The sequence below is a fragment of the Aythya fuligula genome, chromosome 1, assembly GCF_009819795.1.
Source record: "Aythya fuligula isolate bAytFul2 chromosome 1, bAytFul2.pri, whole genome shotgun sequence".
NCBI lineage: Eukaryota > Metazoa > Chordata > Aves > Anseriformes > Anatidae > Aythya > Aythya fuligula.
The window spans coordinates 114,401,253-114,470,401 of record NC_045559.1 but is presented as its reverse complement, the minus strand read 5'-3'; the positions used below and the strand labels follow the sequence as shown (position 1 = coordinate 114,470,401).

Genomic DNA, 69,149 nt, shown 5'->3' with positions numbered 1-69,149 from the left:
CATTTAGGGCCGGTACTTTTCAATATTTTTATAAACGATCTGGATGTAGGAATAGAAGGTATTTTGAGCAAGTTTGCTGATGACACCAAACTTGGAGGAGTTGTGGACTCGAATGAGGGTGGAAAGGCCTTGCAGAGGGATCTGGATAGGTTGGAGAGCTGGGCGATCACCAACCGCATGAAGTTCAATAAGAGCAAGTGCCGGGTCCTGCACCTGGGACGGGGAAACCCTGGCTGCACATACAGACTGGGCGATGAGACGCTGGAGAGCAGCCTAGAAGAGAGGGATCTGGGGGTCGTGATAGACAGCAAGTTGAATATGAGCCAGCAGTGTGCCCTGGCAGCCAGGAGGGCCAACCGTGTCCTGGGGTGCATCAAGCACAGCGTCGCTAGTAGGTCAAGGGAGGTGATTGTCCAGCTCTACTCTGCGCTGGTGCGGCCTCACCTCGAGTACTGTGTGCAGTTCTGGGCACCACAGTATAAAAAGGACATGAAACTGTTGGAGAGTGTCCAGAGGAGGGCTACGAAGATGGTGAAAGGCCTGGAGGGGAAGACGTACGAAGAACGGCTGAGGTCACTGGGCCTGTTCAGCCTGGAGAAGAGGAGGCTGAGGGGGAACCTCATTGCAGCGTACAACTTCCTCGCGAGGGGGTGTCGAGAGGCAGGAGACCTTTTCTCCATTAACACCAGTGACAGGACCCGCGGGAACGGGGTTAAGCTGAGGCAGGGGAAATTTAGGCTTGACATCAGGAGGGGGTTCTTCACAGAGAGGGTGGTTGCATACTGGAACAGGCTCCCCAGGGACATAGTCACTGCACTGAGCCTGTCTGAATTTAAGAAGAGATTGGACTGTGCACTTAGTCACATGGTCTGAACTTTTGGGTAGACCTGTGCGGTGTCAAGAGTTGGACTTGATGATCCTTAAGGGTCCCTTCCAACTCAGGATATTCTATGATTCTATGATTCTATGATTATTTTGCAACTCCTGCAGGTGTCCACAAGAAATTTTGCCCCTGCCCCCAAACTCCCCCAAAGAAAAGAAAAAAAAAAAAAAAAACACAAAAAAACACATTGTGGCATAGAGGTATAATTTCAGTTCACACCAGAAGACATTCTTCTCACTGAAGCGCAGTTAAGCCCCACAAAGTGCCAAAAAAACTGCCAAAAAGTAATGCATTTACACGTTAGTTTTACATGTTAGCACTATTTACTTGTCTGGTCTTGCCTGCAGGGCTTGATCTATCTGGGGGGGGGAACATGTAATGCCGTGCAAGGTTGTTTGGGTGTATGACTGACAACACGACTTTAAAATTTTGAACTGTTTGTATAGAAGCAAAATACAGAAGAGTACACTATCCCCGAGGGCAACGTAGAAAGTACCCGTTGCTTCTCAGGTTTAAAGGTAAAAGGTGTAAGTATCCGTTAAGGTGTAAGAAAAAGTGTAATCAGCTCTTTGAGTACAATTCTTATGTACACAGGAACATTTTCCTCTCCAGTTTCCAACTTGGAGTGCAACATTTTTCATCATGCTCTTAGATGAGCATTCTGATTCTAACAGCGGTTCCTAGTGCAAATTTCCAGAGAAGAGAGGAGCAAACCAGTCCTGACTGCTTTGGATGGGATGGAGAGAGCAAACAAGCGTAAATGAAGAAAATAAACCTGTAGGAATGTCTTCAAACAATTGTCATTGTCCAACAGCTTTAAATGGGTTGAATCCTTGAAAGCTAATTAACAGAATCTCAGGTAGCATCACTGAATTTGAAGTAGTAAGATAGACTTGCGTTGGTGCAGAGCCTCAGTCACAGTTTAAATTGGCACAGCCTCTAACTTCATGAGAATGGAAGAGAAAAGCCTATCTTTCTATCTTCTCAGCTACTGGTAGCCTAAGAAAAAAACATAAATATTTGTTAAAATTAAAATGTAATGTCTCTGTAGGACATTTCACCAACTAAATAATATTCAGAAGTAACCAGACTACAAATGAAAGGCAAGATGAAACAGAAGAAGGTACGTGCATGTCTACGTTTACTTGGCAATTGACACGCACCACAATCTGCAGTATGATTTCTAGTGCCTTACACCATTCCCCTTCCGGAGAGAAAAATGGGATTCCCATCTTATTTAAGGGGAGTGCAATCCCTCTCAAAACCTGAGAGTCTGGCTTCCGCTACTGAATACTGAAAAACGTAAGACTGGGCAGCACTGAACTAAACTGAGAAGGGAGGATGAATCTCTTTGGATCTTCATGTAACAGCAAGAAAACTCAGATTCCAGCCCTAAGCAACTATTTTTAGGGACAGGCCAGGAGCCTGTTCTTTTTAACCCCGGGTCCATTTCAGCATCTTCACAGCTAAAGAAATGATTGAGTGCTCTGTTGAATCATGTTCAAGGCGGAAAAAACTCATGTTCCTACTAACCTAAAGAGCTTAATATCTTGCTTCTGTCCTTAAGACAAGTTTTGGATTCAAATGTACTCCCTCCAAGATGAAGAACTACCTTTACTTTGTGGGACTCATATTTTGCATAGGAGATTTGTTACTTCAGACTTCATAATGTCTCTTCTGGATGAAGGGAGTTTGCAGATGTATAAAAGGGCAAGACAACTTCCAAAAATACTTTGCATTTCCACAAAACTACTTGAATGTATTCTTGCCAGTGCAAAAACTCCTTTGCAAACCACCACAGATTAGACATTAGTGCTAAAAATTTGTGGAATGCATTGTTTAACATTTTTCTGCATACTTCCAACTTTATGAGCCGGTCATGCTGAGATGATAGCTTGAGGTCCCAACCATGGCTTAGGATATGCTGTCCACCAGAGAAATTCCTCCACATAAGATGTCTTCCTTAGGAATTAGGTACTCTGTGGCAATCTGATTTTAAAGTTCCTTTAAAATATTCCTAGTGTTATGTGTTAAATCACACTGACTTAATCCAGAACTTTTTTCAGCCAGGGTTATTGACCAGAAATTCTTTTTAACCATAAGTAGTCAAATTTTATTCAATAGTCAACTCATCTTTCCTTTCTTTTCTAGTCTGGTTACTACTAAACATTACATATTCGGTGAAATGTCATAAAAAAAAAAAAAAATTACTTTTTTATTTTAACAACTTTTTTTTTTCTACATATTCCCCTCCGATATAGATCAAGCCCTGAATGCAAGACCAGACAAGTAAATAATGCCAACATGTAAAACTAACTTATAAATGTATTACTTTTTGGCATATTTTTTTTTTTGGCAATTTGTGGGGCTTAACTGCGCTTCAGTGAGAAGAATGTCTTCTGGTGTAAACCGAAATTATGCTCAATGTCTGGTTTTTTGTTTGTTTTGTTTTTTCCTTTTTTTTTTTTTTTTTGGGGGGGGGAGGGGGGGTGGTGGGAGACACATAATAATTCCTTGTGGACACCTGAATTGTTGTATTACATGTTAGAATTATATGTCCTGAAAAATTAGATTGAGTACTTGAATTGTAAACAATTCAGCACATACTTGTCTATATTGCACTGTGGTGATCAAAAAACCCTGTTCTTGCAATAAATTCTTACTGTCTTCCTGCAAACAAACTTAAAAGGTCTAGATGGGCCTAAAAAACAAGAGAAGTGTGAATGACTGATAGTTAGAAGTGTGAATGACTGATAGGTATTAATATGTGTCAGAGTAGACAGTTTTACAGTTTTGGATTCAAAAAGCCTGAAGCACAAAGGGTGCTGGTAATTTCAGACACACAGGAGAAGTTTAAGCATAAGAATGAACTGAAAACATCTAGTGATCCTGTGAACAGAGCTGTGCAATGGTAGGTGGGCTTCACTGAAGATTAGGACAGTAGGACAGTAATAAGCAAAACCAGACAGCTTTCCAGTCTGTGAAATAAAAACGCCACATTAAACAGTTTGTACTTGCCTGTCATGCTTGATCAGTCCCCTTGGTTTATCAACATGCCTACAACTTACTCCCATTAAAGAAAAAAACTCAGCATAAAAATAATAGGTTTCTAAAATAAGGGTTTTAAGGGGAGGGAAGAGGGTTAATTCTAAATGATCAGTATGTTAAGGACCTTTCTTAGGTCGGATATTTAGGGGGAAAAAAAAAAAAAAAAAGAGAGAAAAAAAAAAGGACGCTTAATTGAATTCAACCAAAGCAACAGAATTTGCTGCTCGACTCAGAACTTGCATTTGAAAAACAACACTCGTGCGCCACCTCCCGGGGTACAAAACGCAGCGCACTTAACTTGCTCTCTAAAGGTATGAAACCAACGTAGTCTGAGAGGCTGTCCCGTGACAGGGACATTCAGTTTGGGTGCCTTCATGTTCTGGAGCTTAGGCAATAGTCCAAAATACTTCAGTCAATTCCAGATGATCAGAAGCTTTATCTTCTCGAGTTAATTGTTGCCTACACGTGATTTTTTTTTGTCCAATATGGAAATGCACTGACAAATGATTGAAGAAAGAATGTCTCAAGTCATCTGAGTGTAAGCAGGAAAAATCACTTCGGAGCTAAACATGCCTGCCTCCTCATCTCCCTGCAGGGTTCAGCAGTTCTGCTTTCTTTTCAGAGCTAAAGCCAGAAGTTAGCATTGAAAGTCTCAAAGTACTAGGAAGAATTTGGATGGATATGATTTATCGGCTTTGAAGTTCATCTTAATAGGATTTAAAAAGACACGCTGAATGGTTTGAAAGAATTAATCATTTATTTTAAGCAGCAGAAAATTTGATTTTTACATAGTATTTATCTGAAAATGGCAAGACCTGAAAGTACAAAATACCAACTTTTGGAAAATTCAGTAATGACGTTTGGCAGTAATTGGGATAGACAACCTAACATCACCTGAACACTAAATTAAAAAAAAAAAAAAAAAAAAAAAAAGACAGTACCACTTTTTTATGATCCACTTTACTGATCCTATTTTCCTTTCACTCCATGTTACATGGCACCTATTACAAAAAAAAAAAAAAAAAAAAAAAAAAAAAAAGAAGAAATGCCTCTACTAGATGTACTAGATGGAATCATTCCTTAAAGGCGAAAACCTTTTCACACTTCCTGAAGAACCATCAAATAACAGTTGACATGTTGTTGGTCTTAAAAGGTTTCTGTATCTCCATATAAAATTTTCAATAAAAAATGTAAACTGCCTGTTTCAGATAAATCTTATTTAAACATTCCACCTTATGTAGTTTTATACACACACTGAGTATTGGCTAATGACGCATTTTTTTCAGGACATATTGCAGTAATCCATGCCTTGGTGCTGTCAGGAAATTGTTGTTTGTCTTTTCAGTACCACTTCAGCTTGACTTGCTTGAATCTGTATTTTATTTTATGTTTTTTCCCAGAATTTTCCAGAGGACAGCTATATTGCAAATACAGCCATTTAAACATTCGGTTACATGACTTGCCTCTAAGAAAACAGGAAAAAACATACCCTTTACAGGTTTGACGTATTTCTGTGAGGGAAGGTAGCCTTCAAAGAAGAATATAATGATTAAAACAATGTAGTTTATTCAAGTATTTTGCTTACCTACAGATCACTGTAAAATAGCAGTAAGGCTGAATTGTTCAACTTGAAAAAGCAGAAGTTTCTCATTCAGAAAGAAGAACCAAAATCATTATGGTTGGTGGGAGACAAAACCAGACAGGCCTTCAATGGGGGCCATCACCTGCTTAAAGAATGGCGCTGACTCACTGTTCCTTGTGGTCCTCCCTCCCTCCACCCATGTGTTTCAAAAGGGCGGAGAACTAGGAAAAAGCACAGGTACACATCAGTGGTTTCCAGGGCTTACTCCCTGGAGGTCTGCCCCGTGTTATGCAGCTACAGATCTTAGTTCTGTATGCTGGGAAATAAGTCCATGAAGGGAAGAGTGTGCCACACCAAGTGCTTTCCAGTACTGAGAAAAGAATAGCAATCTGGGGCCAAAAGTACGGGACCAGCAAGGAAGACCAGTAGCTAAATATGTCCAAGTGAGAAGTGAAAGAGGTCTAGGGGTTGGAGTCAACAGAACTCTACATCCTCAGCCTTGATCTGGAAGTCTAGGAGAAGACTCAATAATTTGGCATTTCACACAATCGGCCAGCCTCAGCTCACCCTGGTCCCTCTGTCAGTTAGTGCAAGTCTTAATGGTGGCTTTTGCAGTACAGATTGACCCCATCCAGTGGTTTGGCTGCAGCCAACAAATAGATTTCAGGAAATGTTCCTGAGGATCCATTACTGAGACTCCAGATTATTCACAAGCCTCGTCTAAAGTCTAATTAGGCTCCAAAAGACAGAAGATCTGACTGGCTCAGATGATTGCTCTTATCCCATTACCATCTGTCTTCTCTTTTCTGAACAGCAGAAAGGATTTCAGTAGCCAGAAATGAACAATTTTTTTAATTAGAGTCAAGTTTGACAGCAACTAATATCTTGCTAAATTGTACAGATGTTTCTTAAAAGGATCAATCAGTTATGCTCTTAATTTTTATGAAGTGAAGCTATGAGCAGCTTACTTATTCCTCTTTCTTTAATTTCCTTTACTTTCACATCAATAGGTCATTGTACTGTCAATAGGTCACTTTATATGACGAGGCACTACTACTACTCGTGTATATGAGGCTCATGTCAGAGGTCAGAATATGACAACCAACCAACCAACCTTGCTGTTCAGAACCTCTATAGAAATGAAAGAACATTCCAACAGCACAACAGTTCGGGATTATTGGACAACTTAAGAACAACTCTCCTTGAAAAAGCACCATGTTAAGAGGCTATCAAAAAGGTTAGTATACAAATGAGTTATCCTTCCATGAAACATAACGAATTCATAGAAACAAGAAGTTAGGGCCTAGTATAACCATCGTTTGATTTCAGCTGATGAAGAGTTAAGTGTTAAACAATTGATAGGTTAACAAGAGATACAAAAAACAATAGCTCTGTGGTTACAACTGACTAACATGCATAACATCAAAGCTGAGAACTGGAATGGCACCCTGCATTGATACATTGCTTTTAAGTTGGTCCAACATACAAATCCTAAGTGCAAGCTCTATGTTTTCTTCAGCTCTTAAACTAAGCCAAAAAGGCTATGATAAGATTTCTAAAACATGTGAAGGCAGTGGGATATAACTAACATGTTCCCATGCCTGAACTCAGGTTTAACTACTTTAACTCAAATCATGCATCTTCAAATCCGTAACGACTGAACTGATTGTATCAATTATCTAAAAGGCTACATTCAACGAAACATGGCTTTCTGACATTTTCATGGTACGATACTCCATTCACATTAGGAGAATGCTGGTTCTGCAACAAATATTTATATGTATACAAGGAATTATTTGGAGTGCTGTGATTTGGAGTACCCTGTCTTCCATAATAAATAGAGAATGTTTTACACCACTGTCCTTACCCATAGAGTTGCTTTTTGTTTTGTTTTGTTTTGTTTGTTTGTTTGTTTTTTTGTTTGTGTTTTTTTGTTGTTGTTGTTTTTTGCTGTTGTTGTTTTTGTTTGTTTGTTCGTTTTTTGTTTTGTTTTGTTTTGTTTGTTTTCCTCTAGGTATGGTTTAATTTGATCTCTGAAGTTAGTTAGCAAGAGTATAAAATGCCTCATGGAACTCTACTTTAAAAAAATGTATTGGGGAAAAAGAACACTGGTGAGACACACTTGGTAACACTGTAGTCTATCATTGCATTTATTCTTTCGTAGAAAAATGCTCAAGAGCATTATTTTTCTTAATGTGCCGTAGGCTAAAATGAACCCTCAAGGGCCTCTATTGCTCTTCTTGTTGCCAGAGCAACAAAGCAATACTCACCTGAATATCTGCCAGTGTAAGTATCAATTTACAAGCTGAGATGAATTTTGTGCTGCTAGCAGATGTCACTAACAGCATTTTTACTATAATCCAAATTTTAGGGGTGAGGTATGCCATGAAAACCCAAGAATATATTACTGTTTCATTTATGCTACTTGATTATTGCTCATATAATTCAAGTATTTCTATTAAAATGTCTTGACCAATGACATTTGAAACAAAAGGGTAAAACTGAAAGGCTTTTATGTGAAATCCTCTGCACTAAGAAGACTTTGTTAAACAACTCAGAAGATATCTAGCTTGTCATCAGAAAGCACACCAGCAACCTTTCCCAATAAATTCCTTTGTAAAACTCCTTGTTGTAATGGAGCAAGAGAGCTTAGGGAAAGGGAAGAACCTAATACATACAACTGTTACTACTTTATGAACTGAAAGGGCTCATTGTTTACCACTGTATCAATCCAAACATGCACGATGTGTTTCTGTTTGAAACAGGTGACAAAAGCATTACTTGTATTACTGTCCCGTAGAAGAAGGAATATAACTTTGAAATGGTTTGCTGTGTGTGGAACCCAACGCAGGAGGATGACGTGGAACCATATCAGAACTGGAAACTTCACTCTTTTCAGAGCAAAGTCTATTGCTTTAAGAAAAACCCAAAGGCATAGCTTCTTTTTATAAAATGCACTACAAATTCTAATTGTAGGACATTGTGAAAGAGACAAGTGGAAGATATGCTAGGGAGAAAACACCTAAGCTCTGTTGTTTCTTACATTCCTTTTAATTAATTGCTTTTCTCCCCTTACAAACTAAGAGGAAGAGGAGGAAGGAGGCAAACTCAAAATTTCCTCCTACTTGCAACTCCTAATTCCAAAAAAAATCAACTTTTCCATATGTTAGATCAAAACATGAATCATTACACTTTATGCAGCCAAACAGTCTGAACGTGCAGGAATTAAAAAGAAAAGGAAAACACAGGCACTTCCAGTTATGAACTGATATACACATTAGTTTAAAAAACAGCAGTGCTTTATTTTCACACATGGTACTTGTACTTCTGTAAAAGCATCATTCCTGAAAAAAAAAAAAAAAAAGAAAAAAATAAATCTTTGCTTATTCCCTGCAGAGTCAGAGAGTCAGAAACAGAGGCAGTGTGAATCAGAAAGCTGCACGGAGGGATTACAGGCAGAAAAAAATCCTAGGCAAAGGATTGGGAGATTCTGAGCTAAGCTTCCTTTTTTTTTTTTTTTCTTTTCTTTTCTTTTTTTTTTCTTGTTACCCACACAGATTTGTAAACTGCTGTGCAATTGAAATGCAAAGGATTTTTTTTTTTCCAGTTATTTATCAAAGAGATAACTAGTACTTGTCACTGGACTCCTCAACCTTGCATTGTTTATCTTTTGAACCCACTATGCAAGTGCTCTGGAAAAACGATGGAGGTGCAGTGCTCACTGACTAGATACACAAAAAGTTGTTCTGTCTGCAAAGAAAATGCCATGTTGTGACTTCTACATTAAAATCTATGCTTGCACAATGGAGGTCTGGCAAATACTTTCCTTCCTTCTCTTTCCCTTCATATTTTTCAGTCTCACTGCATGTGTTTTCAGTCAGTCAGTACATAGACTTTTCACTTGACTGACACACCACTGGAGCTAAACAAAAAGCCTCCCACCGTTGCTCATGTTTAAATACAAGCCAGCATTAAGGCTTTCACTTCACAGTCTGTCCATGAAGACATACTTTTCACTTGAACTTATATGTTGCTGAGCTCAGAAAAGAAAATCATTGTCTTTCTCATTTTGTTGTTTTATTTTTGTTATGCATTTCTAGAAATAGGAAAAGAGATGACAGAACGTGGACTTTAGGACTATAATGTCTATATGTTTGCAATCCAGCCTTAACTAAATATCACTCATCCTAAATTAAAACAAAACAAACAAACAACCACACAAACCCCCACATTAGGGGGAAAACTGAAAGGCTTTTTTATGCAGCAAAGTGGAAAGTTATGAAGTATTAATTTCTATAAAATCAACTACTTAGAAGCACAGGAGTTACATTTGGACATCCTGTGTTTAAAGACCAGTTCTAAGTCACATGCTTACCAGTGGTAGCATCCTTGTAAAATTAAGAGAGGTAGTCTTGTTTTACACTAAGGCTGAACAAGTTTGTTTCCCAGTTTTTACCTCCTCAAGCTATTTTGCAATGACGCTCAGGAATGGTGACCCTCTCAAGTGGCAGCAGTAATTCTGAGGAATGAAAACCCAAACTGACATTTCTTCTTGACCTCATTTGCTTTACTGCTGCATATGTCTGACCTTTCTCTTTTGCCCGCACCGTAAGCACAGCTTCAAAATGATGTAAACACAAAGCAGTATTCATTTAGTATGATTAGTAAGAAAGGTTATTATTTTTTTTCTCCTGTTTTCCTTTTTTTTTTTTTTTTTTTACAGTCAGGGTTTGATTAGTTAGAAAATACTAACAGCTCCTTTTTTGTGAAAGAAGAATGGACAATTTTGTTCAGATAGTGGAAGAACATTATGGTGTTGTTTTTTTTCTTTCTCTTTTTTTTTTAAAAAGAAGGTACTACTGAGAGCATAAAGGCTCTTTGTACTGCAGTAGCAAATCCAGTACCGTAGCACTTATGAGGTGGTTAACAGTGCTTTGGTTCAGAATCAGTGTTAGAAAATAAAGCGTAAAAAGTTATGATATTGGGAGGGATTTCCACAGCAATTTGTAATGGATGTAAAAAGGACTGAGGCATTGGCTTCTTCCTGTTGGCAAAGTACTTTGTTCTTCATTCTGTTGAAGTCCCAGGTTTCACAATTGAGGTTCTCATTTCCATCGGTGTCGCACTAAGGAGGACTCATCATTGACCACGTCGTTGTCAGTGTAGCGATGCTGACAACGTGGTGGAATAAGCAGCAGGATGATCAGTGCAAGGAGGATAATCCCACACAGGCTCATGAGAGCATAGGAGGCAATCCACAACACTGGTTCATGGAAAGAAATGACAGAAACACAGTTGCTTGCAACATCTTCTGTTGTGAAGGGACCTTCAATCTCAGATACTGGAGAGCCATCGACTTCTGCGAAATTACAAAATGAGAAACATTAAGTCTGTAAGACACCATTTAAAAGCAAACAACAGCAGATCTATCCTAAATAACTATATACCCCTCTCCCTCCATCATCATGCATCTCAGCATACTTATTTTTAATCTGTTTCTTATTGAAAAAAAATGCTAGTACTCCATGTTTATGAAACGGAAATCTGAGGTATATGGAGACCATAACACTTCCACATCTACATAGGCTGTCAATGAGAGAGCAGAAATTTAACTCATGTGTCCCACAGCCCAACTTAAAAGCCCCAGTCACTGGATCACCTTTTCTTTCTGAACTAACATTTCAGAAGCATCAACTTAATGAAGCTTAAAAATTCTACATTACCAATACACTGGAGTAGTTCAGGGTATGGGGAGCTTTTGTTGTTTCTGGTGTTTGCAAGAACACCTCAGAGGATTCTTAGATCTTCTATGTTAGCTACCTCCCAAGGTCTTAGGGAGAGCAGCATGCAGGTTCTTTAGCTTCACAGGTACCTTAGAGGGCCATATCCTAAGCACAAGGCACTGGGCAGAAACCAGCAACATTAGCCTTGTGACTGGTACTGCTGAGATGAAAATTTAGAAGGAAGAGGAGGTAAAGCAGGGATGGCTCAGTAACAGACGCAGAGGAAAGGCGAATGTTGGAGGGGATGCTCAATATCAGTAGTGATGAGCTGGGACATGAAGGAGCAGTGCTGTAAACAGGCAGGGAGAAGCTAACCAAGCAACTCAAAAATGGATGAGAAAAAAATAAATCAAGAAGCATGAAGGGATGCCTTGGAAGCTGTTTTTGAACAGCCACACATCTTGGTAACATCACAGGCTGTGTGACTTGTTTCATTACCATCACAAGCCAGTACTTGTTAAACCAGTATTTACTGAAAAAGGTTATGCTGCCCATGGTTGTCACAGTAACCATGGCAAGCACAGCAAAGTTCCCCTGAGTTGTGGACAGGGCTACGTGTATTGTAAAGGCAGAGCAAGGGAGTTGCCTAGGGCAACAAAATATTCGGAGCATTTCATACCTGCAGGTCTGTGGCTGGGGAAGGATATGTCTTTTAGCTTGCTTAGGGGGACCAGGAGCACAGTTAGCCTGTGCATTTTAGAAAATTTTCCAAATGGTTGTATTCACTTTTCTAGTCAGATACTCCAAGACACATTTGTGTATTTCTTATAAAGTCCTCGGTTTTAAGCTTCCTGCTTCATTTCTTGTTCATTTTACACACACGCATGCTCATGCGAAATCATGAGTGACCAGTAAATGAGATACTGTAAACAGTATCTCATATTTACAGAGATATTTCAACAAATTTCCTGGAAGCACAGTTAAAGAGATTGGCATGAAATACGCTTTGGAAGGAAATGGAGAGATCTGGTATTCAGTCCCCGGCCTCCCATGACCTCATATTATATAAAGGTTTAAGTCTCATTAGAATTAATTCAACTTAACGGTAGGGTGCTGCTGAAGGGGGCAGTCCTGCTTGCCCTCGCTGCCTCTTTTGTGTTGATGTTAGTGATGGGTAGGTTGCAAGGACAGTCAGAGCAGCTCACTGATCTGATGGAAAACACACCTGTCATAACAAACTAATGCCAAAGCCAGGAATTGTCTGTGGGATCATTCACTGAACCAACCCTTTCTCCTGCTGCAAGTGTGGGAAGTCTTTAGTGGCATGGCGCTGTTAAAGTGTGCTGGGTGAAACCTAAGGTTGTACCCAGAAGCATCCTGACATTGGTGAGTACCAAACGTGTATCTCAACTCATCAGACTGTGTATCCTGTATCATCAACACATCTTTGCCAAGGCACTGCTGTTGCACAGGTATGGTGAGGGAACTGCACAGGAATGGACAGAGTTGCAAAAGACTGCCTCGAAGGTCTGTGGCAGAAACAAAACTGAAATCTGTTCCATTTGTAGTCCCAGTATTACATTTTTTCTGCCATGCAATTATTTCGTGGAGATGTTTCACTCCCTGTCAGTCCCCCACCATTTACTCTGTCTCTATTAAGTCCTTCAGGAAAACCAAACTAAGCCACATATAATACTGATATAAAATGCAAGGCATAATTATTACTATTTAGGAATTCAGTATTTTGAAGAAGAAGAAAAAAAAAAAGCAGTACAATTTTCCATCTTGTAGATAGCTTTGAAAATAAACAGTCCCTAATTACTCATTATTTGGCTTGAGTACAATAACTACTGTTATTAAAAAAGGCAATACAAACTTGTTGCCATAGTGGCTGACATTGTAAATTACATTTTGAGAATGCTTGATAGCAGCATAGCCTCCACTTTTTTCCATCCAAAAAGAAAACTTTTCCTTCACCCTCTTCTACCCCCAGGGAAATTGAAAGGAAGTAAAAAAGGTGAAATTAGTCTAAATTGTTCAAACAAACCCTTAATATAAATCAAGTCCCATACTTAACCTATCATACATTAGATAATAGGATATTTTGGCATTTTCTTTTTTAGAATACTTGGTTCTAGCTACTTACAGTAATTTCTTGACCTTGAAAACAAATGGGATTTTCTATGTTATTGATGATTACAGGACAAAAATGGCACCTCTGGAAAAAATCTATTTTATAACATCTGTGTATAACTCAAAGTTGAAAGGGTCAAACACTCTTTCTTACTACCTTGGAAAGGAAGCAAACCTAGAGTTAGATCGAGTATAGCACAGAATAGTAGAATGCTGCCTGGAAGGGACCTTTGGAGATTACATCGTCCAGCCTCCTATACAGAGCATGACTGTTACTATCACTTGATCAAATCAGCTGCAGCTATGACCAGCCAATTGTTTAACCTCGAGGACAGAGAACCCATGATCAATCTGGGCAATGCGTTTCCTGTTTCAGTGCTGTACTTCTTTCCTTCTGAAGAAGGATTTCCTAACGTTGAACTCAAATCTCTGAATCTAACTAGTGGATGTTGCCCTTTGTTACATGGTTTCACTTGCATTTAGCCTTCATGCATTCAACTTGGCGCCCACCATAACTCCCAGCTCTATTTCTGCAGGGCTGCTCTTCAGCCAGCCCCTTCCCAGATGGTTCTCATGCAAGAGGGTTCTCTTGTCACGACTCAGAACTCCACAGTTCTTTTTTTCATTGAACCTCATGAGGTTTCAGCTGCTCAGTCCTCCATGTTACTATGACCTTTATGGCTTGAAGCTCTGTTATTCACCATGACAGCTGTTCTTCCAAGTTTAGGGCTTAAAAAATTGGTGAGGGTGCATTCTGCCTCATCACAGTTTAGTGTAGAAGTCACTTATGATTGCAGTGCTTGGTGCATTTCTTCTCTTCAAACACTCAAGCCTTGCTTCTGTGATTTTCTCGTTTACTACAAAAATAGCAAGGGGTGTAGTCCTACTTGATGCTGAAGTACCATTAGGTTGCATCACTTAACATGGTGATCTGAACATCTGGTCTCAGGAATGGGCCTGACCCCAAACTTTTCCTACTCATCCTTTAAATACTAGGATATCTCTGAAATTAAAAACAGACAACTTGAAACGATTCGGAATAATTAACAGGTGGAATAAGTCCTATAGGGCTTCACCTAATTGAGGAAAAAGCAAATTTTCCTGCCACAATGGATTAGCTTCCCACTGCTTTCTAACTAACTCTCATCGCAGTTTTTTTTGTTTGTTTGTTTGTTTGTTTGTTTTGTTTTTTTTTGTTTTTTTTTTTGGGGGGGGGTACATCCTGGAGAATGAAATCAAAGGAAGGAGAACTGAATAGTAAGTAATTTCTCATTTCAAAACAAGTCTCAACAGAAACTTGGAGTTCAATGAAGTTAAGGGCTTTAGCCTTATTTTCTGTTTCTGCCATTTTAAAATTCAGCATATACCTGTTTAATACCATACAAAAAGATAGGCTTAACTTTATTGGTAACATCCGACTGTAAAAAAGAAAGTACAAGTGAATTCAAAGAAGCACAACCCCACCAAAAAGTCCTTTATATTTCTCTATTTTTGATGATTTATGCTGCCAGTAATTCAATTTAATTTATGCCTGCTAACAGACTAAAAAGATCCAAATAAATTACATTAATATAGTTGCTATGGAGGACATGGCTGGCCTCCGCAGGAAGCCAGTTAGGCAGCTTAATCCCTCACCCTGCACTGACTGCTCACCACTCAGTGCACAACCACTCACAGTTGTGGTTTTCTGATGAAAGCAGTGTTAAATATGGAAACCACAAGCTGTGAAGAAGTGAATTCAGAAATAACTGGCACATCCAGAAAGTCATCTGCCCCATGTGAATGAAGTCTGACATATCGGTTTATCTTGTCTCAGTCAGTGGTTTGTATCACCTGATTACTCAAGAAGCTAAGTTCCCATGATGTTAGGTTAGACATGTGCATGAAACATGGACAAAGAAACAATAATTAAATGCAATCTAACACCAGCCAGGGGTCATGATGTGTCCAAGCTCATGTGGATTCATATTTCTATTCAGCAAGCTCAGTTCTTCTGCTCTAGAGGAGGTTGGCAGATCTACATGCAGTGGCCAAACTCCGTGTTTCTGTTTAGCAATATTAGCATTAAGGTACTATTATAGTTCCCTGACCATTTTTCTCAACGTAGACGTGCTCTCAAAGCATTTCTTATGAGCACCAGCAGGCTAAAGTGCCCTGCCAACCTGATGTCAGTCAGTATGTTGTGTCAAAATGCCCCTTCTCCTCTCCATTAATGGCTGCAGCATGACAGGAACAGGAGGCAGCTCTAGGCTTGCTAAAATTGCAGTCAGAAAGCAAACAGAAATGTGACAGGCAGGAAAACCTGGCCTGTAGTATTTGTCTAGTTACACCCTCCTTCCAGATGCATTCAAAATGTCTTTCGTCACTGCAGGATCTCTCACAGAGGTCTTCATTAAGCAACCTGCATCTATGTCTGGATTTTTTTTATTTTATTTTATTTTTTGCTCAGCAAGCTCAAAGACAACAATTTGAACCCATTAACAATGGAGAGATTAAAAGGGAAAAAAAAAAAGGCTTTTAGAATGCCCTAGAACTACAACTCAAACTACCTAGTGTCTGTCTTTTTTACCCCTCGATTACCTAGTTGCATTAAGCACTCAGGTACTTACTACCCTTACCTTCCCTATCATAAATACTGGGGAGTAAAGTAGCACAATCAGTCACACTCCATTTCTCAAGCAGATAATAGATGCTACAATGTTTTTTCTGGGCATAGACCACCTCTGTTTGGGATAGTAACTTCCATATGGGTACGCAGCCTTTCCCTACTCTGCAGTTTGTATGTTCTTGCAGTACCAAGGCAATGTCTCATCAGAAAGGAGAGGATACACCAAAATTTGTATTTGTCTTTAGCTACCCTTAGTGAGATAAGATGAATCATGAAAAAGCAAGAAAGTTAACCAGCACTGTGAAATCATCTTAAAATTATCAGTGCTTCTCTTCAAATTTCTTCAGCAGCTAATGAAAATGTTAATGGTTTTCTATTTACACCAAGAAAACTATTTGTTTAGAACTAACACAAACATCACGAGTCTTAATTTGAGTCCCATTTTCATCTTTGCCTTGAGCATTTCTGAAGGGCTGAAAAGGCACAATTTAGAGAAAAACGTGAGTAAAGTACTTCACTTCACAATGCAAAAATTAGTTAAGAATCCATTTACATGAAAATTAGAACAAGACTACATAAATAAAGCGGCATTAAAAATAAGGACTCTCTTTCCCCAACTGTATTGGGGAAACTGTACACACAGACATCTTAGAAAGAATATCCTCTCAGTGGGAAGAATGCAGCTAAGATATCCAAAGCTAATGATTTACTTCATACCAAAAGACTGTTGTGTGCAATACAGTCTTTGTGTGTTTTTTTTTTTCTCCCCTTAAAATCTGAATGCCATAGGATTGCTCAAAAATATTGCCCTCACACTTCATTGGTAACCACACTGTCTCGCATCATGTAAGGGACAAGGATGTTTTTTTGAGAGTAGCAGGTGTTTCCTAACTTAGCAGTCCTGAACAGTATTTCTCTTACCTGCACATGGACTCACTGCAAAGCCCACTCTCCTCTGAGCTCTGTCAAATATTACGTAGAAGCCTTCCATTACTGTAGCACCAATAACCAGGGCATTTGCAGATGAAGAGATCCCAAATCGGTAGCACTGCAAGTTCTCTCCTATTCCAAGGATGGGTTGAATATAAAGCTATTAAAAAAAAAAAAAAAAAAAGTGTAAGAAGCAACACCACACACAGTATTTACAAGATGACAGTCCAGACCTTTTGATTTTTACAATCAAGCACACAAACTCCACTGGTAATCAAGAATTAATAGGATCAAACAGACTTCTGTATATAATTTAAATTTAGTCAAAGTGCTTACGTGCAGGTAAGAGGTAAAGCTCTTGGAAGTCTATGATTCAATTTGAACATAATCATTCAATACATGAAGAGCACCAGCAAATTCACAGAAACCATTTTTTATTGTATGTTCCATAAGGGGGGGATAGGTAAGAAAGAACTTGGAATGTTAACTTGAATTAGAGAAAAAAACTATTATTTAAAAAACATTATCAGGATACAATTGACTCAGAGCATTCTCTTCAGTGTCATCTTGATGTTTCCAGATTCAAAAATTCAAGTCACATTTTACCCCTTGTATCCTCACGGAAGATGAAAGATTGACATGCTACATGATCAATACAGAAAAAGCTTATCGTGAGGCTTTACTATATTTCAAGTTAAAATGTACTTAAAAGGTTCATTCTCCCCTTTGCTCCTGACCATCCCCAGAGGTATTAGGTTGTATTAGTAATCTTAGAGGATACGAGGCTGTATTGCAACCTATATAGGGGAAAAAAAAGCCAGAGAGCAAAATGAAAGTGGCACAACATTACATTCCAAAAGCTGGCATGGAATATTAATAAAAGATAAACCAACCAAGTAATATGAACTGGCAAAGAGATCATACAGGCTCCTTGCCAAGAGTGTCATTTTCAGGAGAAGTGCTCCAACTCAGAATGCCATGAAAAACAAATCAATTTGCTTCCCCCAAAATGAGAAGATCAAAATGAGTAGCAACATTCTGTATCAATATCTAATACAGCTAATGCTCAAGAAAACAAAACAAAACTTGCATATTTTTCCTGACAATTTGAAAAATTCATTTCCAGCTGCATGGACTCAACTCAAGGAAACTTTTTTTTTTTCTTTTTTTGGCGTTAGGTGTTGAGTCTTTTCTAATACACAAGTTTCTTTGTCATTTTTCCTTTTTAAATATTGATCTAAAAAAATCATTAAATTCCCTCACATGCAATGAATTATTTTTCTGTTACTGCTACAAATAGTTCCTACTTTTTAAGAGTATATGCGTTACAATAGTAAGAATAAATGTGTAACTGAATAAACAAAGAAAGATGAGACCTGTGGCAGGATAGAGATGCGAAATGACCTGCTGGAGTTCTCATCCCTCATGTAAATGGAGAGTTTGGGAAATAAGGACCAGGGTCTTTCAGTTTTATCCCAGCATGCAAGCTGTGTACCAGTCCAGAAACCAGAAGAGAATTCTTGTACCTATGAAAAAATGATGCATACAGATTACATACATGTTGATAGATTTTGATAGCTCTGCCCCAACACAAACAATTTAAAGAAGAAGATAGTTTTTTAAAAACACAAAGCAAAATACAAACTACATGAATGTTTAATGAGCTGCTTCCATTCCTCCCACACATTGTTTTGTAGTCAACTTAACTTGAAGACATAAAAATGTCAAAGGAGGGCTACAAGGATGGTGAAAAGTCTGGAAGGCAAGATGTATGAAGATCGGCTGAGGTCCCTTGGTTTGCTCAGCCCCGAGCAGAGCAGGCTGAGGGGAGGCCTCATGGCGGCCTGCAGCTCCCTCATGAGGGGAGTGCAGGGGCAGGCACTGAGCTCTGCTCTCTGGGGACAGCGACAGGACCCGAGGGGACGGCATTGAGCTGGGACAGGGGAGGGTCAGGCTGGGGGTTAGGGAAAGGGTCTGAACCCAGAGGGTGGTCGGGCACTGGGACAGGCTGCCCAGGGCAGTGGTCACAGCACCGAGCCAGCCAGAGTTCAAGGAGCGTCTGGACAAGGCTCTCAGACACATGATCTGATTTTCGGGTGGTCCTGTGCGGAGCCAGGAGCTGGACTTGATGATCCTTGTGGGACCCTTCCAACTCAGATATTCTGTGATTCTATGAACTTCAGGGTTTTGAAGCCAAGGGATAAGCCAAAATCCCCTAGCATCCAAGGGAATCAAGGTCTGTTGGTCAATGAAAAGAAACACATCCCTCTGTCTCTCTTGCTGCCCTTCTACCAACTACCAGTATAACTTGACATGCTTTTGAAATAAGGTTGATTAACAGTGTTTCTTAACGTATCCTTGACACTATCAAAGTGAACACATTAAACCCCTACAGAGCTTCTTCCCCTAAGACAGAAATCTTGCCTGAAGTGCATACTGCCTAAAACACACAAAGTTGATGTACTGCCAGATCAGAGGAAAACACTTCATTACTTGCATGCAATGCTTCGTGCTGGCTTGGCTCTGACTCCCCTGTGAAGCAACATATAAGGCAGTATCTTGTCCTGACATTGTAGAGCCAAGCAGCTCAGGTGCAGAAGAAAGGCGGAATCCAGTCTTTCTAACATCCTCATTTGTAATTATCTGTAATATTGATTGTTTTGCAAACAGCATCTCATACATTAGCTATATGGCATTTTACAAGTGACAAGTGTTCGCACCCTCCCACATACTTGCCAATTAAAAAAACATTCATTAAGGCTGTATTAGAGACCTTATACTTCCAGGTGCTTCTTGGGCTAAAAAGCATACTCTCATATAAACACAGAATGAGACTTACAGCCACAAACAGCCTGGTTTTACACTTAACTCTCAATGCACACTTTAGTAAGTCTCTTGGCATAGGACAGAAATGCTCTACCCCTCATGGCCAAGTCTCAGGTCACACCTGTTAAAACACAGTTCTCCTCTCTTTCCATTTCCTATTGGAAAGCAAAGCTTGTGATGCGAGAAGAGCTTCCAGGTAGCACCCAGACCAGACAGACAAAATCTATCAAGTGCTCTATTTTAAGCACCTACTTTGATTTCCCAGTAAGGCTGCTTATTACAAGGCATTTCTTTGCCTTACTTACGTATGCTGAACAAATGCGTTGGGAGGGATTTGGCTTTATGATACCCAAAAGGTTACTAAAATAAAGATTTTAAGTGTATGTGAGCCTTCCCTTCTCTAGCTTAACAACTTAGCATTACTTTGACTGTGTGAGGAGACATGCTGTTCTGACTTCAGCTCAGTGAGGTGCAGTAGCCGCCACTCCTCAGTGGCTCACCTCTACCCTTCACACCTGCCATCATCAAACTGTATCTGTAGCTGCCCCATAAAAGAATTCAGTCCATTTAAGTGGGGTTTAAAAAAACAATCTACACCATCAAAGAGCAGAAAGCCCACAGACTATTTTTTTTTTTTTTTTTTTTTTAAATGGAGCTGAATAAAAGAACACTACACATGCAGTTATGCCAACATACCTGAGGGGGCAATAACATCTTGCTGGGAAGCTTGTAAGAAACAGCTAGGAGCAGGAACTTGTTAACCTGGTTCACCTATGGTCAGAGCAGTATGTCTGACTACAGCAGATGATTTTACATTTCAGTGATACATAGCCTGCCAGATGCACAGGGCACTACGAGTGCATTTGTGATGCCATGGTATAACTGCTGAAAGTATCCATTTTGCTACCATTGCTCTTACAATGCCAGAAGCTAATCCTTACATCTTGTAATTATTTTCTTATTTAATAGACTATCTCCTTTGTTTAGAGCTGTGAAAATAACTTCTGGTGTGTGTAGAGGGAAAGGAGTACAAGGTCCTTGAGTCTAAAAAGAAACCCTAGAAGAGAATGAATTTTTAACAGAATGAATAAAAATCATGAGGTGAAATGAGTGAGTGGTTCCCTTCTAATATTTTATTGATCAGTTGACTATTTGGCATGTGGAGGGCTCTTGGTCAAATGCCCTCCTGACCAACATCGGGGAGGAATCTAGACCACTGTAATCACTTCACAGGAGGATGTGTACCCTTATTACAAGAGCTCTGGGGTTCCATTCTCCACCCATTGGCAGCAATTTTCCCAGTCAATATTTAAGTGCTTTGAAAAGAGTAGAACTTTTCAATCAGGGAGATAGAGCTACATAAGATAATTCATATATTTATTTCAGATATTGGACATGTATTGGCAGTGAAGAACTCCTCAGGCCAAATCTCTGCTCTCAGTCAGGCAAAGGGTCTCAGTCTTGAACTATCAGTGTACAGGCAAATACCCTGCCTTTTGGTCAACTGGCCAACAGCCTGCTTACTGCATTTACCATGATTTGTCCATCCTACCACTGTCCATTCTTGAAGCCAGGATAAAAATATGAAACTTGTTGACATTGAAATATCTGAGATTTATTCTTCAGCTTTAACCTTCTCAATGCTGTTAATCGTATTCAAACAAAAATTATGAATAGCTTTTGTTAACCAGAAAACACTGGTCCAGTTACTCTATGCTGAAATAAATCCACCATGCCCTTGCCCTACTTCTAAAGCCCACTCTATTTCCAAAGAAAGATACTTTTAAACATAAATAATGAAGTTCAAAAGCAGCTTTCTTGGCATGAACAATCCTTATGAATGGCATCCATTCTAAACAACAATAAGCTTTATATTTGGAAATCAACTGCTTGCAGTAGCAGGTTCTTTTACTTTATAAACACTGTGTTTTGAATGAAAGGACTGATTTTTGTACCCTTAATACTATGCATTGGAAAGACAAGGATTAAGTCCATATTTCTGAAACACTTAGAGCAAAATACTCAGTCTCCACACTGTTTCTGATGCATTTTTATACATGTGCCTCTTGCCTGTATTTGGACTTATTCTCACCTCTCTTTCCCTCTTCTCCCTCCATCAAAGACCATCCATCATTTTTTATTTAATAATAGGAGTACACCAGGAAAAGTTCTTCTCTCAAGTCAGAGACCTCCTGACTTACCTGGCAGATAGCAAAGATGACACTCCTTTCAAAGATCATGCGATCACTTAATAGGAATTTAACATTTCAAGCAGAGTTAATTACATTAGCTTACCAGGGATTTGCGAGCTATTGCTTGCACAACAGCACTGAAGACTTTCTGGGGCAGACGGAGGAGAGTGGTCCCACTGTCTACTATCGCTTTATCAGCATTATACTAGGGAAGGAGAAAAAAGAGATAAATTACACACTGTAGTTAATGTAATGAAGATTAAACTGTTTCATAGTGATTACAAGGCTGTTCCTTTTTGGTAGCTGTCTTCATAAAACTGTACGTCACACTTTTCAGCAGCTCTCTTGAGCTGATAGCTTAAATTCAAATGAAGCTTGAGAGCAAAAACAATGTAATGACAGCCTAGACACAAGAGTGAATTTATCTGCACTAGTCAAAAAAATTATTCCATCTCACCACAGCTGTTGCAAGTGGCCAAAGTGTCCTAGAAAGAAGTATAGCACAGCCTCTCAGAGGTGTACGCTAATCCACTTTACCTCTCATATGTGTTGGGCACAAAGCACTCTCATGTTTAGTTCAGGCACAGGGTAAGCACACTGATGTGGCTTACATACATGTCCATGCCCTGAATTTTGGTCTCAGTTATAATAAAAACAACTCACTCTAATTTAAACATAATACAGCAGCTTGTTTTTAATAACTATTGTTTCTACCTTGAGAATAGTCAGGGAGCATAAGTCCTCATTACATGTCAGGTTTGGTTCTAGCTCAAGAGTACATCTTGTCTCTTAACTTCAGACAACCATGAAAACACAGGCAAAAGCAACTACAAAGAAACTGGAAAATTTCAATCCTGCTGCTCCAAAGTCTGCACAAAGTCCCTCAGTATAAAATTCTCTTCATTATAAAAACCCGAGTCCTCAGGCTGATGAAAAAACCTCTGATGAAATATCAGAGGTTTGATATTTAATCAAACTTCAGATACACTAAAATCAACGAATAAATATTTTAAGAGCTACATATTGTTTTATGGACCCTTAAAAAACTTAATTAATTAAGTTAATTGTAAAAAGAAAAGGCAAGCAGCAGTGGCAGCTATTCACATTAACTACTTTTGTTATGAGGTTAGGCAGCAGCATCAATATAACCAAACAATTATATGTTTATGGCATAATCAAAAGACAAGAGCAAACAGACAGCATAAACTTTTAGGAAGAGGTCAAAGAGAAAGTGAATTCTAGATACATTGGTTTAGATATTTTCAAGTCACAGGCACTATCTTCAGTGTAGTGATAAAAATAAAACCCCACATAAACTGACTGACTTTCTTTTTGAAAGAAGAGGTGCTATAGGCTGCCAAGCAGCACTGAACGAAAAGCAAACAGGAAAAGCACTGATATGCACCACCTGCCGTTTATCCCACACTCAGAAACATTTCTGACGAGGGGAGAAAAATATTATGGCATTGTGGAATTCATTTTAACATATTTACAATACAAATATGCAATCGCCAAGATCACCACCTCAGGAAAAAAAAAAAGTGGGTAGATGCACAGCCTAAAAGGGCCAACCACTAACATAAAAAAGCATGCAGAATTCCTGCCTTATAGATTTCCATGCTGTGTACAATGTACTTTCTGTGTGCAGTAACTTCTCGCCTTCTCAGTCTTGCTGGTTAATATTTAACAGAGCACCCTAGGCAGTGTGCACCAGTGGCAGCTTTGTGCTTCCTCGGCCCTGCTCTGCCAGGGTCCTGGCCAAAGCTGCAGGGTTATTCTGGCCCTATCCCCAGATCTGAAGTGCAGGGGACTGTTTTTTCCTTGCCAGGAAAGGAGTAGTCTCTGGTGACTGTTACAAAAATGTTCCATTTCCTAGAAAACAATTAGGAGAAGACAGGGCACATAGTTCATCACTCCACAAAAAGAATTATGCATCCTTGGCAAGCCCTTAACTAGCTAACTTTTCATCATACTAGCCTTAATTTACTACTCTTCCCCTAAACTTCTGCTGGGAAATATCCTTAAATCAAGAAAGGAATGATGCTTTTTGTACCAGTGATGTGCATACTATGCTAATACATCCAAGGTGAAAGCAAACCATAGCTTAGAAAGAGTAACAATAAGAGGAAATTTTCATAACACTGCTACATTTTTAAGTGAGTTGTTTTTTGGAAACAGCATGTATTAAACCATCAGCACAAGGACTCCTCTTCAAAATATATTGATTGTTTTTTAAGGTAGGAAAGAAAAGCAAACGTATTTATGTTAGAAACCCAGCAGTTCTGCATTCCTAACAATATAATAGAGAGAAATTTAAATAGACCTTGGTCTGCTTATTAAGTTGAAGGTGATATGATCAATTTTAAATATTTTATATAGAAATATGAATTCCATATTTTATATGGAAATATATTTATCCCTATGTAAGTTTTTTATCATTAATTTCACATAATTTGTAAGAACTATTAAAACTTTAGAATGATCATATTCCACTTATTTCCAGCTAAGAGAACAAGCACAAGACAAAATTAAGATGTCTTAGGAAAACAGGGCATGAAAATTATAGAACACAAATAGCAACAAGCAACAGCAAGAAACAAAGGAAACACACACATATACATATCCAGAAAAACAAAACGGCTTTGGAGCAAAAATTCCACCAATATAGTCTTATCAAAATGATTCAGTGACTACAAAACATTATTCCTAATATGAACATGAAACATATAAATGAGGAAAAATAACTGGTAAGGCTGAAGTGAGCAAGATATGGGTTTGGGGTTCTATGACCATGGGACCTTGTTTGAGGATCACTGTCCGCTTGGGAGGGACACTAGTGGAGAAAAGACAGTTTCGCTAGTAGGATAGCTAACCTTGTTAGGACGGCTTTAAGCTAAGAAGGAGGGAGAGGGTAACCAGTAGCCCCATGAAAGAATGAGTGATGCACAGGGCTGCTGAACAATGGGCATGGAGTGATATAATCAGAAGGGATCACAAAATCGATGATAGGGGGCTTCAGAGGGGTCACCTCCAGCACTTACAGGCTAACAAGGAAAACGCCTATAAGACAGCATTATGGAGAAACCTCCAAATATTTTCTAGGAACTAAACATGCTGCAGTGTCCCCTTTTAAGTGCATACGCATGCAGTATGGGCAATAAAAAAAAAACGAGTAAGAGAGGTGCACGTGTCTGCAGGGCAAAGAATTCATGGCATCACTGAGACATGGTGGGATGGTTCCCATGACTGGAGTGTTGGAATGAAAGGATACAGGCTCTTTAGGAAGGACAGGCAGGGGAGACAAGGGGGCATCAATTGCTCTCTATGCCAGTGAGCAGCTGGAGTGCATGGAGCTCTGCCTGGGTCAGGATTAAAGGGAGCGCAGGGACAGGGGACATTATAGTGGGGGTCTACTACAGGGCACCTGACCAGGAAGAACAAGTGGATGAGGCCCTCTACAGACAGATAGGATCAGTCTCACATTCATACGCCCTGGTCTTCATGGAGGACTTCAACCACCCCGGTATCTGTTGAGGGTACAAACATAAAAAGAAAGTATGGGACGAGATGTTTTGGGAAGCTTCCATGGGAAGCCAACCACCACAAGTAATTATATGCTTAGATACCTCCACGGGGCTCATTCCAAGATCTTCCCTTTTCTTTGTTTGACCAGAACTTTGGTTTGATTTTTCTGCATAACAGGAAGCCTGTAGTTGTTTAAAGACTGTTGTCTCTTTGAATCAATGCACAACCTTCAGTGTTTAGACACCTTCAGTACAACTGAAACTAGTCAAGGGGCTGAGCAAACTGCAGCAACTTTATTTTCAGTGGATTGTTCACTTAATGATCATAGATTGGTCCCTACTTTACTGAAAATGCTATCCACAACTCTGAAGTCCTCTGAAGAAATTTTAGCACGTATACATTACATTTCACATGGCTTATTCATTTCTTTTCAAAGTTACTATACAGACTTAATTCTAAGAGGAGACTGAAATACACATCTGCCTGCAAGGACAAAAATGATCAATTAGGTGCATTTCTTAAATAAACCTGTGTTTTATACAGACAGAAACAAACTATTGCAAATACCTCTCTGCAGTCCAGTTCCAGGTTCTGTCCTCCAACCTCCAGCTTGAGAATTTCAACCTGATAATACCACTCCTCTTTGATAGGTGTGTACCATATATCACCCCTGTAGAGACTTGGTTCAATGCCACCTAGAACCTGAGGGAAAAGAGAAAAGAATTCACATACTTTAAAATCCTGGATGTTTAGTTCTGGGGCAAGTACAGGTAAAAAGAGGAACGTTTCATTGTGATAGCACATCAAAATCTTAATTTAGCACAATTTCTGTGGATTTTGCTAACAAATTCTTTACCAATCATAGAACAGTTTGAAACAACTAGAAATTAAGATGTTGCTTCAGTAAACCACCATTCCAATGCTGGGCCAAATTTCCAGGGCCTTCTAACAAACTCACGCTGATTTTCTTATGAAAGCTCTAGTATTTCAAATCAAAAACTTATCTTTGGTGGTTTAACTTAGGCAATGTATAAACCCAGGACAGAACTGAAAATTTGTACATTATAAATTTGCTTTATCAGATCAAAAAAGCCTTAATGCTGCTTATCAACATTTCATTTTTTGTATGAACGGACGAAATAGAATGTGACCATTGTGTTGTGGCTACCACTATTAGCTTCTATCAGGACTTTCATTGAAGCTGTCTGGGAGCATACCAGACAATCAGACTTTGAATTGAACTAACATAAGAAAGTTCTCTCTTGGGCTTCATCTATCTCAAATGTATTAACATTTACAGTAGTATGTGAATTTACAGCAAAATAACTATTCGTGATTAATTCCTTTGCTGATATGTTTATTTCAACATAATTCATGAAGAGTTACTCCAAATAATGATTTCACATAAATAATAGCCAATTCTTGGAACCACTAAAATGGGTGGAAAGACTTCCCTGATTAATAACAAGGGAAAGATCTGGTCCTCAATTTTTTCCTTTGCTCTGTTGTCTAAAAAAAAGACAAAGAGCCTTGATTCCTCTCCCCCTTTTCACATCATATAAAAAAGTACTACAGCATTTTGATAAATCTGAACAAGCTTAGTAGTTAAGTAAGGGAAACACAATAGGTAAGGAAGTGCACCATTAAATTTATTTTTTCTTTATTGAAATGAGGATTCAAATGCCAAAGTTTATTCAAACTTGAGAGAGAAAAAAAGAATGAGGAATGAAAACAAATAGATACATTTAATTTTGCTTAAATGCTTAACTTTGCCTTAAAAGAATGTAAAACATTTCATATATTTAACTACTAAATTTGGAAGAAATAAGATAGAAAAGAGGGAGAGAGTTTAACAAAGATACATCTTCCCTCTCAGATTGACAGATACCCACAAGACTACCTCCGTTGGTACCACTTCCGGAAACAGGCAGTCCAGCACCACACATCTGCAAAGAGAAAATGTTGGGGATCTTTGCCTGCCTCACAAGAGAATCAAAGAACGTCTCCACAGAACTTGAAGGCTTGAAGGTGAAGAGAAAAAAAAGATATATTAATAATTGCAGAAGTATTCATTATAAAGTTTCCATGTAGAAATGAGCAAGTCATTCAAATAGGACTACTTTTAGCAAGTAAATTGAATTTCTGACAACCAAATGATGAAAATCCTATATAAGTCATTAAAAAAACAACACCTGTCATTTCCCTTCTGTTGTTCTTAAAAGCATTTTTACTCTTGACCATTGTCACAGAGATCCCTAAAGCATGAAAGTATTTTTGAACTGCAGTTTTCAAATTCAGATACTAGTTTTAGTTTTCAGGCAGAAACTCTCAACGATATTTTCTGCTTGCAAGACTCTTTGGGTTATTAGAAGAGACAAATATGACACGCCCTTCCCACCTCCCATGCTTAGTTTTTAAACACAGTTTAATTCTAAAGAACTTTGAATTCAATGCCCTCATTTCCTCTTCTTTCTTTTAAAGAACTTTCTGTCTAAGTTCAACTGATTACTGACTAACAGGTCATTTCCTACACTGTATACCATGACTACCTTTGCATCTATTGGAGTATTGCAATTTCACTGTAATTCAGATTTCTGTGTGAGTACATCTGATGAGAGGCAGGGCCACTGGTTAATTTGCAAGGTGCCAAGTGCTCTTACTGCACAAAGCATAAAGCAGCTTCTGAAGCTAACATTTAAGTCTTTGGAAGAAGGGAAAAATAAATACCCTGAATGCACTATTTGCCCAAAGCAGAGTCTAAGAAGCAGCTCCTCCCTGTCTGTCTGTTGACAGCGCATGACAGCAGCTAAGGCAGAAGTCAATACAATGATCACACAGCTCTTGAATAAAGCTTTTTAATTCCAGAGTGCAGACAGTATTGAATCATTTATTCTAAATAGATACATCTCAGTTTGTGAATTTTTCAGACAGTTCTGTGTAGGCTGGAAGCTATGACTATGTAGCATTACAATCACATTTTCAGTTTTAGGTTGTAAACTTACAAATTTCAGTCTATAAATTTTAGGTTCAAATTTAAACTTCTACCTGAATTTCTTACCTCCATAAGAATAGAATGCGTTTGGTTTATGTTCATAAAAACAAGGTAGCTAATATTTGTTCTGAAATTACCCACATTTGCCCTCCATCTCAACCTTTACTTGACGAATGGAGAATGCCTTAGAACAAACTGCCAAGGGCTTTGCAAGTTCATCAGTCCATTGACAAGTCTTGAAGGACATTATTAGAGCCCTAATAAATGCTTCCCACACACATACTAGAAGCCTTGTAACCTTTACTCTTGCACTTTGGTACTACAAGCTCAGTAAAAGCTTATTCATTACAGATGAGCTAAAATTGGAGCCTTTACCACCAAAAAAGACTAAATCCTCATATGGGACTGTGGTACCATCACAAACCAATTTGTTCTCTCTGGAATTTAACAAATGCAAAAGATCCTTAGGAATGAGTGGTTGGAAGGGAGGAACTTTGTGCTGACAGATCACCTACCCTCTTTACTTTAATATTTAGATTTCTATTTATCATCATTGCAAATGATAAAAGCAGGAGAAAGGATCATTTACCTTGGCTAAGGTGCCATAGGCAAGACCAAGAATCCCATGCCATTGAACCCCTGGTAAGAAGAAATTCTCTGATTCAAAAATGGTTGCAATATTGATGGTGTAGCTGCCATCAATTCCTTTGGGGATAGTAATGACATCTGTACCCAGCACTCCAGTCCAGCTTCCTTGACTGTACTTAACTGTGACATCGATCCCTTGAGATTTGTATGTACTTGACCTTCAAAAGGAAAAGATACACTTATGCACGTGCTGTTTATTTACAATGCATGACAACAAAATACCACCCAATATTATTTTTTCCCAGAGAGGAAAAATAGTGAAGTCTGCAAAGTTGATCACATATCCTTACAGAACAGGGTCATATTGTAAAAGCAGTACCATGTGATAATAATAATAATAAAAAACCTTGAGCTCCTGTTTTTATCCTGAAGCCATCAATGACTCAGTTTTTCACAATGTGATTTTTTGTTTTTGTTTTTAATCTAAGATATTACACCATCCAGTGCAATGTGTCCCTGACTCGGACTAATCTGTCACAATAGAAGCAATACTCTTTAACTAGGGATGGAACATATTAATTGGTGCTAGGAAATAAAAAGCTTCTGAATTCTAATCTAATACTGAAATGCCAAGTTAACTGAATAGCTATAGACTACTACCTCATTAATAGTATTAAAATTCTATTTTGGGTAAAATAGAATATTACGGTGAGCAACAGCAGTAAGACACAGGTTGTCTAAACCTGCAGTCTGGCCTGCCTATAAAGAAGTAAGCAGATTTGGATATAACTAACAAATGATTCACTAACTTATAGGAGGAAAGGAAGGAGTTCCTTCTAGACAAAGATAGCTAAAGCAAAGGAGCAAAGAAAAAGAATCCTGTTTAGAAGGCTTAACAAAAGTATTATAGAAAACACCATGAGATTTTTCATTTTAAAATTCTATAGTAAAAACATAGCCATCACCTTCCATCTGCGTCACTACCGTAGTCCTAGATCCCCTACAATCTATTTTGGTCCCATTCCTTGGCATGCAGTTTCTCCTTCTAGAGACACAAATGACCATGCTTGCTTCATCTGAACAGACTTTTAGCTTGACACACTTTTTAAAAGTAAATTTAAAAGAAGTACATGTGTGTAACACAATAGAAAGGTGATTTATCAAGTGCGGACAGCTTTATCCACCCAGCTTTAATCTAGCAGCTGCTCTGACAGAAGCAGCTGTGAAGCTGTTAGGTCTGTGGCTGGAGCACAGGAGATGGGAGCTCGCTGACAAGAGCCGACTCGGAGCCAGCTCATCCATGGATAGCTTCACAGCCACCCCTACCTGAGCTAGCCAGAAGAAAGCTGGTTTGATTTTGCCTGCTTTGGGGAACACTCTCCAGATGGCTACACAGACAACTCCCAACCTGTTTGAACACAGATCTCATCTTGTGGAGCGACTTGACCGTATGGACCATGCAAGTGATTCTCTTCCTATCTAAGGGAGAGGGGAGAAGGAGTAAGAGGCCAGGCTCTAAACCCGACTAGTTCTTGATACTCCCAATGCCTAAGCCTTCAAGGGTCTTCAGGACCCAGTGGCTTGTAACATCCAAGACAGCAGAAATAAATCAGGCAATAGGCCATGTTGATTATAGATCAAAATGCACAAACGTGCCTGAGATTCTGGTACTTACTGCCTGTATCCAGTCACTGCTACTACGGTTTTAACTTTATATGTAATTTTGCATTTCTGTGACATTTAGACAAAGGAACGTCTCTGCTCAGTCATGGTCTTCAGAGCACCACTGTGATACCAGAAGTATCTTTTATAAATCGAAACAGAGTCCAAACAACTAGTGACATAAAAGAAACCAGAGGGACCAGGAAAAGGAAGGGAAAATACAGGGCTGTTCATGTAGAAAAGTGTATGGCTGTGCAACTGAAGAGGAATCATCTAAAACTGGAGAGAAAGGTGAGTACCAGGAGAACATCTGCAAATACAGACTGTACATATGACCAGCAACAGTAGGAGCACATAAGTCTTCTTCCCTCAGGTAGGAGGCAAGAAGAATCCCTCATGGATTGCACTCTGGAACAGGATACAGAAAGACTGGGATCATGTATTGCTGATGAACTTTTCTGTGGAAAGGCAGGACAAGTCACCTCCTCTGTGCCTCCCTACCTGTAGAAATGGGTATGAGTATGGGTATCATTTCACTTATAAAGCAATGTCATATTGGACACATATTGACACAAATGTCATATTGGAGGGGAGGTCTTATTATTTACATCAAGGAGCAAAATTCCTACTGTCCTAGGAAGGGATCTTATGCAGTCCTTGTGGCAGTAATTATATTCTGTTCTGCAAAAACATTTCCTGTTCCATCTTACTGACTGTAATCAGCCCATGTTTTTCCATCTCACTGCTCCAAAAGAAGGAAACGTCTTTATAGGTCAAAATGAGAGAATTGTTTTAATTCAGAGGTAGAGTGTTTTGAGACAAACACACGGCATAAGAAATTCCAAACAAACCATTTTGGCTATGATACAAATATAAAAATTCAACTCTTCCAGTAGGACAGAGTGTACCTTTGCCAGAGGAAAGGATAAAGGTCTAATAGATGATAGTTCTGTGGTACCACCACTTCCTTCTCCCTCTCCTTAGCAGTTACCGTCTTCTCTCCATAGCACCAAACAGAAGAATGGTTCTCAGACCTTGAATAGCTCTCCAGCCTTATCTCAGAAAACTAGCAAGGAGTTCATTTCCTCATGCAGAATTGCTCATTTCCAGCCTATATCACTGGACAAAACATAGCCAAAATATTATTTCTCATGTCATTCTATATTTGAAGGATGCTTGACAAGGCAAAAGCAAAACCACTAGGCAGAAAGCCCTGCTTAACACCGACCTCACCAGACATGCAACTCCTTCATTCCATGCTCTTCCATTGCCAGTCTGCAATAAACCAGGACTTCATGTTTTCTTGTTTACCCATTCACTTTTTCCTAAGCACCCAATCAACATCTCTACAGAAAGCAATGGGAAAGAAGGGATGGAAAGAAGCAAAGGACCAAAAAATCTGAACAGAAATTTTGATCCCCTCTCTAGTGATAGATGGCACAAAACAAGTGATTCAGGGCCAATGACTTTAAGGCAAAGCAAAAGTGAAAACCCAACAACCAACCTAACTGTCTAAAGAATATTTCACAACCTAAATTACTGTTTTTTAACCAACAAGTCCCATTTAATTTGCAGGGGTTCTGGAACAAGTTTATAATTTACCCCAAACCATAAAACTTACAGTGCACACGACCAAACACACAGGATCATCCTGCAAAGCAGAAGCTTTGTGTTGCTAAATGGTATGTACTTAATTGTATTATCTCAGTTTATTGCTCATAATTTTCTTACCCGCCTACCTCATCAAATGATCATCTCTCTAGTAGTTTGCTCTTGAAACTTTATACCGTGAGGCAGCAATACTCACACTGAAATAAGACTGGATATTATTATAGATACTACTGCTGAATACTGACAGCCTGAGTATGTCACTCTTTCACATAACACGCCAACACTGATTTAGTTTCAAGTGTGAAAATCCTTTTATAAATTTAAGTAGCTCTTTTATCATAAGTAGCACATTCAACAAAACCTACTTATTATTTTGAACAGCATGAGAAACAAATACTGTGACTGCTTTTTTCAGTTTAGGAGGACAAATCAGGCTGTTGCCCAAAATCTTACATAACTTGGTAACTTATAAAACATGATCATCACAGCAGACTCAGAAATTTTCACAGCAGAATTTTGTAAGAGCCACTCAAAAACCAGTCATGAAAGAGTTCATGAAAATAGCTCTATTTATTTTGTACATAAAATGCCAGATAATTGAATAATGCAATTATATGATATAAAAATGTGACACATAACGTGATTTAATAAATTACTTCCAAAACTGCTCAGGGAGGGTTGTCCTGAAAAATACACATGCCATGTTCTTAGAGACTCTAAAACAAAGACAACAACTTTTCTACACACCCTCCCAATTTCAGTCCAAAAATAATAACACACTTAACTTTATATTTTGATAATTTGAAAGATATTGGCAATCAGGAAATTCAGACCCATCACTGTATTTCTCCAACACAATATTAATATTCTAATAAGCACACATCTAACTCAGTCCCACAAGATTTATTAACTTAACAAATTACTAACCCTTCACTCCCCTTGTCTTCAATTTGCAGTTTATGACTTTGATATGGAAGCACTTCATGATGATAAAAGAAAAAACTGCAGGACTAATTACCAGACAAGAGGTGATGTCTTTATTTAATTTTAAAGTGTCCCAGATATCATGGAACAAAAGTACACATAGACTATTTGTTTCACTTACACACAGGTAAAGGTCACTCTTGGGTCATTTTTCAGAACTGGCTGATGTGATAACAAGGCCCCTGCCTATCATCTGTACAAAATCGTGACTACAGAGAAAAGACTGTCCTAAGGCCAGTCTCAAGAAGAGAAAGCAGCAGGGCCCAAGGCCCTATAGGTCCATTGGCTTCACATCAGCTCAGGAAGAGACACAGAAACAACCTCCTGCAATCCATTCCTAAGCACATGAAGGACAAAAAGGTACAAAGGGACACTCAGTGAGCAATTTCACAGACATATCATGGCACTCTAAGACACTACATTAAGGAGCATAGCTGGCATTCCACACCTGGAATACTGTGGCCAGCCATGGGAACCCAGTTCAACAGGGACAGAGAGAAATAGGAGAGGAACTGGCAGAGGGCTACCAAATAGGCCAGGGACCTCAAACACAGGAGGAGAGCTTGCAGGGACTGGGCCCGTTTTGTGAATGAGGCTAAAAGGAGAAGTCATAGCAGGTTACACTGACTTGAAAGACAGCTACTAAAATGACACAGACAACCTTCTTTGTCAAACGATCATACAAGGGGTATTACCCCTTGAGTAACATTTTTTGAGGTTCAGTTTGGATATTAGGTAGTAATTTGCACTCCTGGAGAGTGTGGCCCACCACTGAAACACACTGCCCAGAGTTCATGGATTCTCCACCCTCAGAGGCTTACAGGACTTGGCTGGACTCAGCCATGGCTGATCCAATCTAATGACAGCCCAGCATCAGGGGCATTATGTACTAGGTGACCTACAGAATTTTCTTTCAAAGAGCATTTAAACGTCTCACCGATTCAATAGGGCCAAGATGCCCCCCAGATGATAGTTATGCTTAAACTTTGAAATGAAAAAATCACGATGTAGCCAGGTTCAAGCATGCTAATACCTGCACTTTATTCTGAACATATTCCCATTCTCCATCAATCCAAACCAAACCAGGAACTGCTATTGCAATTGCTCTCTTCTATTATTGCTTCAGTTTGAATCATTTGATAAAGCACCCTTAACTCTCCAGGGACTAATTTTCAAGGTTTCATTATTAATTTTGTACCAAAGTTCTGAAAACACAATGTACACAGAGAACACTGATAAGAGGCTGTAACCTTCAAGTGATTTCACAGTCTTTCTCAACACAGAGCATCTGTTGTTGTTGCTGTTTGTAACAGTGTGTGATTCTTATGAGAGGCCTTGCCCTTCCAAAGTAACGTCACTGAAGAGAAAAGGGAGAAGGAAACACTTGTGCTTTTAATTCCTGACAAGTAAGTTTCCTTATAATTGTAGCCACTACCTATGGAAGGGGACCGCTGACAAGCAAAATTCTGCACTAGTGCAGAAATAGCTCTCAGGTGCAAATTCTGGACTTTTCAGACCTATGTGAAGTATCTCCATTAACAGCTGAATATGTGACAGGAGGTTAGGCTTTTGTACTAGGCAGCATGGAAATACTGACTTTAACTCCATTATCAGTGCATCTTATCGGAAGAAAACAATACCCCATGTTAAAATACATGAAGAGGTAATGTTCTCCTGCCTCCCTGTCCTCTAAGTAATTTGAACCATATTCTTCAGCTAAAGATAGACACTGTTTTGTAGAAATTTACCTGAAGTAATTTAAACTAGAGACAGGCAGAAGGGAAGGAAGAAAAGAGGAAAAGTGATTCAGACTAAGCTGTGCTTGGCTATGACTAATGTCAGCTCTTGCTAAACAGCAAATTTTGTGCATAACAGGCACCAAAATCTCCAAGTTGTATGTTATAAACAACCCAATTCAGCACAGGGTCTGTTCCAATCACTGGCTGACTGAGGTCCTTATCCAAACTAAATAACAAATTAGTTTTTGACTAATCAAGTTTTGTGTCAAATGAAATGTCAAGTAGCAGATAGGACTACTGTTTTTTATTTTATTTTTTTAAGAAAAGGGAAATAAATTTACATTTCTAATTCCTTCCAAGACTATTTGGATAAGAATTTGGTGAAGTTGGTGTGATTTTAGAAATGATTTTTACCCTGTGATCTTCTTCCTTTTTCCCCAGCTCTAATCAGTATTGGGTCCAGATCTCAGTCTTGCTGTTATCAGTGAGACCGTTTGTGGTGTCAGTCTGGACTCTGCATCAAGGAGAACCAACCTTCTGGCTCAGGCAGCAAACACCCCAGTGTCATGGGATGTCAGAGAAGCCCCACAAACTTCCTGATCATCCTCTATGGCATGGAGCAGTCAGAATCTAAAAGACATCCTATCCCACCGAGGCGTGCAGAACAGGTACTTACAGCTCTGTATTGAAGTAGGAGGTGACATCAGGATCAGGCACACCTGCTACAGCAAAATTACTGCTTCCAGTGTCAACCAGAATATTTAACTGCCGAAACAGAAGAAAGGAGAGGTGGTTTTCATATTCAACTAAACAAACAAAAAAAAGAAAAAAAAAAAAAAAGAAATCATTAAAGTTTTTTGTCTAAGCTACCTTTAGTTTAAAAATGAAGACGACAGTTGTCCTGAAAAATAAATGCAAAATGTCACTTTGGGGAAAGACATGCTGCTGTGGCCCCTCTAGAATAGCTGATTATAATGAAATGCTGTAAAATAGTCATGGTCACAGAAGGGGAATATCCGCCAAGCCCATATTTATTCAGCAGATGAATTCATGACCATCTCAAATTTCTTTTTGGCCAAGTCCTTGTGTCTCAGCAACCTGTCTCATCAGGGACACATGCTGCTTTGTGCCCTCTTTAAAGTACTGCTTGCCTTAGGGCTGATGAGGTTTCTAGGTGAGGTCTGAGCAGAAAGAAGCAGAAACATGAAGCTTAGCAAGCACTGGGAGAAGGTGTAACTCCTTTTGAGCGGTAGCAACCTACCACAGTCTTCACTGCCTGGGAACAGGAGGATGGCAGACTTACAGACACAGTGAAAAGCACTGATTGGTCGGCAGCTTAAGAGGGGGACCACTTGTTCAATTAACTGGGAGGATGACTGAGGCCAAAAAATGACTAACAAAACCACACAGAAAAAAATGAGACCTTCCCTTTCCCCATTTGGCTCAGGTGACCAGTCAGGTTCACCACAGCTGTGTGAACACTTGTGCTAGCACGAAGCAGGTCACAGCATGGGAATGAGCTGAGATGCAGGATAACTTCTTTCAGCAACATTGAAACTACAGCTTGGGAGTGTCATTAATGATAATTTAAGTCTGTCACTACCAAAAGTGGTGGTCACACTTTTTTCCTGCTCTTGGCTGGATGTTTCCCATGGCTTCTTGGCATAAGTACTAGTACCCATGTGGCTGTGCTACAAATCCACTCAGGTTCCTTACCTACAGTTGCAAAAAACATTAGTAATCTGTCTTATCAGACAGCTACTTGAAAAGAGATGGGAGGAGCAGATACTAGAAAAGGGTGATTGCCCTTTTCAATTTGCTGGATTGTAAGAGAGAAAGATGGGGGAAATGAGCTCAACGATGACAAAGGAAATGGAGAAACAGAATCAAATTCAGAAAGGAGTGTAAAGACATAGGAAGATAAAGCACTTAGAGAAGATATGCTGAATTCTTCTTTAATAGATTTTAGACTGAGCACAGGAGAAAAAAAGTGTGAGCTGATGTTTAAAAACATTTTTGGTTTGCTCATGGAGGAGGAGGAGGAAGAAGGTTGCCCCTGTTTTACCTAGTAAATAAAATCTGGGACTGAGGACTGTTAAAAAAAAAAAAAAAAAAAAAAAAAAAAAAACAAACAACTAGTAATCAATGGGACTCTCTTTTGAACTGCATGAACTCTGCCATTGGTATTCCCAGCCCTAATCATACAAAAATTTTAAGACTAAACATAAACAAAACCACAACTTCAGTCAAGTTATTTACTTGCCTCACTGCATCTCAGATTTTAGATTAAGTGAAAACAATGCATTAAAATTTATTTTGCAAACAGACATGCTAGACGGACTTCTAGAAAGAAAAGGACATATCCAAGTTCACCTGTCTCCAGGAGCTGAGGCTTTAAAAGAAAGTAAGAACCTGTGAGGCATGACTTGCAAGAAAATCCAAAGTTTGCTTCATACTTTGTTTCACCAAGATTAAAATCTAACATTCTGTCAAACACCTAACAAAGTAAGAACTGTTCTTTTTTATTTTTTTCCCCTCTCTTTTTTTTCCCTCTCTTGGATAGAAATTGTATTAAAAATAAATGACAAAGAGTAGCTACAATGTGTGCATCTATCAGGACCAACAAAAGTTGCCTCCAAGGGGTGCTGCAGGGCTTAAATTAATTAGCATTTCCAAGGCAGTCTGTGATGTTTGAGTAATGGGCACTATACATCAACTGAATAAATAGATATAGGTGTTACCCTAACTTCAGTAGTATGTATGACACTGTACATGGAGGACTGGGGAAATAAAATTAAAAAGAAATAAAATAAAAAAAGCTCAACCGCTAACTATGACTTATATAAAAGATATTTTACCCCCCACACCTTGAATAAAATGTTACTATCACAGAATTCAGAAATCACTGAAGAAAAGGGCAAGTTTACTGCCCACAGAACGGAGCGAATCAACATTTCCAAAAGAAAAGTGGTATCTCTCCCCTCCAAAAAAAGGGGAAAACACAAAGGCAGCTAACCATGCAGGTCCCAGCCCACTCGGCCTTGGCCACGCTCACACGACAGATCGCTATTGAGGCTGACATTCCTGATCTGCATGTTTGTGCATAATGAGACGCAGGCGGCCAGGGCAGACACAGATTTATTGTGGCCCTTACAATAGTGCCAGTGATTAGCAGATCATTTTGGGGTGGGTATAACTGACTGGGTGCTCTTTCTCTGCCTGCCGCCCTTTCGGTCCGAATTTTCTTTAGTGCCTCCACGTCTCATTAAGATCCACTTTCATGTTGTCACTGCCGGAGACTACTTTATTCTGTGCCAGTTCTCTGACAGTTTAACTAGGCTGCTGGGCAGCTTCCAGACCAGCTCTGGTAAGTCACGGGGTGGCAGCTGGAGGCCTCATGGTCCAAGGCTGCCTGCCCTGCCCCGTCTCCAGAGGTCAGCCCTGCCCAGTCCCCTGGAGATGGAGGCGAACATGCAGCACGCTCGCTCCCCAGTCGCTGCACTTCACCACCCGCTCAATGCCAACTGAACACATTGAGCTGGAGAGTGGCCATACTTCTCTGTACCTTCACCTTTCCGTAGCAGGAAGGTACTGATGTTGAGGGAGAGCCAGCAGGGGTGTTTGCATCCTCTTCAACAGCCTCCTGGCAAAGCAGCAGAGAGACCATGAACCAGAGCTCTCCTTGCTGGCAAAGCAGGTCCACTGGATTTATGACAGCCACCTCGAAAGAATCGTGTCACTTACAGCTGATTAGTGATTGGTATGTTTTGTCAGAAAGTGTCAGGTGAAGTCAGATTTGGCAAAAGCCAAGATCAGAGAGGCACATCTGAATGAAGCAATGAAGGAGAAATTGTCCAAAGGCTGCTGACTGATCATGTGCTAGTCATAAAAAACGAAAGACTCCTTTCCTTTCACACTGCGAGGCACAAAAGGAAAGCCTACAGTTGGTGGTGGATTTTTTTTTTTTTTTGGACATTTCCGAGTTCAATTTCAGATCTACACAGCAGATATAAAAGCCCTTTTTTTTTTTTTTCCCCCCAAAGATCACCTTTACCATAGCCGTGTGTGATATATGGAGTAATAATTCATGTCAAGAAGATGGTTGATATTAATAAATCATTAGGAGATGTGGGAGTGTGACCATGGTTGGGACAAGCCCCATGGTTGGTGATAACATCAAGTTCAATTTCAGATCTATACAGCAGATATAAAAGCCCTTTTTTCCCCCAAAGATCACCTTTACCACAGCTGTGGGATGTGAAACCTGCACCTCATACCATACTGGGAGATTATTTTGCTGGATGCATTTCCTGAATAATATGGCTATTAATGAGAGGTTAAAAAAGACTCCTGGGTATAAAGTGACCATGATGGTAACAACCACCTGAGCCATGACAAACTTACAGAGGAAATCTGGCACCCTATCTGTATGCCATTAAGTTGTGCTCAAATCAAAAGCTGTTTACTGAAAGTTGTGAACATGGAAATGCATTGCCAGAGAGGCAGAAGTCTCCTTGGGCCATGCATCTTATATGTTGTTTTTTACTCCAATTGGTGGAGATGCTGAAAAAAATAAAACAGTTGTAATAATTCATTTCATCTGGTAGTCAAATACATTGTCAATACTTCAAGGATCCCTGAAGCTTTCCAGTATTTGATTTAGCATCAGCATCAAATAGCACTTACTGTATACTCTCCTGCTTCAATAATTTAACTTACTACTGTCTTTATTTTTTTTATTCTTTCCACTGCTGAATATTGTTGTATTTTGATACCAGTAAAATTTTTCTATTGATCTATCATCTTTTTTCACTCAACAAAACTTCTTTTGTCTGTGGTTCAGGTACTAGCCCTATCTCTTACCACAAGTGATGTCGATGCAACGTCATCAACACTAGGAGTCATCTATCCCTACTTTAACTGCATCAGTGAGCAGTAATGTGCAGTTTGCAAAACACACAATGTATTCAGAAAGTGACTTCCTTGTCCTCTAGCAGGGACAAACCTTACCTCTGTTCTGACCTACACTGTACTCAGACTTGGTGAAGTTTCTCTTTCCTGTTTTAGTCTGAGGTCAGAAGTTTTTTGTAATGCTCAGAAAAACATACAAAACCAATCCCACAGGCTGCAAGTGCATAATGCATTTCTTTGAAGCAGCTCCCTGTGTGGCTTAGCATACACAGTCTTTGCCAGGTGTGGAATCCCAGGGCTTGCATGCAGCCCTGTTGCACTGTTGTTTTTGATGTAATTCCCCAGGTAACCCACCCCAAGACAGTGATAATCTTCATCCCCGTTAAAAGAAGGGCCTGTGGAAAAATACACTATAGTTTTTTCGAGTTAATGGGCCTGATTCTTCTAGGTCAAGCAATGAAGACTTATCACTGAACAAAATGAAACAGACTGAAAAAATGCATTTGGATCTTCATCCCTGCTTCAGCTGATGCTTGGGGGAATAAAGAACAGAGTAAGATCTGCAGAGTTAGACCCATAGATATAATAATGAATCTCATTCAGTTGTATGTTTACTCTGGGGCTCAGTCAAAATCTTGATGTTAGGCAATTGACAGCTTCCATCATGCAAGCCAGAAGGTCCAATGAAGCTGGATGTGTAAGAGACCACAATGAAAACTACAAATGAACATGCCTTCCCTGGGATTTTAACTTGCCCGAATGCCCTCCCTTTCTATTCCCCTCTCTCCCTTCCCCAGTAAAGTGCGACCATTTCATGCTAGTAACATTCATATGCCGTTCAAAATCTTGTCCTGCTGTGCTTTCTTGATTTCTCCCACACACACGCTTAAAATAGGGTTTATAGTCCTACTCTGCTTGATCGAGTATGCCACACAGTGAACCATCACAGAGTAAAAATGTGTGTTTTTTTTTTCCACATTTAGAGACTATAAATAGGAAGCATCCCATTACTGGCTCATGTGCTGTTGCCACATATCATGATGGCTTAGCACAAGTCCACACCATCTAAAAACCCCATAACTTGCAACATCTCTTAATTCCCTCTCTTTCTTATTTTGTCCCATACATATTAGACCCTACAGAAAAAAAAAAAATTGTTAGACAGCGCTTAAAAAAAAAAAAGTGCAAAGAAGAGCTACATTTCTTGTTAGAGATTAGCAGCTAGAAATCATTTGGGTAACAGCTCTTCTTTTTTAAGCTGGTTAATAGATAGGAAAATTAGTTGCCAATTTAAATATTGCCTCATTTATCACAACGATTCCTAATTACATTATCAGCCCATCTGGCAAGAATTGCTTACAACCATCATGCAAAACAGAAAACACTCTAGGAACTATATGCTGTGTTTGCCCACAGTTATGATGTGTTATTATTGGCACAGACTGTCAGTCAGGTTATTTCAGCAATTTGTTTCTACAAATTAATAATGTTATAATATAAAGTGGCTTTTTAAGAAGAGCTACTGTACACTACTTTCAGTGTAATCTGGAATTAGCATTTACAGCCTAATTTTTAGTAAACTAATTCAGAAGACCAAGGTTTAATGCAGATTCTTCATCTCTTCTTTTTAAGATATGGAAATAAAATCTAATTAAAACATGAGTTAGGGGAACCTTTGGAAGCATGTTTAGATGTAGGGGACTGCAAAGTTGCACATAGACTGAAAAATCGTCAGTGACAAAAACACTTCTGCTTGTAGAATTATGTATATTTTGCTGGAGAGGCAAGACTGAAACAAAAAAGGGGTAAGTTTGTCAGTCCATACAAAATACTGGCACACTGCTGCTGAACACTGGAGCAGGGACAAGGTTCTCAGATTTTAGCAGTCTCAAGAACAGTCCCAGGACTGGAACAGCCCAGTCCTTGTTACTCCGCAGTACTTCACAGGATGTGTGTGGTGGGAAGGGACCCCTGGGGGCCACCTGCTCCAAGCTCTGCGCAAGCAGGGCCACCCAGAGCAGGCTGCCCAGGGCCAGGCCCAGGTGGCTTCTGGAGATCCCCAAGAGGAGCCCCCACAGCTCTCTGGGCAGCCTCTGCCAGGGCTCCTCACCTGCACAGCACAGAATTGCTGCCTGCTGCTCAGAGGGAGCCTCCTGGGCTCCACTTTGTGCCCACTGCCTCTTGTCCTAGTGCTGGGCACCACTGAAAAGGGCCTGGCTCCGTCCTCTTTGCTCCCTCCCTTCAGGTATTTATGGACATTGATGAGATCCCCCTGAGCCTTCCCTTCTACAGGCTGAACAGCCCCAGCTCTCTCATCCTCTCCTCACAGGAGACGTGCTCCTGCCTCTTCATCATCTTGGTGACCCTCTGTTGGACTCTCTCCAGCCTGCCTCTCCCTCTGCTACTGGGGAGGCCCAGAACTGGACCCAGTACTCCAGGTGTGGTCTCACCAGTGCTGAGCAGAGGAATCCAGAAAACAACTCTGCTGTCTGACTGACAGCCTGGCCACTGGTGACGTTTGAAAAACACCCCACCCAGAGCCAAGCAACTCCCTACAGCTTGGACTATAACACACTTCACCTTTGAGGAGGAGGAGGAAGCAGGAAGCCCATGTTACACTGGATCTGGGAGGAGAATTTCCACGCGGTGCATTGAGGGGTGTGGGGGGTGTCAAATCACAGGAGACAAATTATTTGCTACCACCCCCCCCCCCCAAGAAATCCTCCTGTTTTCACAAGAAAGGTCTAACTATTCAGATGAGATATGTGAGGCAGTACAAAGAAAAAAAATGGAACAGAGATTAATGATTTTCTAATGCAGTTTGCTAAGCAGGTGGTGCCCACGTTTCACTGCAACATCATGCTTAGGACACCGGAAGGTGATCTATTGCAGCTTGAAATCTTGGCCAAACCAGAAAGTCAAGTGAGTTACTAAAGATTATTCCTTCTCTGGTGATTGCAGGAAGTTTGTCAGAGAAAGTGTAGCACATAAAGTACATTACGTAGTAAACTGGAGAACAAATTGTAAATGGAGGCTCTTCAGGGCTACACTAGATTAAGCCACAAGAGTTTGTTTGGCATTTGCTGTCATTCCCCTCACCATATATTCAGTTTGTGTCAGGACCTATGATTTGGTCCCCTATTTATACTACCCTTACCTTCACTCTCCCCACCAAGCTCCTGAAACTCATCTGTTACGGGGCACTGTCACACTCACATTGGGCTAACAGAAGACAGAGTCTTCTGCCTTCAGTCTTTTCATGGTCTGAACTGAACTGCTGGACTGGGAAAAATACCATTTCTTTTTTTTTTCCTCTCTGAAAAGCAATAATCTCTTTCTTAACCAGAAGATGAAAAGTACTATCAGGATTAGCCAATCTTTCCCTGCTTAAGAGCGCTGTGTGTTTCTGTAGCTGACATTTGTATTAAAAACACAAATGCTAAAGATGACTGATTGCTCTGAAGTATCAACTTGCTAAACTAAATTGTGAGTTGAAATATGAGCGTCTGACTCTGGGACTGATGAATAGTCATTTTGAAGAGAAATATTACAAGAAGTGCTTTATATATATTATCATTTTGACAATAAGGGAAGGCTATTATGGTTTAAAGACCTCCCTCCCCTCCCCAAAAGAAAATAAAATTTGGCCAATCAATCCTGGTAAAAAAGCAAAATATCTATTCTTCATTTCTGCGCTCTCCTTTTCACCAGTTCTTTCACTTTCCTAAACATTAACATTCTAGCTGCACATGCTGTCTCATGTGGTATCTTATTTTTCAAGCTGAAATTTATTTGCTGTGTCTAGATTTATCATACAACACATCCATCCTATTCATGCTATATGAACATGCTTCGCTGTTGAACATGAGCTATTACTTGTTTATCTTAGAGCTGTGTGAATCGTAGCTATTTTGTCTCACTGCCTTTTCAGAAAAGATTAACCTTTTTTTTCTCTTTTTTTCCCAGATATAAGTCCCTCTCCCATATCACTGACTTGGACACCCAATAGCTGACAAAGTATTTAAGTGTGTGAAGCAACCCGCTCACTCACCTTAAACATTTATGCCTCAACCGAAGGCATGCCCTCTTCCAGACATTGTGTTTTAAGGAAAATCTGGACTAGTTAGAGGAAGTTCATTAATGACAATCATCTAGCAGTCTACAAAAATCTGTAAATAGACATTGGTAGGCTCAGACTAGTTTGCAAGGCTGTGAAGAACTGTGATCGTCTTTTAACATACGTATGATTACACATAAGCTCGTTGTCTCTTCACCAGCCTATTTCTAACTTCTAAAGTGAAGTAGGAGAGAGCTAGCTCTTACTAACAGCAGTAAGACACCAATATGCTCACAAATTTCAGTGAGGAAAAAGTATATTTGTTTCTATATTTATAGTAAGCATGTTTGTGAATTCGAAGATTACTATGTGCTTATGTAAATGGAAGATTAAAAAAAAAAAAAAAAAAAAAAAAAAACACAAACACACCCTGAAAATTAAGAATGAAAACAGAATACATCAGGCATTTACACATAATTATACACAAAGCCCTGATTAAACCAAAAGCAAGTTTCCACCTGTTAGTAGATGGAAATCCATCAGTTTTCCACTAATTACAATACAGCACTGAGAGACAAGAGAGAGAGGATGAAAACCACTGGGACCAACTCTCCCATCTAACTGCAATGCTCGCAAGGAATCTCAGTGCCCACTCAGCCTTGGTTTAGAGGGATGGACTATGTCTGATCTCTATGCAACATCTGAATTAGAAAGCATGTCATCCAGAGTTCACTCCTCCTTCCCCAATGACCGAAGTGGCTAAGGTGTTGGAGAGACAGCTATTAATTTATAAATCCAACAGCTAAAAAACAAAAAACAAAACAACACACATTAGGAGAAACACCTGCAGCCTCCCTCTACCACCAGCCTGAGACTTGGAGATACGCTTATGAATGCCACAACAGATTTCACAGTCACCCTCTCAACCTGGAGCCTGTTCTTGCTTTGAAACCACCAAACACAGCCAAGGTAGAGAAGACCTCATGGGCAAGGCTTTAAGTTCCTTGGACCGATGGCCACCCAGATGAGATAGCTACTAGTTCATGGAGAGGTGTGCGCTGTAGGTGGACTTGGGGAAAAGGGCAGTTTATAACTCCCCAGTAAATAGCAGAGCAATAGAGATGGGGGAAGGAGTGCACATCTGTGTTTCACAATACAGGAACACCCGCAAGCCATAAAGGGTTTCACTGTCCCCAGCCAGCTCCTCCTCAGTAAGCCTCTACGCACTTGTACCCACGTGCTTAACCACACTTCATTCCTTAAGTAAAAGAAAATACTGCCAAATATTTTCAGTTGACCTGAAGCTAAACTTTCACTGTAAAACTTACAACCATCTCACTGGAAAAAAAAAAATAATAAAAAAAAAAATAACACATCCACCTCAAGTGTCTTAAGCTAAGTGTCCGCTATGTCTGTTCTGTTTACCAGTATTTCTTAGGGCATAATTCTTCTAAAAATACAGCACTATGCCAAACAATTTCAGAAGTTTTTTTTTTTTTTTTTTTTTTTCTTAATAAACAAACAAAAAACAAACAAACAAACAAAAACAGGAGAAAGGCACTCATCATACTAATATAATATCATATTAATATAATACCTTTCAAAATATGATATCCAAGCAGGGTTTTGTGCTCTGTGTTGTTGTTTGGTTGGTTGGTTTTTTAAAGGAAATGAAATCAGTAAACCTACGTTAATGTATTATATGCAGTGAATTAGTATAGTTAGAAGCTGCATACAGCTTAGAATTTCAATTTTCTGAGGCTTTTGCTCTCCAAAATTAGCTTCCAATTTATTTTGTTAGTCCACCCTTTTCTCTTCCTCTATTGTTCATTAGAATCAGAGAAACTGTTGTGTGATAAACCTTGCATTTTTAGTCTTTTTCTACCTAGCTTCAGAAGTCCTACCCTGTGTTAAAAAAAAAAATCAAAAAAAAACCCCTCCAACTGCAGTGTCTGTAAGATTGAAAGAGTTTTGTGCATTTACGCAGAACCACACTACAACAAATAAACTGAAGAAGGCTTGACCCCACTAATCTTATGACCTTCCTCATGCTGTACAAGCTTCTACACTGTGAGTCACTATCCATGTTTACCATGCCAGTGGGAAATGATATAACTAATCAAAGGCCACATTTCAAGCTTCAACAAAGCTTATGAAATCCATTCTTAACACTACAGTGAGTGAGAGGTTAGGAGGTATCTCTATCCTCACAAGTGCTGTTGTATTTTTTTAAATCTCCCTTTTGTCAAATACACCATGGTACCCTTACATTTCAGTGGTGGGCAGTGCTGGCAGAAGCCTCTCAGGAGAGCCTCAGTCTTGCTCCTGTACTTCCTCATCCATTTAAAGGTCTCCCTCACACCAAAGATATGAATCTCAATCACAAATTTAAGTAAAGCCCTGGCTTTCATAGTGCACCAGCGATGTGAAACTAAGCGCCAAAGCTGCTCCCACAATACTTAAGGAGTTTTTGAAGGCAAAGATGAACTTTGAAAAAAGCTACGTTTTGAAGACAGGTAATGAGAAAAAGACATTTGCAGGATAGCAGTGAAAAAAAAAAAAAAAAACAAAAAACAAAAAACCACAAAACAACAAACCACAGTGTTTTAAGAATGCTGAATGCTTGGCCTGATCTCAAATGCCAGGCCCTTTTCCCTCTCCTCCCCCTGTCAGCTCACTCCTGCAGATACACGACTGTGTTCAGGTTTTTTCCTCCCTGTCAAGATGTTAGCTTTGTAGACGGGTGTTTTCAAGTGAAGGTTTTTCAAAGCCTGGAGAGCTGCAAGGAGGAAAGGTGAAGGAAGGACAATCCTGACATGACACATTGGGCTGAGCTGCTCTCCCCAGGCAGGCTGTCCTCATCCAGGTGCCGTACTCACACTGTAGGGCCGCCACTCATTGTAACATCCTTCCAGTTGCACCTAATGACTCGCTTCAGGAAGATCTAACTTGTATTTTTCAGTGCTCTTCTTAAAACAAGACATTGAATATTTATACAGTATTTTTCATCCATACTCTTAAAACACTGTAACAAAACCAAAGTGGATAAGCATATTTTTTATTGGATTTTCTCTATCTATACACCTCAACAGTGAAAGAAACATTCCAAAAACATGAAAAGCAATGGAAATGACTACATGAGAATGCCCACCTCACTGCTGAAGTGGAGTTTGTGGCTGCGAGAGCAGCCTCTCCCTCCTGGAGGCCAGAAAACCACAGACTAGCTCACAGTCACACATCAGCATTCCTGGATTAGCCAGGATTGTTGGACACAAGGAAGTAAAAACGTCAGCACCTTCCTTGGAAAACCAACTATGCAGCTCCTCATATTTCAAGTCATGACCTCTGCTATAAAAATGCCACAACTTGTACTTCAGGACAGGACTTGCAGCACTGTTACATTTTGATTAACATAGGAGAACTTCTATAGTATTTTACATGGCAGTATAGGGGTGTTTCCACCTAGTGAACAGAAGAGACTGGTCCCTGCATTTATACATCTTCAAACTCCTTTGAACTATCTCATCCCCATGTGCCAGAGCAGCTCCAACCTCCATTCCTCCCTTTCTGCCCCAAAACAGCCACCATCACATACTTCTGCACACCTACTGGGTTGCTGCCATATAGATAGCAAGGGACACGACTGGATCAGCTACTGCAGGAAAGAGGTGAAAGGGAGGGAAGAGATCAGAAAAACCACCAGGTCCAGCTATGTCAAGCACAAGGACTGTAATTTGGCTATTCAGATTGCATTCACTGCTAGAAAAGCTGTGCCACATCTCTGGGGAAAGGTGTTGGGTCAAACAGCTGCCCGCTGCTCCGTGCTGTCTTGAGCGACCATGGAAAGGTACACAAGCAGCCCCAGGTCTCCAAGCAGAAGCAAGGTGATGCAACTCCAGTGTTTTAACTTCCCTTGTAATTAATACAGGGAATGCAACAGATGGAAGGCTTCTGCTCCCCATTCCACCTGACCTATTTAGGGTATTACCAAAGAGTAGAATTTGATTGCCATCGTTGGCATTTCTTGGAATCATACACTGGTGTTCAAAGGCACACAGAGAAAGCAGCTTTCAAATCCATAACACCGGGAATAGCTACTTGATTGGGAAACAAACAAACAAACAAGCTGCTATGTTGTGTCACAATCATGTGTTTGATTTATTAAAAATAAGTACAATCTTTTTTTTTTTTATTCATATTTATCCTAACATTTTTACTTAAAAATTGGCAGGGCAAGTTAAAAGGCAGATTTGTTTTTCACGTGAAATAAGATATGATTTCTTATTTGCAAAAACAAAACAAAACACCATGCTACTCCCCATGCTCTTGGACTCATTTATTTTTCTCTCTCTTTCTCAAATATGCACACTTTACTCTCTTTACCCTGGCTAATACTGTGGAGGCAGCAGCTCTGGGAAATGAACTGGCTTTGCCTGTGGCTCATACATCATTACAATTGTTAACTAAGTTCCACTATAAAAATCTTTATTACACAGGAGAACACAGAAGCGTGCAAGAACACAGCTTTATTTTCAGATAACAGGTTGAGTTTGTAGGTCAGGAAGTTAAAAGACTTTTTTTTATTCTCGCGGGTTTACAGAGGTTGCTTCATGCAGAGGAGAGATTCCTGGTACTCTTTCCTCCAAATATCAGTCTGTATGTAGAAGTAAACTACCCTCTGCTTCAGCCAGGAGCTAAAAAACACTGTCTGATGATGGTTTCTCAGGATCTGCAGCAGCCCAGGGTTCTAACACTTCACATACTACCTGGAAGGGCTTTCCTAAAGTCTTGCAGCATGCAGTCACACTGCTGCCCACGCTGAAGCTCAGGCCAGTGGAGTTCTAAAAGTCTGGCTATTGGCAATGGCAAACACTGCAGGGCACACCCACCATTAAGAAAGCTTCCAAACCTTAATAAAAATGTGCAGATAATATCACTGGTATTTGGGCACTTGCCGAGACAACTCTGAAACAATAAGGAGAGAGCCAACGAAAGTTAACTTTAGCTGGAACACGTAACATGCGCCAGCATTCATGACTACTGCTGCTGAGAACTTTTACAATTTTTTTTTCATACATTATTTATCTCACCAGTCCAAATGCAAAAATCTGGCATATCGGATTGTGTGAAATGATAGTGCTATTCCCTGAAGGACTTTGCATCTGCGAAGAAATGAGAAGATTATTCTGTGACAGATAAACTGAAGCAGTGTGACTGCATCAGATGTTTTCTTGCTACAGCATTTCTCAGACTTCTTGAAAGTGTGACCACCTTTGGACTCCTCTGTCTCTTATTTGCAACCTGAGAGTCACAGAGAAGAAAAACGAATGAAATAATAAATAAAACTCTCTTTATTCACAGGAAAATATCAGCAGGATTGATGAATCAGTTTCTGACAGGCCTCACACTTCCCTCTCACCTGTGGCAGACATCTACCAGTCAGCACACAGCTTTCCGTATCATGCTCAGGCAGTATGACAACACTGCCTTGAAGCTCCTCCAAACTGGTACAGAGTGCTCTGTCTTGAAAAGATGTTTCAATTATCAATTTCTTAAGCTACAAACACTGACAGTCAAAGTTTCTGTATTAATGGGCTGATCACAGTGGAATTTTTGAAGTTATGTTTCCAATTAAGTAGAAAACAGTAAGAGGAAAAAAAAAAAACTCTAAAGATTTTGCAGTCAAAGTTGTAATTTGGAAAACAGATCTGCACTTGAAACTTACACTTTCTTCCCTAATACTATTTAAAATGTCGGGGTGGTGGAGGGAGGTCGGGCGGAGCAGGACCCACCCTTCCATATCAGAGCTTTGTAGGTAACCATTCTAGTACTATAAAAGCCTCAGATGGCCAATCTTCTCCAGCATGCAGACTCCTATGGCAGTGAAGTGAGAAACTGGAAGAGCCTGGGCTGGGGAAAAAATCCCCTCACCTGGCCCTGCTGTGAGGTCTTGCGCAGGCTCCGAGGTGCGGGCCTCCAGGCGGCTCGCATCGGCAGATCCACAGACAAATATCAGAAGGAATCACCTGAGGGAGAGCTGCCAAAATGGTCCAATTGCTTTTCCCCTGTCAAATGGCAGGAGCTGGCCTTTAATGAGAGAAGGCTTATGGTCTGGCCCTCGAGTGCAAAGGTTACTCTTAGCTCCCCAGTTGTCTTTTTTCTTAAACAAACAAACAAACAAAAAAAAAAAAAAAAGGGAAAAAACCATGCTAGCAGGCAATTTGAGATCCCTAGGAATTGATTCAGGTCTTTAAATAGGAGCTTCCCAAGTGTTCCTGCAGCACTAATACCTTTACTCTTTTAAATTAAAACTGGACAAACATTTTCCCTAAACACATGCAGCCTAGCTTAACAGCAGTTTTTGCTAGTAAGTACAAAAATAAACCAACCATAAAGCTAAATAAAATCAACTAATTTTAGTACACACAAGCTGAGCGAAGACGACAAAAATCCACAAATAATTTACTTTTCACAATTTAAAATTATTAGTAAGCAGTGGTGAGTGGAACAAGGATTGCAGAGTGCAATTACTGTCTTAACAGATTCTCTTCAAAAGAGCCTTTTAATTATGACACATTAATCATATCCCATGAATTCTAATTTTTACTTGTATAAGATTTTTCCAGCTCATTTATTTTCTTCTGATTTGCTTTCCACTGTACCCCACAGACTTCACCTACTCGAGAAGGACTCTTACAAAATAGAAACGAAGATCCACAATATCTTTCCCCTGCTGCAGCCCTGTAAAGCAGTAGTAGTGAGAGGTCCAGCTGGCCATTTTTTTTTGACTGTGATGTAGACATATGCAGAGAAAAGAAGACAGATAGTCAGCTAACATGGTATTTTAAAACTAAGCGAACTCATGTGCAAAATACTGCAAATAAAATCTATTCCAGTCCTGGACTATTTAAGTGCTTTGAAAGGCACTGAGCCAACAGATACAAATTGAAATGTAAAACTTTTTTATTTTAACAGCAGCCTGGTATCTGTAGAACGCGTACACCATTTGCTTCACAAGCTCAGATTTGCATAGTAAAATGAGGCTGAAAAGCAGCAAGATGCATGACAATCCCATCAATGGCAGGAAAAAGCATTTCCTTTTTCTGGGGCAGCTGAATGCTACCTCCTTTACTTTGAAGACAATTTCAAATCCTAATCTGGTCAGAAACAGGAGCAACAAGTTCCTTTACTTATTTACATAAATTATGATTAAATCTATATTTTACAGCAAGTAAGAAATGGGAGAGTGGTGCATTTGATTCATACTGGAGATGCACATGTGCAGGGCTATATAATTGTCTCAGCTTCATCTTTCAAAGGTAGTTGCACTTGACAATGACCAGATTATATTTCAGGTCACTCACTTCACCTACAATAAGTGAGAAAATTCCAAAGATAAAAAAAACGTGGAGACAAAATGTAACAGTTAACGTGTCTGCACAGACTCGAAGTCACAAGTGCACTTCACAAAAAGAAATACCACTACAAAATGTAGTAATTTTTAAATGGGTCTTGCCAAAGACTGTCCCTAGACCTGACTGGCCTCTGGTCAGAGCTTATAAATAAATAAATCCTTTCTTGATAATCCCAAACATATTCCATGTGGGCTTTTGTTCACTGCCTTGTTTTCGTCTCACTCCTACTGTAAATCCCAGCTGATTCACTCCTGCATAGTAGACAACATTGTTATTTGCCCACTGGCTAATGTACCCGTTCCAATTGAACTGATGTTTTTGCCTTGGTAGGGGATCAAATGCATGGAACAGTAAAAGCATGAACCTGCCACCTCTTGCCTCTTCCCTGATCTTCACAACAGACCTTCTGCCACAACCCACCAGGAACCACCAGCATGATTGTTATGACCAGTGACCACAGATAACAGCTTCCAGCATTGCTCTGAAAGTGAGTGACTTAAAAGAAGCAATCTTGTGGGAAACTAGTGGGGCTCTAATCGAACCTACTTGTGCTGGGAGAGGAGCACATCCCGAGGAACAGCCATGATGAGCCTCCTCCCTCCAGTGTCACTGCACATAGACATTGCAGTCCATTACAACCCTCTCAAAAACACACCCAGGCAAAGCCTTGCTACAAAACACTAACTGTACTATACTCATGGTTTGGACTATTTTTATAGTACAGGTTCCACGACTTCCATGCAGGCCCTTTGCAAGGACTGGTATTGTATGAAGAGGGTGCCAGAATGTTGATCTGTAAAGGCAGGGACACTTTTGTCAACCTAAATCTGGTATGTTTGTTTACTTTGTCTTTGGCCAAAAATATATTATGCCTCACCACATTACACCACAGTATTAGTCCTGTCTCCTACAACTTTCAGGTCCTTGTCCTTTTATTTTGCTGGGATCCAACAGCAATCCAAAAACAAACAAACAAACAAAAAAAACCAGACAAGTAAAAAACAATAGCAACAACAAAACTACCCAATTTATCCACAGTACTTATCCAACAGCAGCAACAAACCCTATCCAACTGCATTTCCATAGTATTTCCATTAGAGGGATCTGGAGGGATTTTGAGGCTGCCACCTCAAAATACTCCAATATGCCCCAGTACTTGTCTTTGCTCCTCAAGCCTTCCTCCTTTCAGCTTCTATAAAAAGCTAAAAAAATCAACAGAAAAGGCACATGTAACTATTAAAAACAACAACAACAACAAAAAAAAGAGAGATAAGAGAGATTTGAGTTGGAGCTTGCGTTCTGTCATTTGAACCTAGATGGATAACATTTTCAAAAATCCTTGTATCTGAAAAGAGGGTAAACTCTTCAACAAAATTGAGACAGTAGAGCTCAGCTTCTCAGAGAATGACACAGCTTCAGAAATCAGGCCCTTACCACCTATTATAGTAAGATCAGTGCAGTGATAAAATTGCAAAAGTAGCTGATTTTTTCCTCACACTATTCATTCCTTACAACTCTCATGAAATAAGAGCTATTAACAATTAAGAAAGAATGGCTGCATGTTCAGAACTTGCTAATGTGCATGTTCATCACCTTCAAAATATCAGGCTATAAATTATAAGAGTCCGTGACACACTTAAGGTGTTTAATACATATCCTTCTTTTCTCTAATAGCTGGAATAAATTGAAGGAAAGGTAACCTCTCACCAATTACATGGAATTGAAGTTTGTGTTTTGCAGCAACTCTCACGTTAACCTGCTAGACCCAAAACTCATGTTAACCTGAGCAAGCTTACAGGAGAGGTTTATGCTCACCCCCTGCACAGAACAAACTGCCATAAAGAACAATAAACAAAACCTCCTCATGCATAGAATGAAAGATTTAAAGTTCAGAAAGGGCTTGTGTGTTCAGAGCATAAATCAGATCCTGTTGTGGTTTCAGTACCCACTAACCAAAGCACACCTAGAGGACTCTGAGCTCTCAGAAGGTGCATGCTGAGCCTCCCTTTGCAATGATGTTGCACTTACAGTATTTACATGATTTCACCAAATATGCAGTTTGGAAATACAATGAGACAGGCAGGTTTACCTCTGCTTCATATAATCAAGACTAACATAAGTGGCAAGATGAGACAACAGTAGGTTCTTTGCTAAGATATAATGCTGTCCAGATGGACTTCAGGAAAGCTGTGAAGAACACAGGGTGCCTTAGGAGTTTGACTATTCCATTTGTCAAAAGTTTGTAAGAGAAGCAAAATTAATATGAACAGAACTGTGGTGAAGAAAGTGGAAAAAACCCTAGATGATCTTTGATTCTGTTCCTCACAGGGTTTCTCAGGGCAGGCAAAACAGTAAAAGATAGAGCAAAGGTATTCCATCAGATTATTTAAAGAAATAAAAAGTAAGAGCCATGCACACAGTTCATATTGGACCCTTGCCACCTCATATTTAAATCTGGCATTGGAGAAAGCACACCAATGCAGACAGGTGTAAAGCATGTAATCCATCAGAAGTAGGACACAATACATCCTTGAAGAAAGAGACAAATACATCACACTCTTCAATACAATACAAAACTTTTTCCTTTTTCAGCTTTCACATAATTCCTAAGTAGAGCTGTATGTGAATTAATAAGAATTAGCTGGGGAGAATTAGTGACAGCTGACACTGATCTGGTAGCTAGTCTGGAGATCTATTGTTAGGATACTGTATCGTAAAACTGGAAATGGTCAGAAATAGTTTGGCTGCAAACACTTTGCAAAACTGGACTGACTGCACTCAAATTTCGTCCCTTGGAAAAAAAGAAAATCTGACTTCACACAACTACTCTGTTTTTATATTGGCAGAACAATTATTTCAGAACTGCCATTGTGAAGCTCAGCTCTGTACTGTGTTTATCTGCTGTATGACAAACCAGCATTGGAATGAAAGCCAAATTGCATGTCTTAAATGACCTGAAAAGAGAAGTTCTTTCATAGTAGCTTCCTTCCAAGAGCAGAAATTAAAAAAGGGAAATTTTCCTGCAAATACAATTGAGCAGTAATACAAGTTCAGCAGTGCTAAAGTCCCCTGTGAAACAAATGTTTATCCCCATACCGGCACAGCAGGCTTTCAGCACTAAATGCACGCTTGCAAAGTTACCAGGCACCAGCAGTCCTGTAACCACAACATTAAATCTTGTGCCTTTTTTCACCACCCGCTATTTGGTCTCGGTCCACTGCTGCCTTGCTTGCATTCGCTCACCCCCTTGTCAAGGCGCTGTGCGGAGCAGTAGCTCTGCTCCCCACCTTTCTGCTCCAGTTTCTCCATAACTCTTCCTCACTGGCAGGATTTCTTTTCCCCCAAGGTGAAGTGTCAGGGCAGCAGTGCCCTGTACATGGGCTCAGTGGTCCTGGGAGGGAACTGGGTGAAAAAGAGTCAGTCTGGGGAAGAGTCCCATGCTGGAGGGCTGTAGGGGAGAAGGGAGGTGTCCAAGCATCACCGTACACCGCAGCTTCTGATGGGTGACGAAGTCAGAATGGGAGGAACATTTAACAAGAAACATCCCTTTCCTACCTGATCATGCCCCACTCTGACTTCAGTGACTGCTTGCTCAAGGAGTTTAACGTGATCCCAGCACTTGGCAGGGCCAAGATATTTGCTTTTAGTGCGAGGACTGTGAAGGACGCAAGTGGAACCAGCCTGTAGCAGCTTTGCAGCTTTATGCTATTTGTTGTAGAGCAGAAAAGCAGCAAGCGCATTTGTGGTCTTAAAGTATTCCAGTTTCAGGCAGGAAAGAAGATAACAAATTCTTACCCAAAGCAGCTAATAAATTTTAACACCGCTCTACTGAGTTGCTACGCACTGGGGTCTGACTTTTTGGAAACCCAAATGCATTTATAATCTTACTTGCTTACATTTACAACCTTGGTGGGCCTCGTCCTGTGAATAAAACTTTGTACATGCTAACCACCAGTAGCAATCTTTTAAATAATTAATTTTGAAAGAACTCAGAACTTAGTTCGAAATAGTAAAAGCTTTGCAGCTGGATTCAGAGCTGTTTTTCAGATGTAAAACCAGAGAGGCAAGTTTAACTGAAACCTCACATCACATGTAATGCAAGCAATACTAGCTGTTAAGTGAAGTCTCAAGGTGCACTGAGGGCAGACATACAGTTACATTATCAAGTGCCTGTCATATTTTTCCTTTTCCATTTCTTTCACTTTCAAAATCCCTGTAGACGTGTAAGGAGATGACATCCTTTACTTTCACTATTTCTTCCTAAAATTATTTTTTAATCTAAGACAGACTGAATTGCATTATTAGCCCAATCAAACCTGATATCTGGATTCTGGCAGAAACCAATATTGAATGTTCCCCTGAGTAATGAAGACCACACGATGCCACACTAACAGAGCTCACCACACACGCAGCCTGTAACACGGAGGGAAAGATTATTTCCCAGCCTCTGTGGCTATCAGGCCACGCTTTGATACATTGGACGGGGTCGGCTCCTTCTTAACTACATGTATTGATCGTACAACAACGCAACCCTGTTTAAATACAGGTGTTGAGCCTGATGGCACGGAGCAACAATCTGACCAACCCTCTTACGTCCAGGTGTAAAAAAAAAAAAAAAAAAAAAAAAAAGTAAGGATCCCACAGAATCGCAAACATTTAACAGCCGCACGCTCCCCGTTGGCTAGGCGTTTCGGCATTCCTTAGCTCTTTGCCAGCAGCCCGGGAAGAAGAAAGGAGAAATCTTCTGTGCAGGGCCAAGGCCGGGGCTCGGCCTGCGAGAAGAAGGGAGGCGAAAAGCCCCGAGGGCCGGCAGGAAACGAGCTGGGCTCAGCTGAGCAGCCGAGCAGCCGTCTCGGCCGCCCCGTGACTCGGCGGGGGAGGCTCGGGGAAACTTCTCATCCCCCCTCCCAGGGCTGGCGCTGCCTACCCGCTGCTCAGCTCCAGCGGAGGATTTGGAGCGATTCTCGCCGGGGGAGGGCACTGCGAGCACATCCCCCCCCCTCCCCGGAGCGCCCAGACGCGGCTTTAACAGAAAATAGAAACACACCCGCGCGGATGGGTTACTCTAAGCTGCGATCGCGACGCTTTGCAATGGGGGGCCGGGGTCTCCGTCCTAAGCGGGGGGTCCCCATCCTTCGGGGGGGGGGGGGTCCCGTCCTAAGAGGGGTCCCCCCTGGGCTCGGCAGCAGAAGTTGCGTCCCGCCCGGCACGGCACGGCGAGAGAAAGTTGCGTTTGGGCAGGAACGGGGGAGGGCGGCAGAACCCAGCTGCTGAGATGCGACCCCCCAAAAATATCCTCCCCCCTTCCAGAATATCCTCCCCCCTCTCTCCCCGGCCCACTCTTACCGCCTGCGGCGGGGTCCCCAGGAGCATCTCCAGGTAGTACCCGCGGCCGGAGTCCCCCTGCAGGTTGTCCACCATGGCCAAAAAGTTGATGCTGCCCCCGGGCTCCGAAGCCAAGGCCAAGCCCCCCGGCTCTGCCGGGGCATCCCGCTGCCGGCCCCCGCCGCTCCCCGGCCGCAGCGGCACCGGGGCGGGCGGCGACCCCCGGGGGGCGGCCGGCTGGGACACGCGGAGCGGCAGCGAGAAGAAAGCCCGGCACAACCCCGCGGCGCCGGCCAGCAGCAGCAGGAGGCTGGGGGCGACCGGCGGCGCCCCCATCCCGGAGGCACGTCCCGGCTGCTGCGGGGCTCGGCAGGGAGGCAGCGGTCGCCTGGTGCCGGGCTGGAGCAGCCGGCGAGAAGAGAAGGAGGAGGAGGAGAAGGAGGAAGGCGGGAGCGGCTTCCCCACGCCCCGGCTCCATCTCCCCCCTCCCCTAGGCGCCGAGCTCCTCCTCGCCTTCCTCCCGGCCGGGGAAGTTGTGCTGCTCGCTCAGGCAGCCCGGCCTCCGCCGGAGGGGAGGCGGAGGCTGAGAAACTTGGAGGCTCGGCCCCGGGGCGGAAAGTTTCCGAGAGCCCCGGGGGGATGGCGGAGGATCCGTGCCCCCCGGGGATCCGCGCTGTGGGGTGGCGGTGTCCGTGTGTCCATGTGTCCGTGTGGGAATTCATCTCCTGAATCAACGGTGCCTTGCCATAAAACCCGGCACGACAGACGCCTGCTTGTGAGACTGACCGACTGCAAGGCTTTAAATATCTTCATCATGCGCGGAATTAATAGCGGCAGGCCAGTGCGGCCTTTCGGGGGATGGGAAGGCTTGGCCAGCTTTGCCAAGGTGCTTTGGTGTCCTAGGCACACCCTAGGCAACTGCCCGTTCTGTCCTTGGGTGTAAACCTGCTCCAAGCGGAGATCTATCTGAGCGAGGGATTCCTCCCTCCCTGCAAAGGAAGAATCCTCCTTAGGGTTTCCAAGTGTTTCAGTGAACTTGAGTGAAGTTTCTTATGGACATGCTGGTGCTTGCTCCCAGGAAGACTGAGCAAACCCTTTGCTGGAAGGGCACTCTGGTTATTCGTAGCTAGCACCAGAGATGCTTGCAAAGGGTAATGCTTGCAAGGCGATTGGAACCCACACACTCATCCTGAAGGAAAAAAGGTGCCTTCACTTTCCTCACTGACTTGTTTTCTATACCCTGACTTGTGATTCAATTTCTGGAACCCTTCTCCTCGCATTGTAACTCATCCCTTAGATCATTTCAGTGCTGCTGGGGTATTTCAGCACAAGGTGTTGCAGTCCCTGACATCCACCTCAGAGCTCTCCTAAGGGAGGAGAAGTGCTCTGTCATGCTCTCAGCCTTACTGTGCTGGAAGTGGGAAGTGAGCAGTGGGATTGTCCTGACAGAGAACTTGAGTAGAGGGCATAGATAAAGGTTGCTCTGTTTTACTTGTGGGAAACAATGCATCTTACTGAAAGGCTCAATTGTGCAAACTCTGCACCTCCCTGGCCGCAGGAAGCTTTCTGCTTGCCTGACAAGTAGGAAGGTGAAATATTGCAGTCCTGCTCTGTGTAGCTCCACCTGCTCAGGACAGAAGAGCTGGGAAGTGCTGCACTGGAGGGATGGCAGCTGAACACCTGGGGGAGCAGCAGCTGGGCTCAGAAGAGGTTATCTCCAGGGTGCTACAGTAATGGCTTTTACTGATGCGGCTGGGATAGCAACGGGTTATGCTGCAAGGCCTGTCTGGTCAGAGCTGAGGCTGAAGGGGATTTCAAGTGGTTAGGGCTCTTCGTGGGTGAGCTGAGAGCTGGATAAATGCCCCTGCCCCTCTGAGAAAGGAAATGTGGGAAAAAGCCAGGAGTATAATTGAACACCCCCTCAGAGTGGAAGGGATATATTTATAACAGTCAGCAGCTATATACATTTTGTTTGAATTCTTTTACAGTACAGTAAGCCTTCCCCCCGCCACTGTTGCTAAGATACATTACCATACTTCTGGGCAAAGCAATCCCTGTCAGAGGAAGTGTATAGTTCACGAAGTATAGGAGATACAGCATAGCCTTTAAGTGTTCAAGCAAAAATTTGTCTTTTTTGTCAGACCGTTTGTTAAAAGTTCCTCATGTGCTGTTTTGTGCAGATGTTGGTAAGTCTTACAGCACATGTATATCAGAGAGCTGCTGCATGGGGTGTATGTGTAACCTTTCCATCCTCCCAATCACATCATCACAGCCGGGCCCGTGTTTGTACAAAACAGCAAGTTGTGCAGTTTCTGTCTGCCTTCATCTCCCCTTTATTTACCTAAGAATCTGATGAGGCTTAGACTGTACTGTGCGCAGGTGAGTAGACTTTGTGCACTTATGAACAATAGCGGGAGGGGGCCTTGTAAGAGCAATACAAACAACTGCTTTTGGAGAAGACATAATAAACTCCTCCTAGAGAGCAGAACATAACTGTATACAATGTTCCATAGAGAGGAAATCATCTGTATGCAATGCAATTCTATTCAATGTGCGTGTTTATTTGTTTGTGTGCCACATACACAAAATAAATGAAATGTTGGAAATACATACAAATAAAGGAGTGTCTGGAATTCTTATTTTATAGAATTTTTGAAGAATCTATTTTTTTCTTTCTGTATTTTTGTTATTCCAAATATGTACCTTTGAGTAAATAGCTTTTAAAAACCTTTAAATATCAGCCTGTGAGAATAGGTCTCTTTAAAAAGTCATTATTTCCCATGTCAATTTGCAGGTATATCTTGACTTGGATCCAAGTTTGCATTCATTTACAGAACCATGGAATCACAGAATAATCTAGGTTGGAAGAGACCTCCTAGATCACCTAGTCCAACCTCTGAAACCATTTGCTTTGCTGGTATTATGGTGCTTAAAACCTTGAGCCACTTGGAAGTGAATTGATGCACATCTCTATAATATAACCTTCCACCAGTATTTACAGAGTACAATGTGTCATAAACATGTAACTGTTGTGTGTTATGGACAAAGTATGTCTGAAGTCTGAGGGACAGTTGCTATATGGAGATACTAAATTAGGGCTGTTGGGAAAACAGGAATGAAGAAGGCTGAAGATGCAGAGGAAGTGCTGGAGCTAATAGGAACAGAGGAACTCTGGATGACTAAAAAGAGATTCTCTCTTTCCAAAAAGGGAAGCTATTAGGGGACTGCTTAGACTGAAGTGGTTCTTAGTTGTGCCTCTGAAGAAGTCAGGCTGACCTATGCTATCATTATACAATGATAAGGCAAGATGGACACAAAGACTTCTATTCTAAAATTGCTTTGTCTACTTTCCATGTTCCTACTGTTAGCATAATCAATACTTCAGTTTTAAGAAGGCTGCTCTTTACCACTAATTGCACACTGATACGGAAAGAAACCTAGCTGGATCTGCAGTGTACAAATGGTTAATTTGAAGAGTGCAATAGCATTAGGAGAGGGGAGATTTTGTTCTTGCACCTCACTGGGAAATGGTCTTCTCTGTTTGCGGTCTTCTTGCATCAGCCTTTTCATACTTTGGGCCTAGTCCAGGGAAATACTGCTGGCAAGTGACAGAGCAGTAATCAATTAAGCGGCAGCAGAGACCACATGGTTTGGCTCTGTTGCATGTCTGCCAAGGCAGAACGTCTTCCAAAGCAATGAACAAAACAGCTGCCCTGTGGGGTGAGATAGGTGCTGTTCAGGAGAGCTATTCCAGTGATGCTCCTAAGACTCTAGTAGTATCTCGTGTGCCAAAGTGAGGGGCGTGGACAGTCCGGGGTTTTGTTTAAGGACTGAGCATGTGCACAACGTGTAGAACTAGCCCCAAATTTATCTTGTGGCTGAAGAATACATGGTTGGGTACTCCTGTGGTCTTGTAAACTGTGGGCCTGGAGTAGCTCATTGCTAACTGGGAGGGTGGGTGTTTGAGTATCTGCTCCACGTCTGAGGCAGACTTCAGAATTCTGGTTGAATGCATTGACCACTCACAGAAGACTGTTGTTTTTCCTCAGAAAGCTCTGCAGGCATCCTCGACTCTATTCTCTAGCTGGCACCACAGAAGAAATCATTTGTGGGTTAGACCTTAAAATGATCTGATATCGACCTTCTGATTCCAGACATTCCTACACCACAAATAGGCAATAGTTATAAATTTATAAACTATGAAAAATTAAACATGCAGTGAACTATAACAGGGCTTTAAAAACACCATATTCAGAGCTGGCACATACTGCTGAGATTGCTCAGATATTTTCATAACTGTGTGGGGCTGCAATCTCTTTGCCCAGAATTGATAGACTATTCACTTAACAGTAGGAGTAGAAAAACGTGCGAGTTAGTGGATATTCAGGAAACTAGCAACGTTGGTCAAGATTTTTCAGAAGTGCTTAGACCTCAACATTGTTTACTGGAAAATGGAGGAGATGGGATATAGAATCCTTGTGAAAGTCTGGGCATTAGTCACTTTTGGGAGGTAAATGCACAGAGTACGGTTTTGTTCCAGTCCATCTGTGTACCAGATGTTCAACAAAGGAGGTTATAGGCATGTTCCTGGCTGCACCCTGCTTAGAAGCTGCAGCCAGGATCTGTTTGTAAATAACCTTGTCATTTAATGGAGCTGTGTGTCCATATCTATGTCCATCCTTTGGAGACACTGAGGAATCTTATAACTAATCCCATTGTCCACATGGCCAACTCAAAGCTGTGAATTTACTGTCTGTCCTTGTTTTCTTTGTGGTGTTCTGCTTATCAAATTCATGCTGAAAAGTTCAAGCACTAAATGATCTCATGAATGGCAAAGTCAGTTCCTGTAGCCTGTCTTTATATTTGTAGCCTGCTTTTTTTTCTTTTTTCTTTTTTTTTTTTTTAATCCACCTTTCCTTATCAACCTGATGTTGATCATGACAGAGTCCCTGAAGACTGGATGCAGCAAGTATGTTTGGCCATAATCTATAAAGAGCTGCAGTTTCTTTAACTTATATTCCATAACTCAGTGTCTGCTGGTTGGACATAGAGCTTCCTTCCTTTCCCCTCCTCCTGGACTAATAAATTACTGGCTTCTAGTTTAGATATACTGAGGTAGTAAATAAAATCTGGAATGCTGAAAGCTGAATGTGAACCACAGAATTCAGGCCAAGTGTCTGATTGACACTTGGATGAAAAAGAATTTGAAATTATGATCTAGCTATCTGTAGTTACACAGAATTTTCACAGAATCACAGAATCACAGAATTTTCTAGGTTGGAAGAGACCTCAAGATCATCGAGTCCAGCCTCTGACCTAACGCTAGCAGTCCCCACTAAACCATATCCCTAAGCTCTACATCTAAACGTCTTTTAAAGACCTCCAGGGATGGTGACTCCACCACTTCCCTGGGCAGCCTGTTCCAGTGCCTCACAACCCTTTCAGTGAAGAAGTTCTTCCTAACATCTAACCTAAAACTCCCCTGGCTCAACTTAAGCCCATTCCCCCTCGTCCTGTCACCAGGCACGTGGGAGAACAGGCCAACCCCCACCTCGCTACAGCCTCCCTTGAGGTACCTAAAAAGAGCGATAAGGTCACCCCTGAGCCTCCTCTTCTCCAGGCTGAACAAGCCCAGCTCTCTCAGCCGCTCCTCGTAGGACTTGTTCTCCAGGCCCCTCACCAGCTTCGTCGCCCTTCTCTGAACCCGCTCAAGCACCTCAATGTCCTTCTTGTAGCGAGGGGCCCAAAACTGAACACAGTACTCGAGGTGCGGCCTCACCAGAGCTGAGTACAGGGGGAATAGTAGTTAGTAGGATTAATTAAAGATTTATTATTTTTTTAATGATTATTTGCAATCTGATAATAGGATCTTTTTGTTTTGTTTTGTTTTGTTTTTCTAGTGTTGAAATGATCCTTTATTTATAAAATTTGCCCCTTTTTTGTTCCAAAATAGTAGCAGGGATATGGATGAAGTATACATCCCATGGGAAAAACAAACAAACAAACAAACAAAAAAAACTATTACGCTGCTCCCAGTGACCTGGATCTAAATAATCTATTCTGTGATCCATTTCTTTCCAATGAAAAAATAACCTAAAACTGGAGCTCTTTTTTTTTTTTTTTTTTTTTTTTTTTCCCAAAATTCTTAGAAAGATTGAATTTCTTCTGTGAAGGCACATAAAGATGAACATGTGCATGAAAAATGAATATGTTACTAGTGAAGTAGTCCTCAAGCACTGAAATATTCTTGGCATCTAAGCCAGAGGGAAAACCCAGTGCATCTGAGAGAGGTTTGCAGCTATCAGCTTGGCAAAATAAGGTTTTATTGTTATCCTTCTGGGCCTCTGGAGACCCCTGAAATGCTTTACTGGGGCTAGAGAAAGGTGAAACGGAATTGTGTTTTACAGAACCAACTCCAGTAGCAACTGTAATGCTAGTTCATGATGTTCCAGGGTATATTTAGCCTTTTGAGTGTTACTGCTAATGATAAGCCCCAAATGCTACTTAAAACTCACACATACTTTTGAAAACCGATAATGAACTGTTTTTAGTGATGAATGTTGGTCTTCCTGTAGGATAGAGCTAGAAAACAGTTCAGGTACTTTAAGGTTAAACAAGTCAATCAGTTAAAGGACTGTTATCCTACAGTCACCTGGTAATGATAGCAGATGAAATGATCCAGATAAAGTATGTCCTAAGGCAAAACACTATGATCCCACTTAAAAAAAAAAAAAAAAAAAATCCATGATCTTAGAAAGTGTGATTACATTATTAATGTGTAAAATTGTTACGTGCCTTTGCACTTCAATTTTTCTCCGTCTTTACAAAAATTCATTATTCCTCATCAGATACAGGCTTATAGGTCTTCTCATAATTTATGTCTCCTGCCGTTTGTTTCAAGTACCCAACAATGAGAATAATTATGCTTGCCTTTTTGTATTCTTTGTTTTCAGGAAACAATGCATCAGGGAGGCTGTTTCAGAGACAAAAACTCTCACAGGCAGACAGCCAAGAGGCAGAAGTCTGAAAACAGCTGAAAAAACTTCAGGTGATTCTTCCCTCATTTATTGTATTTAGAGCCCATTGAGGTAAACCAGGCTGATTTGTTGCTGATAAGGGCAAGATCTGGCCATTTTACTTCAATTTTTCTTTTATCTGTAATAGTTTATACTACTGCTTATGATGCATATTAAAAATACATATTACTTGGAGCTGGTTGCATGACTTCTGGTTGATAATGCCCAGCAAATTAGAGAAGCTTATCGCTGTGCTAATCTTAGAGGGTGAACTTTTTCAGGCTGCAAGTCTGCCAGAGACTTATACTGTTTTGTGCAAGTTTGTTTCTGGCCTTTCTGAGAAATGCACTGGAGAAAAATACTGTGCTCTGCAGCTTAAAGAAAAACAGTCTAGTGGGAGAATCTATTTATTTATTTATTTATTTATTTATTTATTTTTGTGAGGAGCAGATCTGGAATGCCTAGGTACTAGAAAAAAAAAAAAAAAAAAAGTCTGAGCCTTGTCTAGTTATTATCCCCCCCAAACCTCAATTTACATGTGCACAGCAGCAACCCGCCTAACAGCTTATTTCTTCCAAAGACTCCTTTTACACTGAACTTGTTCCATCTCTTTGTTGGCCTTCATCTTCAGGCTCAGGAGCGCTGTTTGGTCCTCACCTGGGGCTCAGTAAGACTTTCTTTGGAGTTACTGCTCTTTGGTGCTGCACTACTGGATGCAGGAACAGGGATCTTAGAAATGACTATACGCCTCTGAGGAGAATGCAAGAGGACAAGACAGCTTCCACAGTGATATGGAGCAGGGCTTGTTTTGGCAGGAGCCTCTGTGAAGAGGAGAGCTCTGAAAGTGCAAAGAGAAAGGGACATGCACAGCAGCATGACTTGGAGGCAAAGAAGGGGTGCATATATGGGAGCAGCAGGAGCAGGCTATCAGCACAGAGCTGAAGAGCCTGTGGTAATTTTCAAATTCTTCTTAACGAATGAGAATATGAGTGCACAAATCCAACATGCCTCAGATGTATTAGTTTGTTAACTAATTAAGAATTTCCATAAGGGAATCTTTTTTTTTTTTTCTTTTTTTTTTCCTCCTCTTTTTTCTTTTATCAGATCAAGTAGACCTTCTGGATTCTTACAGGCATGTCATTGCTTTTTCCTTCATAGTCTCTCTCTGCTGGATGAGTTTATTGACTGCATTTTAATGCCTTCTGAAGAACCACACATAAAAAAATACTAAAAAAACCCAACACCTTCACAGTACTCTGGTCTCCATGGCAAAGGTTTGGCTGCTATTGCTTTTGAATATGAATTTCAGGATATAGTACTGATAATCCTATTAGTCTGTCTAGGAAACAAAAAAATATGAAATGAAAGTTGACTCAGTGTTGCAGGTAATCTCCTTTATTGGACTTGTATGAGAATACATGTTTCAAAGAGAAAAAAACATTGAAAAATGGCTGTCTCATATTTCAGAAAGGCTGAAGTTCCATATTTTGACTGTACGAAGGGACTGGGTGTGTTTTAGGTTACCTTATGTTCACAGTACCCTATCCATCTCCTATACCCTTTATGGGTATAACAAATGAGAGCCGTATCATGTGGTTTAGGTTCACTCTATTAACTATAAGCTAACTCTGCATTATATAGTTCATGATTACCACTTGGATTTGTAAGAAAGTTGGCAGGAATGCCTTCTGCTAGGTGACTTTGCAAATGTGGCTGTGGCTGCTACATGTAGTACCTAGGAAGTTGGTGTTTACTGTACTGTCTCTCTCCAGGGAACCAGAAAGGAGGACACAGCAACTCTTTGAGGCTTGGCAAAAGAAAATCAGAGATGTCACTTCCTACTCCATTCCTGCCAAATACAGTTAGAACTTTTGCTGCGGAGAACATCATTTAAGGATTGCAATTAAACCTTGACATGTGAAATACTTAATTTTCAGCAGCTGATGCCATAAACAGACTGCAGATACTAGGAATGGAGTATAATTTGTTTTTCTTGCAATGAATACAAGGTATAAAGTGTTTATTGACTTAAAAAGAAAAACTGAACAAACAGAATAAAGAAGAAAGCATGCACGGATGCTTTGAAGGAAAGAATGTTTTTATTTCATACTTTGAAGAAATTGTTCAACTAGTTCATCCGTGTAAAAATGTGACCCCTCTAATGCTGCCAAGGGCGGTGAGATCAGGGATAATCTGTTGAGGAAATGCAGCTCACGCAGGCCAACAGGCATGTTTTAAACTGACAACACCATTGTTTCAAAGAGGAAAACATGAAGGGGAGAAGAAGGGAAGTGGAAGGGGAGACCAGTACTGAAGGGTCTCCTTCAGCATGAAAGGAAATAGAAAGGGAGACCAGTACTGTTCTTTGCTTGCTGAATAACCCCATTACCTGTTCTGAGGAATGTTGTCTCTGCTCTTTGCTATAGAAACATGTAGATTTGGGGGACAGTCAGACTGCTGTATATTCTCCCCCATAAACTCCCACAAAAAAACAAACAAACAACAACAAATAAAAAACACAGCTGAATGTGATTAAGATGCTGAATAATAATTAATAAGCAGGGAGAAAGCATGAGAGAAAGCTATTCTGACGGTCTTAATTCTCACTTTAATGTAGGGCTCAACTTCATGTTCCTCGTGTTCTTCATGCTCTTTTAAAGTAGTTCTGGTATACACATGCACATGTTTATCTGTATGCATGCACTGTCTTTGCAAACCCTGTAGTCCAAAGAATAATTCTCAAGCCTAATGGGGGAAAAAAATAAAGCTTCCTTTGTACTTAGGAACATGAAATGATTCTGTCTGTTTTTTTCCCCTAGAGAGGCCTGAGTCAGTGAAAATGTGGGATTGGAGTGGAATGTTTTTTCAGTATAGTTTTGACTCTTGCAAGTAGAGCTGTACTGGAATTCAGTAATGACTAAAGAGCAACCTCTTCTGAAGTTAGCACTGGTGATTGCTGAACATTTTCCAGTAGATCTACAGGCCATTTTAAGACAGAAATAAACAACGCCTTATTTGTTTAAAACTGCAGCAAAAACAGTTGCTGCTGAAACTAATCAAGGTACATGTAAAGCACATGTTTTCCTTCAACTACAGAGATTATTCTTCTAAGATACGTACAAGTATATAACTCAAGTTACTTTAACTCTCTGAAGTTCATTTGATCAGTGTTTTTGTCTTACACTTTTCATTTTTCAGTCTCACAGAGAATTTATCAGTGCCTTCTCTTATTTCTGGTTGTCCTTTCTCTATATTTTTTTTGGTTTCCTACTATGTAAGCTGGCATTTATTTATTTTTTTTTTCCAGACATGCAAGAATGCAAGAAGATTACTTTCTAAAGCACCTTTCTTTTCTTTCCTTATATTCTGTGGACAGCAGACTAGAAGAGTCTTTAGTCCTTGTTCTTGTTATCGCCCTGTGACTTATTTTGGCTGTAGTCATTTAACATTTTCATTTTGCTGTTTTTAAAGTCTCCCCTAGAGCTGTCTGGGCTACAGCTGAAGGTTAAAATTCCCATTTTCTTGAGTGGGCAGTGATGGTATACTTGTAGCAGAGATAAGTGGTGGTGGTATTCTATGCACTTTAGATGTTGCTCCTTCCCCCTGTCGTATGACTGCTTTGCCCCTCTGGGAAGAGAAACCCCAGACACAAATCAGTGTAAATCACCAAGCTAGGAATGCACTAAGTTAGAAAGAGATTTCACAGGTGAAAAATGTAACCTTAATGATAGTCCTTAAGCATTAAGGGATGAGCCCTTGAAGCTCTTTAACACTCCTGCTCTGTGTCATTCTACTACCACACATTCTTGCCTTACACAGGAATCAACTCTTCTGAGCTGTGTTTAACACTGGATAATTTCCTTCTTCTTCATTATTGTGGTACTGAGGTTTTAGCTCATCTTTCTTCCAACCTCACTGACTGAATTTTCTTGAGTTTTTGACTGTTTTGAGGTGCTTCTCTTAGAAGGTTGTCCAGGGTATTGTTTCCAGACTGTATGTTATCTTTACATTTACCCTATCAGCAGCACTTTTGCTCCTGGCCAGTGATATTGGAATGCTCATAGCACCTAGGTAAGTTTCTTCTTTCTTGTCTGCTCACATTCTCATCAATAATTCTGTTTCTACCTCCCTTATCTTCCTCTTGGAGAGATACAACTGTTTTAAAGATAACAAAAACAGAAATTCATTTCTTCCCCTCTGATTCTCACTATTCATCTTTCTTTTCTCAGTAGCAACATTTGTGTCATTTTGGTTGTTATTGCCAAGAAAATACCTTTTTAAAAACAAGTGGTGCTCTGCCCTAGACCCTTCTCTCCCACACTGTCAAAACAGGCATGTATATTTTTAAGTACAGTCACCAAGATTCTTCATTTTGGTTCAGTGGATAAGCTCCTCCATGTTTCTCTTGTTTTGTACCTCAACATCAACCATATTATCTATGCCTATTTTTTCAGTTCACTACATACTCTTTGCAGTCTCTTAAATCTTATGCAGATCAGACTGATTTTTCACTTTTTGCTATTCCTCATTGTTCCTATCTTGTATTAATACTATCTATTGTTAGTCTAATATTCTTACCCTCTTATTATGGTTGTTCTGTTTATTCTTCTCAGCTCCCTTACCACCTGCCAATTCAAATGTTTCATTTTAGCAGAGTTTTCTCATTCCTTAACATTTCTACATCATGCTTTTCTCATTTTGTCCTTTGGATTTTTTTCATTACTCCTTTCACTTCTCATTTCTTTCCACAATTTAAATCTCTTTTCAAAAGGAATTTCTATGTTCTACTACTTAATCCCCAGCATACTGTCTCTCATATTTCCTCAATGCTTGTTTTCTTTAGTAACTATACAGCCCTGGACAGTATTGAGCTTGCATGATGTTTGTGCGTTGTTGTTGTTTATATAATCCTCCTCCAAGAGTCATACTAGAAACCATTAATAAATGTATAGGCCTTTTATTTCCAGGTTCATCATTACCCTGATTATAAGTAGAAAAAGAATAATTTCAGGATTATATTTCCCAGAAAGACAAAAATATCAGGAGACCCCTTTTGAAAGGGACCAAAGATAAAAGAACTCACAAGTATCTTCTGTAGTGCCTGAAAAAATACTGCAGTGGAAGTGCAATCCAACAGTGGAAGGAGAGAGAGAGGAAAACCTTGAAGGATGTACAAGGCCCAGCTAAATGCAACATTTTGGGCTGCAGAAATTTTCTTGACTTTTTACGTCCTATCTGAAGCACACGGAGCAAGAAAAAGGCTAAACGGGTGCTATGCTGGAAGCCTAGAGGCAGAATCCAACTGTGAAGGTCAAAGTAAAATACATCTGGTTTGGGTATACACCATACTGTTTAGGGTCCTGATTTTATCTTGAGCCTTTTGTTATTTATTGTGTGTC

General features: G+C 40.5%; 1 protein-coding gene across 1 annotated transcript; it reads right to left on the bottom strand.

The window, feature by feature from the left end:
• Nucleotides 1–9,058: 9,058 nt before the first annotated feature.
• BACE2 (beta-secretase 2) lies at nucleotides 9,059–57,101 on the bottom strand. The gene is made up of 9 exons (XM_032181435.1): nucleotides 56,756–57,101; nucleotides 35,703–35,791; nucleotides 29,032–29,248; nucleotides 27,343–27,471; nucleotides 26,018–26,152; nucleotides 22,029–22,130; nucleotides 18,284–18,433; nucleotides 16,899–17,067; nucleotides 9,059–10,872 (listed from the first exon to the last, which is right to left on the bottom strand). Exons 1-9 carry the CDS (start codon nucleotides 57,068–57,070, stop codon nucleotides 10,619–10,621), a joined length of 1,560 nt encoding a protein of 519 aa, XP_032037326.1. The 5' UTR covers nucleotides 57,071–57,101; the 3' UTR covers nucleotides 9,059–10,618.
• Nucleotides 57,102–69,149: the final 12,048 nt, after the last annotated feature.

Coding starts and splice junctions, on each gene's coding strand:
- BACE2 (XM_032181435.1), bottom strand. CDS start 57,070: ATGGGGGCGCCGCCGGTCGCCCCCAGCCTCCTGCTGCTGCTGGCCGGC. Junction 29,249..35,702: donor TCCTACTTCAATACAGAGCT/GTAAGTACCTGT, acceptor TTCCTTTTGAAG/GTCAAGTACATACAAATCTC. Junction 26,153..27,342: donor GTACCAACGGAGGTAGTCTT/GTGGGTATCTGT, acceptor CTTTTCCCTCAG/GTTCTAGGTGGCATTGAACC.